The 66,251-nt window shown below is 40.7% G+C and overlaps 3 non-coding genes across 3 annotated transcripts; 2 read left to right on the top strand and 1 right to left on the bottom strand.

Moving 5' to 3' along the window:
- Positions 1–12,167: 12,167 nt before the first annotated feature.
- Positions 12,168–12,251, top strand: TRNAL-CAG (transfer RNA leucine (anticodon CAG)). Its single transcript has one exon. It is a non-coding gene; the product is annotated as a tRNA-Leu (tRNA).
- Positions 12,252–13,090: 839 nt separating this feature from the next.
- TRNAL-CAG (transfer RNA leucine (anticodon CAG)) lies at positions 13,091–13,174 on the bottom strand. The gene has a single exon. It is a non-coding gene; the product is annotated as a tRNA-Leu (tRNA).
- A 24,120-nt stretch (positions 13,175–37,294) lies between these two features.
- Positions 37,295–37,378, top strand: TRNAL-CAG (transfer RNA leucine (anticodon CAG)). The gene has a single exon. It is a non-coding gene; the product is annotated as a tRNA-Leu (tRNA).
- Positions 37,379–66,251: the final 28,873 nt, after the last annotated feature.

Here is a 66,251-nt window from a genome sequence, read left to right as displayed (position 1 = left end):
ATCCTCTTGGTCAATCTTTCCTTACTCATTCTCTCCATGTGCAAAAACCATTTCAAAACACCCTCTTCTGCTCTCTCAACCACGCTCTTTTTTTCCACACATCTCTCTTACCCTTACGTTACTTACTCGATCAAACCACCTCACACCACAAATTATCCTCAAACATCTCATTTCCAGCACATCCATCCTCCTGCGCACAACTCTATCCATAGCCCACGCCTCCCAACCATACAACATTGTTGGAACCACTATTCCTTCAAACATACCCATTATTGCTTTCCGAGATAATGTTCTGGACTTCCACACATTCTTCAAGGCTCACAGAATTTTCGCCCCCTCCCCCACCCTATGATCCACTTCCGCTTCCATGGTTCCATCCGCTGCCAGATCCACTCCCAGATATCTAAAACACTTTACTTCCTCCAGTTTTTCTCCATTCAAACATACCTCCCAACTGACTTGACCCTCAACCCTACTGTACCTAATAACCTTGCTCTTATTCACATTTACTCTTAACTTTCTTCTTTCACACACTTTACCAAACTCAGTCACCAGCTTCTGCAGTTTCTCACATGAATCAGCCACCAGCGCTGTATCATCAGCGAACAACAACTGACTTCCCAAGCTCTCTCATCCCCAACAGACTTCATACTTGCCCCTCTTTCCAAAACTCTTGCATTTACCTCCCTAACAACCCCATCCATAAACAAATTAAACAACCATGGAGACATCACACACCCCTGCCGCAAACCTACATTCACTGAGAACCAATCACTTTCCTCTCTTCCTACACGTACACATAACTTACATCCTCGATAAAAACTTTTCACTGCTTCTAACAACTTGCCTCCCACATCATATATTCTTAATACCTTACACAGAGCATCTCTATCAACTCTATCATATGCCTTCTCCAGATCCATAAATGCTAAATACAAATCCATTTGGTTTTCTAAGTATTTCTCACATACATTCTTCAAAGCAAACACCTGATCCACACATCCTCGACCACTTCTGAAAACACACTGCTCTTCCCCAGTCTGATGCTCTGTACATGCCTTCACCCTCTCAGTCAATACCCTCCTATATAATCTACCAGGAATACTCAACAAACTTATACCTCTGTAATTTGAGCACTCACTCTTATCCCCTTTGCCTTTGTACAATGGCACTATGCACGCATTCCGCCAATCCTCAGGCACCTCACCATGAGTCATACATACATTAAATAACCTTATCAACCAGTCAATGATACAGTCACCCCCTTTTTTAATAAATTCCACTGCAATACCATCCAAACCTGCTGCCTTGCCGGCTTTTATCTTCCGCAAAGCTTTTACTACCTCTTCTCTGTTTACCAAATCATTTTCCCTAACCCTCTCACTTTGCACACCACCTCGACCAAAACACCCTATATCTGCCACTCTATCATCAAACACATTCAACAAACCTTCAAAATACTCACTCCATCTCCTTCTCACATCACCACTACTTGTGATCACCTCCACATTTGCGCCCTTCACTGAAATTCCCATTTGCTCCCTTGTCTTACGCACTTTATTTACCTCCTTCCAGAACATCTTTTTATTCTCCCTAAAATTTAATGATACTCTCTCACCCCAACTCTCATTTGCCCTCTTTTTCACCTCTTGCACCTTTCTCTTGACCTCCTGTCTCTTTCTTTTATACATCTCCCAGTCATTTGCATTTTTTCCCTGCAAAAATCGTCCAAATGCCTCTCTCTTCTCTTTCACTAATAATCTTACTTCTTCATCCCACCACTCACTAACCTTTCTAATCAACCCACCTCCCACTCTTCTCATGCCACAAGCATCTTTTGCGCAATCCATCACTGATTCCCTAAATACATCCCATTCCTCCCCCACTCCCCTTACTTCCATTGTTCTCACCTTTTTCCATTCTGTACTCAGTCTCTCCTGGTACTTCCTCACACAAGTCTCCTTCCCAAGCTCATTTACTCTCACCACCCTCTTCACCCCAACATTCACTCTTCTTTTCTGAAAACTCATACAAATCTTCACCTTAGCCTCCATAAGATAATGATCAGACATCCCTCCAGTTGCACCTCTCAGCACATTAACATCCAAAAGTCTCTCTTTCGCGCGCCTGTCAATTAACACGTAATCCAATAACGCTCTCTGGCCATCTCTCCTACTTACATACGTATACTTATGTATTTCTCGCTTTTTAAACCAGGTATTCCCAATCACCAATCCTTTTTCAGCACATAAATCTACAAGCTCTTCACCATTTCCATTTACAACACTGAACACCCCATGTATACCAATTATTCCCTCAACTGCCACATTACTCACCTTTGCATTCAAATCACCCATCACTATAAGCCGGTCTCGTGTATCAAAACCACTAACACACTTATTCAGCTGCTCCCAAAACACTTGCCTCTCATGATCTTTCTTCTCATGCCCAGGTGCATATGCACCAATAATCAACCATATCTCTCCATCAACTTTCAGTTTTACCCATGTTAATCGAGAATTTACTTTCTTACATTCTATCACATACTCCTAGAACTCCTGTTTCAGGAGTACTGCTACTCCTTCCCTTGCTCTTGTATTCTCAATAACCCCTGACTTTACTCCCAATACATTCCCATACCACTCTTCCCCTTTACCCTTGAGCTTCGTTTCACTCAGAGCCAAAACATCCAGGTTCCTTTCCTCAAACATACTACCTATCTCTTCTTTTTCACATCTTGGTTATATCCATTCACATTTAGACACCCCAGTCTGAGCCTTCGAGGAGGATGAGCACTCCCCGCGTGACTCCTTCTTCTGTTTCCCATTTTAGAAAGTTAAAGAAATACAAGGAGGGGAGGATTTCTGGCCCCCAGCTCCCGTCCCCTCTAGTCGCCTTCTACGACACGCGAGGAATGCGTGGGAAGTATTCTTTCATCCCTATCCCCAGATATATATATATATATATATATATATATATATATATATATATATATATATTTTTTTTTTTTTTCTTTTCTTTCAAACTATTCGCCATTTCCCGCGTTAGCGAGGTAGCGTTAAGAACAGAGAACTGGGCCTTTAAGGGAATATCCTCACCTGGCCCCCTTCTCTATTCCTTCTTTTGGAAAATTAAAAAAAAATGATAAGAGGGGAGGATTTCCAGCCCCCTGCTCCCTCCCCTTTTAGTCGCCTTCTACGACACGCAGGGAATACGTGGAAAGTATTCTTTCTCCCCTATCCCCAGGGATAAAATAATATATATATATATATATATATATATATATATATATATATATATATATATATATATATATATATATATATATATATATATATATATATATATTAATATTTTCTAAAACAGGAAACAGAAGAAGAAGTCACGCGTGGAGTGCTCATCCTCCTCGAAGACGTAGGTTTGGGGTGTCTAAATGTGTGTGGATGTAACCAAGATGATCAAAAAGCAGTGATAGGTAATATGGTTCAGGAAAGGAACCTGGATGTTTTGGCTCGGAGTGAAAGGAAGCTCAAGGGTAAAGGGGAAGATTGTTTTGGGAATGTCTTCGGAGTAAAGTCAGGGGTTAGTGAGAGGACAAGAGCAAGGGAAGGAGTAGCACTACTCCTGAAACAGGAGTGGTGGGAGTATGTGATAGAATGTAAAAAAGTAAACTCTAGCTTGATACCGGTAAAACTGAAAGTAGACGGAGAGAGATGGGTGAGTATTGGTGCGTATGCACCTGGGCATGAGATGAAAGATCATGAGAGGCAAGTGTTTTGGGAGTAGCTGAGTGAGTGCGTTAGTGGTTTTAATGCACGAGACAGGATTATAGTGATGGGTGATTTGAATGCAAAGGTGAGTAATGTGGCAGTTGAGGGAATAATTGGTATACATGGGGTGTTCAGTGTTGTAAATGGAAATGGTGGAGCTTGTAGATTTATTTGCTTAAAAAGGAGTGATGATTGGGTTTACCTGATTTAAAAAGAGAGATATACTTAAATATTCGTAGGTAATTAGGAAAGATGGCCAGAGAGCATTATTGGATTACTTGTTAATTGATAGGCGCGCGAAAGAGAGACTTTTGGATGTTAATGGGCTCAGAGGTGCAACTGAAGGGATGTCTGATCATTATCTCATGGAGGCTAAGGTGAAGATTTGTATGGGTTTTCAGAAAAGAAGAGTGAATGTTGGAGTGAATGTTAATGTACTGAGAGTTGCAACTGGAGGGATGTCTGATCAATATCTTGTGTGGCGAAGGTGAAGATTTCTAGAAGTTTCAGAAAAGAAGAGAGGTTGAATAGAGTGTTGAGAGTAAGTGAGCTTTGGAAGGAGACTTGTGTGAGGAAGTACCAGGAGAGACTGAGTACAGAATGGAAAAAGGTGAGAACAAAGGAGGCAAGGGGAGTGGGGGAGGAATGGGATGTATTTAGGGAAGCAGTGATGGCTTGCTCAAAAGATGCTTGTGGCATGAGAAGCGTGGGAGGTAGGTAGATTAGAAAGCGTAGTGAGTGGTGGGATGAAGAAGTAAGATTATTAGTGAAAGTGAAGGGACAGGCATTTGGACAATTCTTGCAGTGAAATAATGCAAATGAGTGGGAGATGTATAAAAGAGAGAGTAAGGACGTCTAGAGAAAGGTGAAAGAGGTGAGAAAGAGGGGAAATGAGAGTTGGGGTGAGAGAGTATCATTAAATTTTAGGGAGAATAAAACGATGTTTTGGAAGGAGATAAATAAAGCGAACAAATGGAAATTTCAGTGAAGGGGGCTAATGGGGAGGTGATAACAAGTAGTGGTGATATGAGAGGGAGATGGAGTGAATATTTTGAAGGTTTGTTGAATGTATTTGATGATAGAGTGGGAGATATAGGGTGTTTTGGTCGAGGTGGTGTGCAAACTGAGAGGTTTGGGGAAAAGGATTTGCTAAACAGAGAAGAGGTAGTAAAAGCTTTACGGAAGATGAAAGCCGGCAAGGCAGTGGGTTTGGAAGGTATTGCAGTAAAGTTTATTAAAAAAGGGAGTGACTGTATTGTTGACTGGTTTAAATGGTTATTTAATGTATGTGTGATTCATGGAGAGGTGCCTGATGATTGGCGGAATGTTTGCATAATGCTATTGTAGAAAGGGAAAAGGGACAAAGGTGAGTGCTCAAACTACAGGGGTATACGTTTGTTGAGTATTCCTCTGAAATTATATGGGAGGGTATTGATTGAGAGGGTGAAGGCATGTACAGAGCATCAGATTGGGGAAGAGCAGTGTGGTTTCAAAAGTGGTATAGTATGTGTGGATCAGGTGTTTGCTTTAAGGAATGTATATGGAAAATAATTAAAAAAGCAAATGGATTTTTATGTAGCATTTATGGATCTGGAGAAGGCGTATGATAAAGTTGATAGAGATGCTCTGTTGAAGGTATTAAGATTATGGTGTGGGAGGCTAGTTGTTAGAAGGTGTGAAAAGTTTTTATCGAGGATGTAAGGCATGTGTACGTGTAGGAAGAGAGGAAAGTAATTGGTTCTCAGTGAATGTAGGTTTCCGGTAGGGGTTTGTGATGTCTCTATAGTTGTTTAAATTAATTATGGATGGGGTTGTTAGGGAGGTGAATGCAAGAGTTTCGGGAAGAGGGGCAAGTATGCAGGCTTTTGTGGATGAGAGAGCTTGGGAAGTGAGTCAGCTGTCGTTCGCTGATGACACAGCGCTGGTGAGTGATTCAAGTGAGAAACTGCAGAAGCTGGTAACTGAGTTTGGTAAAGTGTGTGAAAGAAGAAATTTAAGAGTAAATGTGAATAAGAGGAAGGTTATTAGATACAGTAGAGTTGAGGGTCAAGTCAATTGGGGGGTAAGTTTGAATGGAGAAAACCTGGAGGAAGTGAAGTGTTTTAGATATCTGGGAGTGGAATTGTCAGGGGATGGAACCATGGAAGCGGAAGTGAATCATAGGGTGGGGGAAGGGGCGAAAATGCTCGGAGCCTTGAAGAATGTATGGAACACGAGAACAATGTCCCGGATAGGAAAAATGGGTAGGTTTGAAGGAATAGTGGTTCCAACAAAGTTGTATGGCTGCGAGGCGTGAGCTATGGATGGAGTTGTGTTTAGGAGGGTGGATGTGCTAGAAATGAGATGTTTGAGGACAATATGTGGTGTGAGGTGGTTTGATCGAGTAAGTAATAATGGGGTAAGAGAGCTGTGTGTAAATAAAAAGACTGTGGTTGAGAGAGCAGAAGAGTGTGTTTTATAATGGTTTGGTCACATGGAGAGAATGATTGAGGAAAGATTGACCAAGAGGATATATGTGTCAGAGGTGGAGGGAACGAGAAGAAGTGGGAGACCAGATTGGAGGTGGAAAGATGGGGGGAAAAAGATTTTGAATGATCGGGGCCTGAACATGCAGGAGGGTGGAAAACGTGCAAGGAATAGAGTGAATTGGATCAATGTTTTATACCGGGTCGACGTGCTGTCAATGGAATGAACCGGGGCATGTGAAGCGTCTGGGGTAAACCATGGAAAGTTCTGTGGGGCCTGGATGTGTAAAGGGAGCTGTGGTTTCTGTGCATTATTATATAACAGCTAGAGACTGAGTGTGAAAGAATGGGGCCTTTGTTGTCTTTTCCTAGCGCTACCTCGCCCGCATGAGGGGGGAGGGGGTTGTTATTTCATGTGTGGCGAGGTGGCGATGGGAATGAATAAAGGCAGACAGAATGAATTATGTACATGTATATATATGTATATGTCGTGTGTGTATATATATGTATACGTTGAGATGCATAGGTATGTAAATTTGATTGTGTGGACGTGTATGCATATACATATGTATGTGAGTGGGTTGGGCCATTCTTTTCGTCTCTTTCCCTGCGCTACCTTGCTAACGCGGGAGACAGCGACAAAGCATAATAAAAATAAAGTAATATATATATATATATATATATATATATATATATATATATATATATATATATATATATATATATATATATATATATATATTTATATATATATGGCTGTATATAAAAAGATGTTTTTGAAGGAGGTAAATAAAGTGCGTAAGGAAAGGGAACAAATGGGAACTTCAGTGAAGGGGGCTAATGGGGAGGTGATGACAAGTAGTGGTGATGTGAGAAGGATATGGAGTGAGTATTTTGAAGGTTTGTTGAATGTGTTTGATGATAGAGTGGCAGATATAAGGTGTTTTGGTCGAGGTGGTTTGCAAAGTGAGAGGGTTAGGGAGGATGATTTGGTAAACAGAGAAACGGTAGTAAAAGCTTTGCGGAAGATGAAAGACGGTAAGGCAGCGGGTTTTCATGGCAGTGCCATAGAATTTGTTAAAGAAGGGGGTGACTGTATTGTTGAGTGGTTGGTAAGGCTATTTAATGTATGTATGATTCATGGTGAGGTGCCTGAGGATTGGCGGAATGCTTGCATAGTGCAGTTGTACAAAGGCAAACTGGACAAAGGTGAGTGCTCAAATTAGAGAGGTATAAGTTTGTTGAGTATTCCTCTGAAATTATATGGGAGGGTATTGACTGAGAGGGTTAAGGCATGTACAGAGCACCAGATTGGGGAAGAGCAGTGTGGTTTCAGAAGTGGTAGAGTATGTGTGGATCATGTGTTTGCTTTGAAGAATGTATATGACAAGTACTTAGAAATGCAAATGGATATGTAGGTAGCATCTATGGATCTGGAGAAGGCATACGATAGAGTTGATAGAGATGCTCTGTGGAAGGTATTAAGAATATATGGTGTGGGAGGCAAGTTGTTAGAAGCAGTCAAAAGTTTTTATCGAGGATGCAGGAAGAGAGGAAAGTGATTGGTTCTCAGTGTATGTACGTTTGCGGCAGTGGTGTGTGATGTCTCCATGATTGTTTAATTTGTTTATGGATGGGGTTGTTAGTGAGGTGACTGCAAGGGTTTTGGAAAAAGGGGCAAGTATGCAGTCTGTTGTGGATGAGAGAGCTTGGGAAGTGAGTCAGTTGTTGTTCGCTGATGATACAGCGCTGGTGGCTGATTCATGTGAGAAACTTCAGAAGCTGGTGACTGAGTTTGTTAAAATGTGTGAAAGAAGAAAGTTGAGAGTAAATGTAAATAAGAGCAAGGTTATTAGGTACAGTAGGGTTGAGGGTCAAGTCAAATGGGAGATAAGCTTGAATGGAGAAAACTGGAGGAGGTGAAGTGTTTTAGATATCTGGGAGTGGATTTGGCAGGGGATGGAACCATGGAAGCGGAAGTGAATCATAGGGTGGGGGAGGGGTTGAAAATTCATTGAGCTTGCAGAATGCGTGGAAGCCGAGAACATTATCTCGGAAAGCAAAAATGGGTATGTTTGAAGGGATAGTGGTTCCAACAATGTTGTATGGTTGCGAGGCGTGGGCTCTCGATAGAGTTGTGCGCAGGAGGGTAGATGTGCTGGAGATGAGATATTTGAGGACAATATGTGGTGTGAGGTGGTTTGATCGAGTAAGTAATAATAGGGCAAGAGAGATGTGTGGTAATAAAAAGAGTGTGGTTGAGAGAGCAGAAGAGGGTGTTTTCAAATGGTTTGGTCATATGGAGGGAATGAATGAGGAAAGATCGACCAAGAGGATATATGTGTGAGAGGTGGAGGGAACGAGGAGAAGTGGGAGAGTAATTTGGAGGTGGAAAGATGGAGTGAAAAAGATTTTGAGTGATCGAGGCCTGAACATGCAGGAGGGTGAAAGGCGTACAAAGAATAGAGTGAATTGGAACGATGTGTATACCGGGTTCGACGTGCTGTTAATGGATTGAAACAGGGCATGTGAACCGTATGGGGTAAACCATGGAAAGTTGTGTGGGGCCTGGATGTGGATAGGGAGCTGTGGTTGTCGGTGCATTATTACATGACAGCTAGAGACTGAGTGTGAATAAATGCGGCCTTTGTTGTCTTCCTAGCGCTACGTCGCGCGCATGAAGGGGGAGGGTGTATGTAGTACTTATGGATCTAGAGAGGCATATGACAGAATTGGGAGATATGCTCTTTGGAAGGTACTAAGAATATATGGTGTGGGACCAAGTTTTTAGAAGCAGTGAAAAGTTTTTATCGAGGATGTAAGACGTGTGCACGTGTAGGAAGAGAGGAAAGTGACTAGTTTTCAGTGAATGTTGGTTTGCGGCAGGGGTGCGTGATGTCTCCATGGTTGTTTAATTTGTTTATGGATGGTGTTTTTAGGGAGGTGAATGCAACAGTTTTGGCAAGAGGGGCAAGTATGCAGTCTGTTGGGGATTAGAGAGCTTGGGAAGCGAGTCAGTTGTTCGCTGATGACACAGCGCTGGTGGCTGATTCGGATGAGAAACTGCAGAGACTGGTGACTGAATTTGGTAAAGTGTGTGAAAGAAGAAAGTTGAGAGTAAATATGAATAAGAGCATGGTTATTAGGTACAGTAGGAATGAGGGACAAGTCAATTGGGAGGTAAGTTTGAATGGAGAAAAACTACAGTAAGTGAAGTGTTTTATATATATGGGAGTGGATTTGGCAGCGGATGGAACCATGGAAGTGAAAGTAAATTATAGGGTTGGGGAGAGGGTGAAAGTTCTGGGAGTGTTAAAAAATGTGTGGAAGTCGAGAACATTATCTTGGAAAACAAAAAATGGTTATGTTTGAAGGAATAGTGGTTCCAACAATGTTATATGGTTGCGATGCGTGAGCTATATATAGAGTTGTGCGAAGAAGGGTAGATGTGCTGGTAATGAGTTGTTTGAGGACAATATGTGGTGTAAGGTGGTTAGATCGAGTAAGTAATGTAAAGGTAAGAGAGATGTGTGTTAATAAAAAGTGTGGTTGAGAGAGAGCAGAAGAGGGCGTTTTGAAATGGTTTGGTCACATGGATAGAATGAGTGAGGAAAGATTGTCCAAGAGGATATATGTCAGAGGTGGACGAGAAGTGGGAGACCAAATTGGAGGTGGAAAGATGGAGTGAAAAGATTTTGAGTGATCGGGGCCTGAACATGCAGGAGGGTGAAAGGCGTGCAAGGAATAGAGTGAATTGGAACGATGTGGTATACCGGGATCGACGTGCTGTCAATGGGTTGAACCAGAGCATGTGAAGCGTCCGGGGTAAAACATGGAAAGTTTTGTGGTGCCTGGATGTGGAAAGGGAGCTATGCTTTCGGTGCATAATTCATGACAACTAGAGACTGAGTGTGAACGAATATGGCCTTTGCTGTCTTTTCCGAGCGTTACCTCGCGCACATGCGGGGGGAGGGGGTTGTTATATCATGTGTGGCGGGGTGGTGACGGGAATAAATAAGAGAAGACAGTATGAGTTATGTATATGTTTATATATATATATATATATATATATATATATATATATATATATATATATATATATATATATATATATATATATATATATATATATATATATATATTTTTTTTTTTTTTTTTTTTTCTTTATTATACTTTGTCGCTGTCTCCCGCGTTTGCGAGGTAGCGCAAGGAAACAGACGAAAGAAATGGCCCAACCCCCCCCCCATACACATGTATATACATACGTCCACACACGCAAATATACATACCTACACAGCTTTCCATGGTTTACCCCAGACGCTTCACATGCCTTGATTCAATCCACTGACAGCACGTCAACCCCGGTATACCACATCGCTCCAATTCACTCTATTCCTTGCCCTCCTTTCACCCTCCTGCATGTTCAGGCCCCGATCACACAAAATCTTTTTCACTCCATCTTTCCACCTCCAATTTGGTCTCCCTCTTCTCCTCGTTCCCTCCACCTCCGACACATATATCCTCTTTCTTAATCTTTCCTCACTCATTCTCTCCATGTGCCCAAACCACTTCAAAACACCCTCTTCTGCTCTCTCAACCACGCTCTTTTTATTTCCACACATCTCTCTTACCCTTACGTTACTCACTCGATCAAACCACCTCACACCACACATTGTCCTCAAACATCTTATTTCCAGCACATCCATCCTCCTGCGCACAACTCTATCCATAGCCCACGCCTCGCAACCATACAACATTGTTGGAACCACTATTCCTTCAAACATACCCATTTTTGCTTTCCGAGATAATGTTCTCGACTTCCACACATTCTTCAAGGCCCCCAGAATTTTCGCCCCCTCCCCCACCCTATGATCCACTTCCGCTTCCATGGTTCCATCCGCTGCCAGATCCACTCCCAGATATCTAAAACACTTCACTTCCTCCAGTTTTTCTCCATTCAAACTCACCTCCCAATTGACTTGACCCTCAATCCTACTGTACCTAATAACCTTGCTCTTATTCACATTTACTCTTAACTTTCTTCTTTCACACACTTTACCAAACTCAGTCACCAGCTTCTGCAGTTTCTCACATGAATCAGCCACCAGCGCTGTATCATCAGCGAACAACAACTGACTCACTTCCCAAGCTCTCTCATCCCCAACAGACTTCATACTTGCCCCTCTTTCCAAAACTCTTGCATTTACCTCCCTAACAACCCCATCCATAAACAAACTAAACAACCATGGAGACATCACACACCCCTGCCGCAAACCTACATTCACTGAGAACCAATCACTTTCCTCTCTTCCTACACTTACACATGCCTTACATCCTCGATAAAAACTTTTCACTGCTTCTAACAACTTTCCTCCAACACCATATATTCTTAATACCTTCCACAGAGCATCTCTATCAACTCTATCATATGCCTTCTCCAGATCCATAAATGGTACATACAAATCCATTTGCTTTTCTAAGTATTTCTCACATACATTCTTCAAAGCAAACACCTGATCCACACATCCTCTACCACTTCTGAAACTACAGATATATATATATATATATATATATATATATATATATATATATATATATATATATATATATATATATATATATATATATCTGTGTGTATATATATGTATAAATTAAGATGTATAGGTATGTAAATGTGTGTTTGTGGACGTGTATGTATATACATGTGTATCTGGGTGAGTTGGGACATTCTTTCGTCTGTTTCCTTGAGCTACCTCGCTGACGCGGGAGACAGCGACAAAGTATAATAATAATATAATAATATATCTCTTATCAACATATGAATATACCTACTAAGTTTATGGATATAGAAATATCCATTTGACGAGTAAGGTAGTCACCGGTGGATATAATAAGGAGATTCTGCTAAGGTTCCTCCACTGTATATAAGCATGTCAGGATGGCCGAGCGGTCCAAGGCGCTGCGTTCAGGTCGCAGTCCGGTCTTCCGGGCGTGGGTTCGAATCCCACTCCTGACAGTGGAAGTTTTCTCACCAAAGATACCTTGTGCCGTCACTGAGCCCACCAAAATAACATCTGTTTTGCCACACTGGCCGTCAATAAAGAGGTGTCTCCCCTCTCCCTCGCCTCTGTGGTGTCGTGTTGAGAAGAACAAGTAGATCTTGAGCGATAAACTTAGAGGTGTTGAGAGATCATCATAAATTCTAGTGGTGATGTGAGGCTGCTTTCTTGGCAGCCTCTATGGCTGAGGACAGGAGATATTGAGAGACGGGTGGTGGAGAAATAGCAAAGGAGAGGATTGGAGATAATGGGACGATCTAGAGAACTTTTAAGGTCATCAGAGATAGAGAGACAGACAGACAAAGTGATATATCCTTAGAGGCTATCCCGCTTGAGCAAGGGAAAAATCTTCGCTTGGTTCATTACTTTGACCCTTGGTTTGGAAATGAATAGATGGAGGGGGGATTACTAGCCATCTGCTCTCACAATTCTTATTAGCCGTCTACGACACGCAAGGATTACATGGGAAGCAAAATTATCCCTACCTCTAGGGATAATCTTATATATATATATATATATATATATATATATATATATATATATATATATATATATATATATATATATATATATATATATATATATATATATGTGTGTGTGTATGTGTGTGTGTGTGATGATCTCTCAAAACCTCTTTAAGTTCATCGCTGAAGAACTAATTATTCTACTCAGCAAGACACCACACAGGCGAGGGAGAAGGGTAACACTCCTTTATTGACTGCCAGTGTGGCAAAACAGATGTTATTTTGGTGGACTCAGTGACGGCACAAGGTATATCTGATGAGAAAACTCTCAATGTCAGGAGTGGGATTCGAACCCACGCCCGGAAGACCGGACTGCGACCTGAACGCAGCGCCTTGGACCGCTCGGCCATCCTGACATGCTTATAAAGAGTGGAAAACTCATAAGAGAATCTGCTTATTATGTCCAACGGTGACTACCTTACTCGTCACATGGCAATTTGTGTATCCATAAACTTAGTATGTATATTTAGATGTTGATAAGGGATATATATATCTTTGTTTCTTTCAAACTATTCGCCATTTCCCGCGCTAGCGAGGTAGCTTTAAGAACAGAGGACTAGGCTTTTGAGAGAATATCCTCACCTGGCCCCCTTCTTTATTCCTTCTTTTGGAAAATTAAAAAGATAATGAGAGGGGAGGATTTCCAGCTCCCCGCTCGCTCCCATTTTAGTCGCCTTCTACGACAAGCAGGAAATACGTGGGAAGTATTCTTTTTCCTCTATCTCCAGGGATAATATATACATATATATATATATATATATATATATATATATATATATATATATATATATATATATATATATATATATATATATTTAAAATACTTTGTCCCTGTCTCCCGCGTTAGCGAGGCTGCGCAAGGAAACGGACGGAATAATGACCCGACCCACCCACATACACATGTACATACATACGCTCCACACACGCAAATATGTATACCTGTACATCTCAACGTATACATATATATATATATATATATATATATATATATATATATATATATATATATATATATATATATATATATTTATTATTTTTATTATACTTTGTCGCTGTCTCCCGCGTTTGCGAGGTAGCGCAAGGAAACAGACGAAAGAAATGGCCCAACCCCCCCCCCATACACATGTATATACATACGTCCACACACGCAAATATACATACCTACACAGCTTTCCATGGTTTACCCCAGACGCTTCACATGCCTTGATTCAATCCACTGACAGCACGTCAACCCCGGTATACCACATCGCTCCAATTCACTCTATTCCTTGCAATCCTTTCACCCTCCTGCATGTTCAGGCCCCGATCACACAAAATCTTTTTCACTCCATCTTTCCACCTCCAATTTGGTCTCCCTCTTCTCCTCGTTCCCTCCACCTCCGACACATATATCCTCTTGGTCAATCTTTCCTCACTCATTCTCTCCATGTTCCCAAACCACTTCAAAACACCCTCTTCTGCTCTCTCAACCACGCTCTTTTTATTTCCACACATCTCTCTTACCCTTACGTTACTCACTCGATCAAACCACCTCACACCACACATTGTCCTCAAACATCTCATTTCCATCACATCCATCCTCCTGCGCACAACTCTATCCATAGCCCACGCCTCGCAACCATACAACATTGTTGGAACCACTATTCCTTCAAACATACCCATTTTTGCTTTCCGAGATAATGTTCTCGACTTCCACACATTCTTCAAGGCCCCCAGGATTTTCGCCCCCTCCCCCACCCTATGATCCACTTCCGCTTCCATGGTTCCATCCGCTGCCAGATCCACTCCCAGATATCTAAAACACTTCACTTCCTCCAGTTTTTCTCCATTCAATCTCACCTCCCAATTGACTTGACCCTCAACCCTACTGTACCTAATAAACTTGCTCTTATTCACATTTACTCTTAACTTTCTTCTTTCACACACTTTACCAAACTCAGTCACCAGCTTCTGCAGTTTCTCACATGAATCAGCCACCAGCGCTGTATCATCAGAGAACAACAACTGACTCACTTCCCAAGCTCTCTCATCCCCAACAGACTTCATACTTGCCCCTCTTTCCAAAACTCTTGCATTTACCTCCCTAACAACCCCATCCATAAACAAATTAAACAAACATGGAGACATCACACACCCCTGCCGCAAACCTACATTCACTGAGAACCAATCACTTTCCTCTCTTCCTACACGTACACATGCCTTACATCCTCGATAAAAACTTTTCACTACTTCTAACAACTTTCCTCCCACACCATATATTCTTAATACCTTCCACAGAGCATCTCTATCAACTCTATCATATGCCTTCTCCAGATCCATAAATGGTACATACAAATCCATTTGCTTTTCTAAGTATTTCTCACATACATTCTTCAAAGCAAACACCTGATGCACACATCCTCTACCACTTCTGAAACCACACTGCTCTTCCCCAATCTGATGTTCTGTACATGCCTTCACCCTCTCAATCAATACCCTCCCATATAATTTACCAGGAATACTCAACAAACTTATACCTCTGTAATTATATATATATATATATATATATATATATATATATATATATATATATATATATATATATATATATATATATATATATATATATATATATATATATATATATATATATATATATATATATATATATATATATATATATATATATACATACATGTATATAATTCATACTGTCTACCCTTATTTACTCTCGTCGCCACCCCTGTCACATGGAGAGAATGAGTGAGGAAAGATTGACCGAGAGGATATATGTGTCAGAGGTGGAGGGAACGAGAAGTGGGAGACCAAATTGGAGATGGAAAGATGGAGTGAAAAGGAGTTTGATTGATCGAGGCCTGAACATGCAGGAGAGTGATAGACGTGCAAGGAATAGAATGAATTGGAACGATGTGGTATACCGGGGTCGATGTCCTTTCAATAGATTGAACCAGAACATGTGAAGCGTCTAGGGTTAACCATGGAATGTTCTGTGGTGCCTGGATGTGAAAAGGGAGAAGTGGTTTGGGTACATTATTACATGATAGCTAGAGACTGATTGTGAACGAATGTGGCCTTTGTTCTCTTTTCGTAGCGCTACGTTGCACACATGAGGGGGGAATAGTTTTTTTTTCTTGGGTAGTAGGGTGGCGATGGGAATGAATAAGGGCAGAGAGTATGAAGTATGTACATGTCTGTTTATATATATATATATATATATATATATATATATATATCCCTGGGGATAGGGGAGAAAGGATACTTCCCACGTATTCCTCACGTGTCGTAGAAGGCGACTGAAGTGTACGGGAGCGGGGGGCCAGAAACCCTCCCTCTTTGTATTTTAACTTTCTAAAAGGAAACAGAAGAAGGAGTCACGCGGAGAATGTTCATCCTCCTCGAAGGCTCAGATTGGGGTGTCTAAATGTGTGTGGATGTAACCAAGATGAGAAAAAGGAGAGATAGGTAGTATGTTTGAGGAAAGGAACCTGGATGTTTTGACTCTGAGTGAAACGATGCTCAAGGGTAAATGGGAAGAGGAAGAGTGGTTTGGCAATGTCTTGGGAGTAAAGTCAGGGATTAGGGAGAGGACAAGAGCAAGGGAAGGAGTAGCACTACTCCTGAAACAGGATTTGTGGGAGTATGTGATAGAGTGTAAGAGAGTAAATTCTAGATTGATATGGGTAAAACTGAAAGTTGATGGAGAGAGATGGGTGATTATTGGTCCATATGCACCTGGCCATGAGAAGAAAGATAATGAGAGGCTAGTGTTTTGGGAGAAGCTGAATGAGTGTGTTAGTGGTTTAGATGAACAAGACCAGGTTGTAGTGATGGGTGATTTGAATGCAAAGGTGAGTAATGTGGCAGTTGAGGGAATAATTGGTATACATGGGGTGTTCAGTGTTGTAAATGGAAATGGTGAAGAGCTTGTAGATTTATGTGCTGAAAAAGGACTGGTGATTGGGAATACCTGGTTTAAAAAGCGAGATATACATAAGTATACGTATGTAAGTAGGAGAGATGGCCAGAGAGCGTTATTGGATCACGTGTTAATTGATAGACGCGCGAAAGAGAGAATTTTGGATGTTGTGCTGAGAGGTGCAACTGGAGGGATATCTGATCATTATCTTGTGGAGGCGAAGGTGAAGATTTGTATGGGTTTTCAGAAAAGAAGAGAGAATGTTGAGGTGAAGAGAGTGGTGAGAGTAAATGAGCTTGGGAAGGAGACTTGTGTGAGAAAGTACCAGGAGAGACTGAGTACAGAATGGAAAAAGGTGAGAAAAAAGGAGGTAAGGGGAGTGGAGGAGGAATCGGATGTATTCAGGGAAGCAGTGATGGCTTGCTCAATGGATGCTTGTGGCATTAGAAGCGTGGGAGGTGGGTTGATTAGAAAGGGTAGTCAGTGTAGGGCTGAAGAAGTAAGATTATTAGTGAAAGAGAAGAGAGAGGCATTTGGACGATTTTTGCAGGGAAAAAATGCAAATGAGTGGGAGATGAATAAAAGAAAGAGGCAGGGGGTCAAGAGAAAGGTGCAAGAGGTGAAAAAGAGAGCAAACGAGAGTTGGAGTGAGAGAATATCATTATATTTTAGGGAGAATAAAAAGATGTTTTGGAAGTAGGTAAATAAAGTGCGTAAGACAAGGGAGCAAATGGGAACTTCAGTGAAGGGCGTAAATGGGGAGGTCATGATAAGTAGTGGTGATGTGAGAAGGAGATGAAGTGAGTATGTTGAAGTTTTGTTGAATGTGTTGTATGAGAGAGTGGCAGATATAGAGTGTTTTGGTTGAGGTTGTGTGCAAAGTGAGTGGGTTAGGGAAAATGATTTGGTAAACAGAGAAGAGGTAGTAAGAGCTTTGCGGAATATGAAAGCCGGCAAGGCAGCAGGTTTGGATCGTATTGCATTGGAATTTATTGAAAATGGGGGTGACTGTATTGTTGACTGGTTGGTAAGGTTATTTAATGTATGTATGATTCATGGTAAGGTGCCTGAGGACTGGCGGAATGCTTGCATAGTGCCATTGTACAAAGGCAAAGGGGATAAGAGTGAGTGCTCAAACTACAGAGGTATAAGTTTGTTGAGTACTCCTGGTAAATTATATGGGAGGGTGAGAGTGTGAAAGCATGTACAGAGCATCAGATTAGGGAAGAGCAGTGTGGTTTCAGAAGCCGTAGAAGATGTGTGGATCAGGTGTTTGCTTTGAAGAATGTATGTGAGAAATACTTAGAAAAGCAAATGGATTTGTATGTAGCATCTATGGATCTGGAGAAGGCATATTATGAATTTGATAGAGATGCTCTTTCGAAGGTATTAAGAATATATGGTGTGGGAGGCAAGTTGTTAGAAGCAGTGAAAAGTTTTTATCGAGGATGTAAGGTATTTGTACGTGTAGGAAGAGAGGAAAGTGATTGGTTCTCAGTGAATGCAGGTTTGCGGCAGGGATGTGTGATGTCTCCATGGTTGTTTAATTTGTTTATGGATGGGGTTGTTAGGGAGATGAATGCAACAGTTTTGGAAAGAGCGGCAAGTATGCAGTCTGTTGTGGATGAGAGAGCTTGGGAAGTGAGTCATTTGTTGTTCGCTGATGGTACAGCGCTGGTGGGTGATTCATGTGAGAAACTGCAGAAGCTGGTGACTGAGTTTGGTAAAGTGTGTGAAAGAAGAAAGTTAATAGTAAATGTGAATAAGAGCAAGGTTATTAGGTACAGTTGGGTTGAGGGTCAAGTCAATTGGGAGGTAAGTTTGAATGGAGAAAAACTGGAGGAATTTAAGTGTTTTAGATATCTGGGAGTGGATCTGGCGGCGGATGGAACCATGGAAGTGGAAGTGAATCATAGGTTGGGGGAGGGGGCGAAAATTCTGGGAGCCTTGAAGAATGTTTGAAAGTCGTGAACATTATCTCGGAAAGGAAAAATGGGTATGTTTGAAGGAATAGTGGTTCCAACAATGTTGTATGGTTGCGAGGCGTTGGCTATGGAGAGAGTTGTGCGCAGGAGGGTGGATGTGCTGGAAATGAGATGTTCGAGGACAATATGTTGTGTGAGGTGGTTTGATCGAGTAAGTAATGTAAGGGTAAGAGAGATGTGTAGAAATAAAAAGAGTGTTGTTGAGAGAGCAGAAGAGGGTGTTTTGAAATGGTTTGGTCATATGGAGAGAATGAGTGAGGAAAGATTGACCAAGAGGATATATGTGTCAGATGTGGAGGGAACGAGGAGAAGTGGGAGACCAAATTGGAGGTGGAAAGATGGAGTGAAAAAGATTTTGAGTGATCGGGGCCTGAACATGTAGAAGGGTGAAAGGCGTGCAAGGAATAGAGTGAATTGGAACGATGTGGTATACCGTGGACGACGTGCTGTCAATGTATTGAACCAGGGCATGCGAAGCGTCTGTGGTAAACCATGGAAAGTTGTGTTGGGCCTGGATGTGGAAAGGGAGCTGTGGTTTCGGTGCATTATTACATGACAGCTAGAGACTGAATGTGAACGAATGGGGCCTTTGTTGTCTCTTCCTAGCGCTACCTCGCAGAAGTGATGAGGTAGGGGGTTGTTATTCCATGTGTGGCGAGGTGACGATGAGAATGAATAAAGGCAGACAGTATGAATTAGGGGAAATGAGAGTTGGGGTGAGAGAGTATCATTAAATTTTAGGGAGAATAAAAAGATGTTCTGGAAGGAGGTAAATAAAGTGCGTAAGACAAGGGAGCAAATGGGAACTTCAGTGAAGGGCGCAAATGGGGAGGTGATAACAAGTAGTGGTGATGTGAGAAGGAGATGGAGTGAGTATTTTGAAGGTTTGTTGAATGTGTTTGATGATAGAGTGGCAGATATAGGGTGTTTTGGTCGAGGTGGTGTGCAAAGTGAGAGGGTTAGGGAAAATGATTTGGTAAACAGAGAAGAGGTAGTGAAAGCTTTGCGGAAGATGAAAGCCGGCAAGGCAGCAGGTTTGGATGGTATTGCAGTGGAATTTTTTAAAAAAGGGGGTGACTGTATTGTTGACTGGTTGGTAAGGTTATTTAATGTATGTATGACTCATGGTGAGGTGCCTGAGGATTGGCGGAATGCGTGCATAGTGCCATTGTACAAAGGCAAAGGGGATAAGAGTGAATGCTCAAATTACAGAGGTATAAGTTTGTTGAGTATTCCTGGTAAATTATATGGGAGGGTATTGATTGAGAGGGTGAAGGCATGTACAGAGCATCAGATTGGGGAAGAGCAGTGTGGTTTCAGAGGTGGTAGAGGATGTGTGGATCAGGTGTTTGCTTTGAAGAATGTATGTGAGAAATACTTAGAAAAGCAAATGGATTTGTATGTACCATTTATGGATCTGGAGAAGGCATATGATAGAGTTGATAGAGATGCTCTGTGGAAGGTATTAAGAATATATGGTGTTGGAGGAAAGTTGTTAGAAGCAGTGAAAAGTTTTTATCGAGGATGTAAGGCATGTGTACGTGTAGGAAGAGAGGAAAGTGATTGGTTCTCAGTGAATGTAGGTTTGCGGCAGGGGTGTGTGATGTCTCCATGGTTGTTTAATTTGTTTATGGATAGGGTTGTTAGGGAGGTAAATGCAAGAGTTTTGGAAAGAGGGGCAAGTATGAAGTCTGTTGGGGATGAGAGAGCTTGGGAAGTGAGTCAGTTGTTGTTCGCTGATGATACAGCGCTGGTGGCTGATTCATGTGAGAAACTGCAGAAGCTGGTGACTGAGTTTGGAAAAGTGTGTGGGAGAAGAAAGTTAAGAGTAAATGTGAATAAGAGCAAGGTTATTAGGTACAGTAGGGTTGAGGGTCAAATCAAGTGGGAGGTGAGTTTGAATGGAGAAAAACTGGAGGAAGTGAAGTGTTTTAGATATCTGGGAGTGGATCTGGCAGCGGATGGAACCATGGAAGCGGAAGTGGATCATAGGGTGGGGGAGGGGGCGAAAATCCTGGGGGCCTTGAAGAATGTGTGGAAGTCGAGAACATTATCTCGGAAAGCAAAAATGGGTATGTTTGAAGGAATAGTGGTTCCAACAATGTTGTATGGTTGCGAGGCGTGGGCTGTGGATAGAGTTGTGCGCAGGATTATGGATGTGTTGGAAATGAGATGTTTGAGGCAATGTGTGGTGTGAGGTGGTTTGATCGAGTGAGTAACGTAAGGGTAAGCGAGATGTGTGGAAATAAAAAGAGCGTGGTTGAGAGAGCAGAAGAGGGTGTTTTGAAGTGGTTTGGGCACATGGAGAGGATGAGTGAGGAAAGATTGACCAAGAGGATATATGTGTCGGATGTGGAGGGAACAAGGAGAAGAGGGAGACCAAATTGGAGGTGGAAAGATGGAGTGAAAAAGATTTTGTGTGATCGGGGCCTGAATATGCAGGAGGGTGAAAGGAGGGCAAGGAATTGAGTGAATTGGAGCGATGTGGTATACCGGGGTTGACGTGCTGTCAGTGGATTGAATCAAGGCATGTGAAGCGTCTGGGGTAAACCATGGAAAGCTCTGTAGGTATGTATATTTGCGTGTGTGGTCGTATGTATATACATGTGTATGGGGGGGGGTTGGGCCATTTCTTTCGTCTGTTTCCTTGCGCTACCTCGCAAACGCGGGAGACAGCGACAAAGTATAATAAATAAAATATAAATAAAAAGTATGAATTATGTACATGTGTATATATGTATATGTCTCTGTGTGTATATAAATGCGTACATTTAGATGTATAGGTATGTATATTTTCGTGTGTGGATGTTTATGTGTATATACAGTTGTATATGGGTGGGTTGGGCCATTCTTTCGTCTATTTGCTTGCGCCACCTCGCTAACTCGGGAGACAGCGACAAAGCAAAATAAATAAATAAATAAAAATACTTATATATATATATATATATATATATATATATATATATATATATATATATATATATATATATATATATATATATATATATTTCATCTCTGGGGATAGGGGAGAAAGAATACTTCCCACGTATTCCCTGCGTGTCGTAGAAGGCGACTAAAAGGGAAGGGAGCGGGGGGCTGGAAATCTTCCCCTCTCTTTTTTTTTCTTTTTTTCAAAGGAAGGAGCAGAGATGGGGTCCGGGTGAGGATGCTTCCTCAGAAGCCCAGTCCTCTGTTCTTAACGCTACATGGCTGAGGCGGGAAATGGCGAATAGCATGAAAGAAAAAGAAAAATATATATATATATATATATATATATATATATATATATATATATATATATATATATATATATATATATATATATATATGAGTCCACGGTGAAAATGAAACACAAGTTCCCAAGAGCATTTCGTGTAATAATCACATCATCAGCTGAGACGCAAGAGAGAAACACAAGTCAGTTGATATACATCAAAGAGACGAAGCTAGGACGCCACTTGGCAAACATATGATTGTCCAAAACATAAAATGAGCTTTCATAAACTTATCATCTTACAAATTTTATCTACAACAAAAATTATCTAATTTGTATAGACCATCACTAATATTAAGAATATAATTCTTTGTGTATTTAAGAATAAAAGATTCAATGATATTTCTCCTTGTAATAGAGTTAGAGTTAATAACTAAGATAGTATTACTCCAGTCAATAGTTTTAACGTGATTAAACAAGGCATTTGATTCTTGTCCCGTTCTTATACAACATTTATGTTGCTTAAGTCTAACAGAAAGATCCGTACCAGTCTGACGAACATAGAATTTATCACAATTTCCACATGACACTTTATAGATGCATCTTAGAGAATGTTCTGGTGAATTCCTGATTAAGATGTTCTTTATAGTATAATTGTTGCTAAAGGCATTATTTACATTAAAAGATTAAAGCAACATGGGAAGTATTATTAAAAGGGAGAGCTAAAAGATTCTTGGTGTCACTGGGAGGTTTGGGCTCAACTCTTTAAAATGATTTCTTTGCTAACTTAAGGGATTTTTCAATGAAAGATCTAGGGTACTTTAACTTAGATCCAATAGAATATATCTTCTCAAACTCATCATCAATAAACTCTGGACTGCAAATACGTAATGCCCCAAGGAAAATACATTGAAATGATGATTTAACTCTGTCATGTTGAGATGAGTAATAATGGATATATGAGCATACATTGGTGGGTTTTCTGTATATGTTAAACTTAAACTTGTTTCCTTGTCTATGGATCATGCAATCTAGAAATGGTAACTTACCAATATCTACATTTTATACAGCAAATTTGACGGAAGGTACTAAATTGTTAAGTAAGGGTAGAAATATTTGTGATTTCTCATTTGTTGGCCAAACACAAAGAACATCATCTCCAACCTAAACCAAATTGCATTAGAAGGTAAGGTATCCTTTAGTAATTTGGTTTCAAATAATTCCATATAAAGATTACTTAGTGCAGGTGAAAGAGGGTTACCCATTGCCATACCAAACTTTTGAGCATAACAGTCTCCATTGAATTGAAATACACAGTCTTTTATAAACAATTTTATCAGTTCATTGGAAACATACTTTGAAACAGGTAAATCAAATAAATATTCTAAAAGTTCATCAACTGGAACTTTAGTGAAAAGTGAGGAAACATCAAAGCTAACTATTTTCAAATTAAAATTAACATTGATATTGTTTAGCTTGTTGACTAAATCTACATTGTTCATGATATTAGAATTTGATACCTTACCCACTGAAGGGATTAATAAAGAAACTAACCATTTTGACAATTTATATGTGATGGAGCCTACTGAACTCACTATAGGTCTTGCTGGAAAATTCTGTTTATGTGTTTTGATAAGTCCATATATATATGGCAATGAAGGGGACAATGATGACAAACCTTTGACAAGAGAACTATTACCTTTCAACAAGTACTTCATTTCTGTATGGAAATGAGATTTAACTGCTTCTAAGGGATTTTTACTAAATTTAGAATATGTTGTGTCATCATTTAGAAGATCATTCATTTTAGATAAATGGTTACTTTTGTCTTAAATCACAATAGTCTTAGCCTTATCTGCTTTAGTAATATGTATATCCTTGTCTTTTTTTAAGGTGTTGATAACTCTTATAAATCTTTTAGGGCAATTAGGTTCCACTGGTTTTGACAAACTGGCACATACAAAACCCTTACAGATATTAATTTCATCATTACTTAAAATACTGTATTTCTCTAAATTACAAAAAGACTTTGTGGCATCAACACAGCTGGCTTCCCTGTTAGAGCACACAAAACATAAACCATAGCCTAATGCACAAAGAGAATCCTTATCTAGTTGTTTAATAAACAGTTTTACCACAAAAGATGGGTTTGTGTTCTTGGCCCAGTCGCTGCATTTGATAAGATGGTCCACCTTACAATTTAGTGACATTTGTAGCCTATTGCGTTGTTTCCTTAATCTATCATAGCAATAGTCCAACATCCCGCTCTTCCAATATATTGGTACTGCCATTTGAAAGGCAAGTTTCTTCGCTCTTGAAATGCGAAAAGCCTCCTCCATTTCAAGTTTGTTTAATTCAATGTTCCTCTTTAAGATAATCTTTTGAAATTGTTCAAATGGTCGACCAGACAGCGGCAGCAATCGTTGAGGTAGGACAGATCTTGGCATTACTTGTTCATCAAGGCATTTCCTAAGGAGTCCAATTCGTAACTTCAGTTGGTGGGTCTTCATTAGCGATTTGGAGAAAGCAGTAACGAAAGGAGAAAGTCCAGGACAGCTCGTAGAAAAGTAATAGAAGAGCAGTGTGAAATTCATGTTGGAAAGGATAACAATTTTGCGCAAGATCAAGATATGTTTTAGACGTATGTTTTGGAAAATCACATGTTTACCAAATGGCGTCCTAGATTCGTCTCTTCGATGTATACTAACTGACTTATATTTCTCGCTTGTGTCTCCCCTGATGATATGATTATTACACGAAAGTGCACTTGGGAACTTATCGTGCTTCATTTTTCCCGTGGATTCATAGGAATATATATATATATATATATATATATATATATATATATATATATATATATATATATATGATCCCTGGGGATAGGGGATTAAGAGTACTTCCCACGTATTCCCTGCGTGTCGTAGAAGGCGACTAAAAGGGGAGGGAGCGGGGGGCTGGAAATCCTCCCCTCTCGGTTTTTTTTTTTAATTTTCCAAAAGAAGGAACAGAGAATTGGGCCAGGTGAGGGTATTCCCTCAAAGGCCCAGTCCTCTGTTCTTAACGCTACCTCGCTAATGCGGGAAATGGCGAATAGTTTGAAAGAAAGAAAGAAAGATATATATATATATATATATATATATATATATATATATATATATATATATATATATATATATATATATATATATATATACGAATAAAGTGTATATGAACGCGCACCTTCATAGAACATACAAAGCTCCATCAGCCAGGATCAAACCTGGGACCCCTTGTGCAAGAGGCAGGCATGCTAACCGCTAGGCTAAGGGACTGTATAATAGGAAACAACTATTCGAAATACTAAGTACTCGAATACCCTTCGTCTCACTATGGTGAGCAACGGGGTCTATCGGTTGTTTCCGAACAGAACACATAGCCAGCTGATAGCGTTTTACCGAACCTGACTGTACAACGCGGAGTTATATGAATACGAATAAAGTGTATATGAACGCGCACCTTCATAGAACATACAAAGCTCCATCAGCTTTTTTTTTTATTCATTTTGCTTTGTTGCTGTCTCCCGCGTTAGCGAGGTAGCGCAAGGAAACAGACGAAAGAATGGCCCAATCCACCCACATACACCTGTATATACATACACGTCCACACACGCAAATATACATACCTATATATCTCAACGTATACATATATATACACACACACAGACATATACATATATACACACGTACATAATTCATACTGTCTGCCTTTATTCATTCCCATCGCAACCTCGCCACATATTGAATAACAACCCCCTCCCCCTCATGTGTGCGAGGTAGCGCTAGGAAAGAAAACAAAGGCCACATTCGTTCACACTCAGTCTCTAGCTGTCATGTAATAATGCACCGAAACCACAGTTCCCTTTCCACATCCAGGCCCAAAGAACTTTCCATTGTTTACCCCAGACGCTTAACATGCCCTGGCTCAATCCATTGACAGCAGGTCGACCCAGGTATACCACATCGTTCCAATTCACTCTATTCCTTGCACGCCTTTCACCCTCCTGGATGTTTAGGCCCCGATCACCCAAAATCTTTTCCACTCCATCTTTCCACCTCCAATTTGGTCTCCCATTTCTCCTCGTTCACTCCATCTATGACACATATATCCTCTTGGGCAATCTTTCCTCACTCATTCTCTCCATGTGCCCAAACCATTTCAAAACATCCTCTTCTGCTCTCTCAACCACACTCTTTTTGTTACCACACATCTCTCTTACCCTATTATTACTTACTCGATCAAACCACCTCACACCACATATTGTCCTCAAACATCTCATTTCCAGCACATCCACCCTCCTCCACACAACTCTATCCATAGCCCACGCCTCGCAACCATACAACATTGTTGGAACCACTATTCCTTCAAACATACCCATTTTTGCTTTCCGAGATAATGTTCTCGACTTTCACACATTCTTCAAGGCTCCCAAAAATCTCGCCCCCTCCCCCACCCTATAATTCACTTCCACTTCGATGATTCCATCCGCTACCAAATCCACTCCCAGATATCTAAAACACTTCACTTCATCCAGTTTTTCTCCATTCAAACTTACCTCCCAATTGACTTGACCCTCAACCCTACTGTACCTAATAACCTTGCCCTTATTCATATTTACTCTCAACTTTCTTCTTTCACACACTTTACCAAACTCAGTCACCATCTTCTGCAGTTTCTCATATGAATCAGCCACCAGCGCTGTATCATCAGCGAACAACAACTGACTCACTTCCCAGGCTCTCTCATCCACAATAGACTGCATACTTGGCCCTTATTCCAAAACTGTTGCATTCACTTCCCTAACAACCCCATCTATAAACAAATTAAACAACCATGAAGACATCACACACCCCTGCCGCAAACCTACATTTACTGAGAACCAATCACTTTCCTCTCTTCCTACACGTACACATGCCTTACATCCTCGATAAAAACTTTTTACTGCTTCTAACAACTTGCATCCCACACCATATATTCTTAATACCTTCCACAAAGCATCTCTATCAACTCTATCATATGCCTTCTCCAGATCCATAAATGCTACATACAAATCCATTTGCTTTTCTAAGTATTTCTCAGATACATTCTTTAAAGCAAACACTGGATCCACACATCCTCTAATAATTCTGAAACCACACTGCTCTTCCCCAATCTGATTCTCCGTACATGCCTTGACCCTCTCAATCAATACCCTCTCATATAATTCACCAGGAATACTCAACAAACTTATACCTCTGTAATTTCATCACTCACTCTTATCCCCTTTCCCTTTGTACAATTTCACTATGCAAGCATTCCGCCAATCCTCAGGCACCTCACCATGAATTATAAATACATTAGATAACCTTACCAACCAGTCAAGAATAGAGACACCCCCGTTTTTGATAAATTCCACTGCAATACCATCCAAACCCGCTGCCTTGCCGGCTTTCATCTTCCACAATGCTTTTACTACGTCTTCTCTGTTTTCCAAATCATTTTTCCCAACCCTCTCACTTTGCACACCACTTCGACCAAAACACCCTATATCTGCCACTCTATCATCAAACACATTCAACAAACCTTCAAAATACTCACTCCATCTCCTTCTCACATCACCATTACTTGCTATCACCTCCCCATTAGCCCCCTTCACAGAAGTTCCCATTTGTTCCCTTGTCTTACGCACTTTATTTACCTCCTTCCAAAACATCTCTTTATTCTCCCTAAGATTTAATGATACTCTCTGACCCCATCTCTCATTTGCCCTCTTTTTCACCTCTTGCAACTTTCTCTTGACCTCGTGCCTCTTTCTTTTATACATCTCCCTCTCATTTGCATTATTCCCCTGCAAAAATCGTCCACATGCCTCTCTCTTTTCTTTCACTAATAATCTTACTTCTTCATCCCACCACTCACTACCCTTTCTAATCTGCCCACCTCCCACGCTTTTCATGCCACAAGCATCTTTTGCGCAAGCCATCACTGCTTCCCTAAATACCTCCCATTCCTTCCCCACTCCCCTTACCTCCTTTGTTCTCACCTTTTTCCATTCTGTACTCAGTCTTTCCTGGTACTTCCTCACACAAGTCTCCTTCCCAAGCTCACTTTATATATATATATATATATCCTTATATACATATGTATATATATATATATATATATATATATATATATATATATATATATATATATATATATATATATATATATATATATACATATATATATGTATATATATATATATATATATATATATATATATATATATATATATATATATATATATATATATATACATATATATATATATATATATATATATATATATATATATATATGTATATATATATATATATATATATATATATATATATATATATATATATATATATATATATATATATATATATATATATATATATATATATATATATATATATATATATATATATATATATACATATATATATGTATATATATATATATATATATATATATATATATATATATATATATATATATATATATATATATATATATATATATATATATATATATATATATATATATATATATATATATATATATATATATATATATATATATATATATATATATATATATATATATATATATATATATATATATATATATATATATATATATATAAATATATATATATATATATATATATATATATATATATATATATATATATATATATATATATATATATATATATATATATATATATATATACACATATATTGTTTTTATACTATTCGCCATTTCCCGCGATAGCGAGGTAGCATTAAGAACAGAGGACTGGGCCTTTGAGGGAATACCCTCACCTGGCCCCCTTCTCTGTTCCTTCTTTTGGAAAAAAAAAAAAAAAAAAAAAAAAACGAGAGGGGAGGATTTCCAGCCCCCCGCTCCCTTCCCTTTTAGTCGCCTTCTACGACACGCAGGGAATACGTGGGAAGTATTCTTTCTCTCCTATCCCCTATATATATATATATATATATATATATATATATATATATATATATATATATATATATATATATATATATATATATATATATATCCCTGGAGATAGGGGATTAAGAATACTTCCCACGTATTCCCTGCGTGTCGTAGAAGGCGACTAAAAGGGGAGGGAGCGGGGGGCTGGAAATCCTCCCCTCTCGGTTTTTTTTTTTTTTTTTTTTTTTTTTTCAAAAGAAGGAACAGAAAATTGGGCTAGGTGAGGGTATTCCCTCAAAGGCCCAATCCTCTGTTCTTAACGCTACCTCGCTAATGCGGGAAATGGCGAATAGTTTGAAAGAAAAAAGATATATATATATATATATATATATATATATATATATATATATATATATATATATATGTGAATAAGAGCAAGGTTATTAGGTACAGTAGGGTTGAGGGTCAAGTCAATTGGGAGGTGAGTTTGAATGGAGAAAAACTGGAGGAAGTGAAGTGTTTTAGATATCTGGGAGTGGATCTGTCTGCGGATGGAACCATGGAAGCGGAAGTGGATCATAGGGTGGGGGAGGGGGCGAAAATTTTGGGAGCCTTGAAAAATGTGTGGAAGTCGAGAACATTATCCCGGAAAGCAAAAATGGGTATGTTTGAAGGAATAGTAGTTCCAACAATGTTGTATGGTTGCGAGGCGTGGGCTATGGATAGAGTTGTGCGCAGGAGGATGGATGTGCTGGAAATGAGATGTTTGAGGACAATGTGTGGTGTGAGGTGGTTTGATCGAGTAAGTAACGTAAGGGTGAGAGAGATGTGTGGAAATAAAAAGAGCGTGGTTGAGAGAGCAGAAGAGGGTGTTTTGAAATGGTTTGGGCACATGGAGAGAATGAGTGAGGAAAGATTGACCAAGAGGATATATGTGTCGGAGGTGGAGGGAACGAGGAGAAGAGGGAGACCAAATTGGAGGTGGAAAGATGGAGTGAAAAGGATTTTGTGTGATCGGGGCCTGAACATGCAGGAGGGTGAAAGGAGGGCAAGGAATAGAGTGAAGTGGAGCGATGTGGTATACAGGGGTTGACGTGCTGTCAGTGGATTGAATCAAGGCATGTGAAGCGTCCGGGGTAAACCATGGAAAGCTGTGTAGGTATGTATATTTGCGTGTGTGGACGTGTGTATGTACATGTGTATGGGGGGGGGTTGGGCCATTTCTTTCGTCTGTTTCCTTGCGCTACCTCGCTAACGCGGGAGACAGCGACAAATTAAAAAAAAAAAAAAAAAAAAAAAAAAAAAAAAAAAAAAAAATATATATATATATATATATATATATATATATATATATATATATATATATATATATATATATATACATATATATATATATATATATATATATATATATATATATATATATATATATATATATATATATATATATATATATATATAGGGATAGGGGAGAAAGAATACTTCCCACGCATTCCTCACGTGTCGTAGAGGGCGACTAAAGGGGATGGGAGCGGGTGGCCAGAAACCCTCCCCTCCTTGTATTTTAACTTTCTAAAAGGGGAAACAAAAGAAGGAGTCACGCGAGGAGTGCTCATCCTCCTCGAAGGCTCAGATTGGGGTGTCTAAATGTGTGGGGATGTAACCAAGATGAGAAAAAGGGAGAGATAGGTTGTATGTTTGAGGAAAGGAACCTGGATGTTTTGGCTCTGACTGAAACGAAGCTCAAGGGTAAAGGGTAAGAGTGGTTTGGGAATGTTTTGGGAGTAAAGTCAGGGGTTAGTGAGAGGTCAAGAGCAAGGGAAGGAGTGGGACTACTCCTGAATCATGAGTTGTGGGAATATGTGATAGAGTGTAAGAAAGTAGATTTTAGATTGATATGGGTAAAACTGAAAGTTGATGGAGAGAGATGGGTGATTAATGGTACATATGCACCTGTGCAAGAGAAGAAAGATCATGAGAAGCAAGTGTTTTGGGAGCAGCTGAATGAGTGTGTTAGTGGTTTTGATGCACAAGACCGGGTTATAGTGATGGGTTATTTGAATGCAAAGGTGAGTAATGTGGCAGTTGAGGGAATAATTGGTATACAATGAGTGTTTAGTGTTGTAAATGGAAATGGTGAAGAGCTTGTAGATTTATGTGCTGAAAAAGGACTGGTGATTGGGAATACCTGGTTTAAAAAGCGATATATACATAAGTATACGTATGTAAGTAGGAGAGATGGCCAGAGAGCGTTATTGGATTACGTGTTAATTGATAGACGCACGAAAAAGAGACTTTTGGATGTTAATGTGCTGAGAGGTGCAACTGGAGGGATGTCTGATCATTATCTTGTGGAGGCGAAGGTGAAGATTTGTGGGGGTTTTCAGAAAAGAAGAGAGAATGTTGGGGTGAAGAGAGTGGTGAGAGTAAGTGAGCTTGGGAAGGAGGCTTTTGTGAGGAAGTACCAGGAGAGACTCAGTACAGAATGGAAAAAGGTGAGAAGAAAGGAGTTTAGGGGAGTGGGGGAGGCATGGGATGTATTTTGGGAAGCAGTGATATCTTGCGCAAAAGATGCTTGTGGCATGAGAAACGTGGGAGGTGGGTTGATTAGAAAAGGTAGTGAGTGGTGGGATGAAGAATTAAGATTATTAGTGAAAGAGAAAAGAGAGGCATTTGGACGATTTTTGCAGGGAAAAAATGAAAATGAGTGGGAGAGGTATAAAAGAAAGAGGCAGGAGGTCAAGAGAAAGGTGCAAGAGGTGAAAAAGAGGGCAAATGAGAGATGAGGTGAGAGAGTATCATTACATTTCAGGGAGAATAAAAAGATGTTTTGGAAGAAGGTAAATAAAGTGCTTAATACAAGGGAACAAATGGGAACTTCAGTGAAGGGGGCTAATGGGGAGGTGATAACAAGTCGTGGTGATGTGAGTAGGAGATGGAGTGAGTATTTTGAAGTTTTGTTGAATGTGTTTGATGATAGAGTGGCAGATATAGGTTGTTTTGGTCGAGGTGGTGTGCAAAGTGAGATGGTTAGGGAAAATGATTTGGTAAATAGAGAAGAGGTAGTAAAAGCTTTACGGAATATGAAAGCCGGTAAGGCAGCAGGGGTGAATGGTATTGTAGTGGAATTTATCAAAGGGGGTGACTGTATTGTTGACTGGTTGGTAAGCTTATTTAATGTATGTATGATTCATGGTGAGGCGCCTGAGGATTGGCGGAATGCGTGCATAGTGCCATTGTACAAAGGCAAAGGGGATAAGAGTGAGTGCTCAAATTACAGAGGTATAAGTTTGTTGAGTATTCCTGGTAAATTATATGGGAGGGTATTGATTGAGAGGGTGAAGGCATGTAAAGAGCATCAGATTGGGGAAGAGTAGTGTGGTTTCAGAAGTGGTAGAGGATATGTGGATCAGATGTTTGCTTTGAAGAATGTATGTGAGAAATACTTAGAAAAACAAATGGATTTGTATGTAGCATTAATGGATCTGGAGAAAGCATATGATAGAGTTGATAGAGATGCTCTGTGGAAGGTTTTAAAAATATATAGTGTGGGAGGCAAGTTGTTAGAAGCATTGAAAAGTTTTTATCGAGGATGTAAGGCATGTGTACGTGTAAGAAGAGAGGAAAGTGATTGGTTCTCAGTGAATGTAGGTTTGCGGCAGGGGTGTGAGATGTATCCATGGTTGTTTAATTTGTTTATTGATGGGGTTGTTTGGGAGGTAAATGCAAGAGTTTTGGAAAGAGAGGCAAGTGTGCAGTCTGTTGTGGATGAGAGAGCTTGGGAAGTGAGTCAGTTGTTGTTCGCTGATGATACAGCGCTGGTGGCTGATTCATGTAAGAAACTGCGGAAGCTGGTGACTGAGTTTGGTAAAGTGTGTGAAAGAAGAAAGTTAAGAGTAAATGTGAATAAGAGCATAGTTATTAAGTACAGTAGGGTTGAGGTTCAAGTCAATTGGGAGGTAAGTTTGAATGGAGAAAAACTGTAGGAAGTAAAGTGTTTTAGATATCTGGGAGTGGATCTGGTAGCTAATGGAACCATGGGAGCGGAAGTGAATCATAGGGTGGGGGAGGGGGCGAAAATTCTGGGAGCATTGAAGAATGTGTGGAAGTCGAGAACATTATCTCGGAAAGCAAAAATGGGTATGTTTGAAGGAACAGTGGTTCCAACAATGTTGTATGGTTGCGGGGCGTTGGCTATTGATAGAGTTGTGCGCAGGAGGGTGGATGTGCTGGAAATGAGATATTTGAGGACAATATGTGGTGTGAGGTGGTTTGATCGAGTAAGTAATGTAAGGGTAAGAGAGATGTGTGGAAATAAAAAGACTGTGGTTGAGAGAGCAGAAGAGGGTGTTTTGAAATGGTTTGGTCACATGGAGAGAATGAGTGAGGAAAGATTGACAAAGAAGATATATGTGTCAGAGGTGGAGTGAACGAGAAGAAGTGGGACACCAAAGATTTTGAGTGATCGGGGCCTGAACATACAGGAGGGTGAAAGGTGTGCAAGGAATAGAGTGAATTAGAAGGATGTGGTATACCGGGGTCGACGTGCTGTCAATGGATTGAACCAGGGCATATATATATATATATATATATATATATATATATATATATATATATATATATATATATATATATATATATATATATATATATATATATATATATATATATATATATATATATATATATATATATCAAACCACCTCACACCACACATTGTCCTCAAACATCTCATTTCCAGCACATCCATCCTCCTGCGCACAACTCTATCCATAGCCCACGCCTCGCAACCATACAACATTGTTGGAACCACTATTCCTTCAAACATACCCATTTTTGCTTTCCGAGATAATGTTCTCGACTTCCACACATTTTTCAAGGCTCCCAAAATTTTAGCCCCCTCCCCCACCCTATGATCCACTTCCGCTTCCATGGTTCCATCCGCTGACAGATCCACTCCCAGATATCTAAAACACTTCACTTCCTCCAGTTTTTCTCCATTCAAACTCACCTCCCAATTGACTTGACCCTCAACCCTACTGTACCTAATAACCTTGCTCTTATTCACATTTACTCTTAACTTTCTTCTTCCACACACTTTACCAAACTCAGTCACCAGCTTCTGCAGTTTCTCACATGAATCAGCCACCAGCGCTGTATCATCAGCGAACAACAACTGACTCACTTCCCAAGCTCTCTCATCCCCAACAGACTTCATACTTGCCCCTCTTTCCAGGACTCTTGCATTTACCTCCCTAACAACCCCATCCATAAACAAATTAAACAAACATGGAGACATCACACACCCCTGCCGCAAACCTACATTCACTGAGAACCAATCACTTTCCTCTCTTCCTACACGTACACATGCCTTACATCCTCGATAAAAACTTTTCACTGCTTCTAACAACTTGCCTCCCACACCATATATTCTTAATACCTTCCACAGAGCATCTCTATCAACTCTATCATATGCCTTCTCCAGATCCATAAATGCTACATACAAATCCATTTGCTTTTCTAAGTATTTCTCACATACATTCTTCAAAGCAAACACCTGATCCACACATCCTCTACCACTTCTGAAACCGCACTGCTCTTCCCCAATCTGATGCTCTGTACATGCCTTCACCCTCTCAATCAATACCCTCCCATATAATTTACCAGGAATACTCAACAAACTTATACCTCTGTAATTTGAGCACTCACTCTTATCCCCTTTGCCTTTGTACAATGGCACTATGCACGCATTCCGCCAATCCTCAGGCACCTCACCATGAGTCATACATACATTAAATAACCTTACCAACCAGTCAACAATACAGTCACCCCCTTTTTTAATAAATTCCACTGCAATACCATCCAAACCTGCTGCCTTGCCGGCTTTCATCTTCCGCAAAGCTTTTACTACCTCTTCTCTGTTTACCAAATCATTTTCCCTAGCCCTCTCACTTTGCACACCACCTCGACCAAAACACCCTATATCTTCCACTCTGTCATCAGACATATTCAACAAACCTTCAAAATACTCATTCCATCTCTTTCTCACATCACCACTACTTGTTATCACCTCCCCATTTACGCCCTTCACTGAAGTTCCCATTTGCTCCCTTGTCTTACGCACCCTATTTACCTCCTTCCAGAACATCTTTTTATTCTCCCTAAAATTTACTGATAGTCTCTTACCCCAACTCTCATTTGCCCTCTTTTTCACCTCTTGCACCTTTCTCTTGACCTCCTGTCTCTTTCTTTTATACTTCTCCCACTCAATTGCATTTTTTCCCTGCAAAAATCGTTCAAATGCCTCTCTCTTCTCTTTCACTAATACTCTTACTTCTTCATCCCACCACTCACTACCCTTTCTAAACAGCCCACCTCCCACTCTTCTCATGCCACAAGCATCTTTTGCGCAATCCATCACTGATTCCCTAAATACATCCCATTCCTCCCCCACTCCCCTTACTTCTATTGTTCTCACCTTTTTCCATTCTGTACACAGTCTCTCCTGGTACTTCCTCACACAAGTCTCCTTCCCAAGCTCACTTACTCTGACCACCCTCTTCACCATAACATTCACTCTTCTTTTCTGAAAACCCATACAAATCTTCTCCTTAGCCTCCAGAAGATAATGATCAGACATCTCTCCAGTTGCACAGTTGTGTACGTGTAGGAAGAGAGGAAAGTGATCGGTTCTCAGTGAATGTAGGTTTGCGGCAGGGGTGTGTGATGTCGCCATGGTTGTTTAATTTGTTTATGGATGGGGCTGTTAGGGAGGTGAATGCAAGAGTTTTGGAAAGAGGGTCAAGTATGAAGTCTGTTGGGTATGAGAGAGCCTGGGAAGTGAGTCAGTTGTTCGCTGATGATACAGCGCTGGTTGCTGATTCATGTGAGAAACAACGGAAGCTGGTGACTGAGTTTGGTAAAATGTGTGAAAGAAGAAAGTTAAGATTAAATGTGAATAAGAGCAAGGTAATTAGGTACAGTAGGGTTGAGGGTCAAGTCAATTGGGAGGTAAGTTTGAATGGAGAAAAACTGGAGGAAGTAAAGTGTTTTAGATATCTGGGAGTGGATCTGGCAGCGGATGGAACCATGGAAGCGGAAGTGGATCATTGGATGGGGGAGGGGGCGAAAATTCTGGGAGCCTTGAAGAATGTATGGAAGTCGAGAACATTATCTCGGGAAGCAAAAATGGGTATGTTTGAAGGAATAGTGGTTCCAACAATGTTTTATGGTTGCGAGGCGTGGGCTATGGATAGAGTTGTGCGCAGGAGGATGGATGTGCTGGAAATGAGATGTTTGAGGACAATGTATGGTGTGAGGTGGTTTGATCGAGTAAGTAACGTAAGGGTAAGAGAGATGTGTGGAAATAAAAAGAGCGTGGTTGAGAGAGCAGAAGAGGGTGTTTTGAAATGGTTTGGGCACATGAGGAGAATGAGTGAGGAAAGATTGACCAAGAGGATATATGTATCGGAGGTGGAGGGAACGAGAAGTGAGAGACCAAATTGGAGGTGGAAAGATGGAGTGAAAAAGATTTTGTGTGATCTTGGCCTGAACATGCAGGAGGGTGAAAGGAGGGCAAGGAATAGAGTGAATTGGATCGATGTGGTATACCGGGGTTGACGTGCTATCAGTGGATTGAATCAGGGCATGTGAAGCGTCTGGGGTAAACCATGGAAAGCTGTGTAGGTATGTATATTTGCGTGTGTGGACGTATGTATATACATGTGTATGGGAGGGGGGGGTTGGGCCATTTCTTTCGTCTGTTTCCTTGCGCTACCCCGCAAACGCGGGAGACAGCGACAAAGTATAATAATAAAAAAAAAAAAATATATATATATATATAGATATATATTTATGTATATATATATATATATATATATATATATATATATATATATATATATATATATATATATATATATATATATATATATATATATATATATATATATATATATATATTTATATATATATATATATATCCCTGGGGATAGGGGAGAAAGAATACTTCACACGTATTCCCTGCGTGTCGTAGAAGGCGCCTAAAAGGGGAGGGAGCGGGTGGCCAGGTGAGGATATTCCCTCAAAGGCCCAGTCCTCTGTTCTTAACGCTAATTCGGTAACGCGGGAAATGGCGAATAGTATGAAAGATATATATATATATATATATATATATATATATATATATATATATATATATATATATATATATATATATATATATATATTTATATCATCAGCATCTATAAAGCATTTTAAGGTTTGCCGTGTGAACTTACCAAGCTGTATATATGTAGATAAAGCTCTATGACGGGTAAGGTAGTCACCGGTGGACATAATGAGGTTCATCTAAGGTTTCTGCACGTTTTGAGAGCATGTCAGGATGGCCGAGCGGTCCAAGGCGCTGCGTTCAGGTCGCAGTCCGGTCTTCCGGGCGTGGGTTCGAATCCCACTCCTGACAGTAAAAGTTTTCTCACCAAAGATACCTTGTGCCGTCACTGAGCCCACCAAAATAACATCTGTTTTGCCACGCTGGCAGTCAGTAAAGGGGTGACTCCCTTTTCCCTCGATGTGGTCGCGTTGTGTTGAGAAGAAGAAGTAGTTCTTTAGCGACAAAGAGTTGTTGGGAGATGATCACACTCTGGTGGCGCTCTGAGGCTGTATGCTTGGCTGCCTCTCTGGCTGAGGACAGGAGGTAGTGAGAGATAAGATGGTGGAAAAATGGTGCGATGAGGGAGGGAGAGAATGTTGGCACCTTTTGTGTGGATGTAGTGAAGTGGAAGTTGTTGGTGGAGAGGGAGGGTGGTGTTGGCAGGAACTAGAGAACGTCTAAGTTCATCAGAGAGAGAGAGAGAGAACGAAAGAGAGTTTGATATAGTCTTAGAGGCATTTAACCTTACCGCTGAGAGTTAGTTCAAATGCTAGTTCATTTTACTAAAGGATCGTACCGTCGTACTCAAGGGTCACAGCGTTATTCTCAAGTACTAGAGGTCATCAATTCAATGTAAGACAGAGGTCGCAAGAGGATGTGTGACGCCAGCAGACAGTGTCAAGGATTGCCAAGTGACAACGGTAAGTCACCATGCAACCATGAAGGAGCTGCTATTACAGAGGTCGTCTCAAGGTATGGACACTGCAAATGAGGTCATCGGAGAGTGGCTGGTTCCCAGTGAAGGTTGGTCTGGGGCAGGGGTGTGTGATGACCCCATGGTTGTTTGATTTGTTTATGGATGGGGTGGTTTGGGAGGTAAGTGATAGAGTTTTGGAGAGAGGGGTCGAGTACGCAGCCTGGGAAGTGAGTCAGGTTTTGTTTGCCGATGATACGACTATGGTGGATGATTCGAGTGAGAAACTGCAGAGGTTGGTGACTGAGTTTGGAAAAGTGTGTGAAAGGAGAAAGTTGAGAGTGAATGTGAATAAGAGCGTTGTTATATGGTTCAGTAGGGATGAGGGATAAGTTGATTCGGAAGTAAGTTTAAGCGCAGAAAAATTCGAGGAAGTGAAGTGTTTTTGATATCAGGGAGTGGACTTACCAGTAGATGGAAAAATGGAAGAGGAAGTGTCACCGGGTGGTGTAGGGAGCGAAGGTTTTGGGAGCGACAAAGAGTATGTGGAGAGAAAGTTATTTCGGAGAGCAAAAACTGGTATACTTGAAGGAATAGTAGTTCCAACAATAATGTGTGGTTGATAGCCATGGGCTATAGATAGGGTTGCACGGAGGAGGGTGGATGTGTTGGAAATTAAATGCTTGAGGACAAATTGTCGTGTGAGGTGGTTTGATCGAGTAAGTAATGAAAGGGTAAGAGAGGTGTGTGGAAATAAAGAGTGTGGTTCAGAGAGCAGAGAAGGGTGTGTTGATATGGTTTGGACATATGGAGAGAATGAGTGAGGAAAGGTTGACAGAAAGGATATATGTGTCAGATATGGAGGGAACAAAGAGAAGTGGGAGACCAAATTGAAGATGGAAGGATGGAGTGAAAAAGATTTTGAACAATCGGGGCCTGAACATACGGGAGGTTGAAAGGCGCGCAAGGAATAGAGTGAATTGGAGCGTTGTGGTATACCGGGGTCGACGTGTTGTCAATGGACGTAACCAGGGCGTGTGAAGCGTCTTAGTAAAACATGGAAAGGTGTGTGGGGCCTTGATGTGGATAGGGAACTATGGTTTCGGTACATTACACATGACTGCTAGAGACTGAGTGTTAACGAATGTGGCCTTTATTGAGTGTTTTCCTGGCGCTACCTCGCTGAAGCAAGGGGTGGAGATACTGTTTCCTTTGGGGCGGGGCAGCGCCAGGAATGGATGAAGACAAGCAAGTATGAATATGTACATGTTTCTAAATGCATTTGTCGGTGTATGTGTATGTATATGCATGTATATGTATATGGATTTGGATGTATATGTGCGTGTATGGGCATATATATATATATATATATATATATATATATATATATATATATATATATATATATATATATATATATATATATATATATATATATATATATATATATATATATATATATATATATATATATAAAAGTATAATAATAATATATATATATATACAAATATATATATATATATATATATATATATATATATATATATATATATATATATATATATATATATATATATATATATATATATATATATATATATATATATATATATATACATATATATATATATATGTATTTTATTTTTTTTTTTTTTGCTTTGTCGCTATCTCCCGCGTTTGCGAGGTAGCGCAAGGAAACAGACGAAAGAAATGGCCTAACCCACCCCCATACACATGTATATACATACGTCCACACACGCAAATATACATACCTACACACCTTTCCATGGTTTACCCCAGACACTTCACATGCCCTGATTCAATCCACTGACAGCACGTCAACCCCGGTATACCACATCGCTCCAATTCACTCTATTCCTTGCCCTCCTTTCACCCTCCTGCATGTTCAGGCCCCGATCACACACAATCTTTCTCACTCCCTCTTTCCACCTCCAATTTGGTCTCCCACTTCTCCTCGTTCCCTCCACCTCCGACACATATATCCTCTTGGTCAATCTTTCCTCACTCATTCTCTCCATGTGCCCAAACCCTTTCAAAACACCTTTTTCTGCTCTCTCAACCACGATCTTTTTATTTCAACACATCTCTCTTACCCTTACGCTACTTACTCGATCAAACCACCTCACACCGCACATTGTCCTCAAACATCTCATTTCCAGCACATCCATCCTCCTGCGCACAACTCTCTCCATAGCCCACGCCTCGCAACCAAACAACATTGCTGGAACCACTATTCCTTCAAACATACCCACCTCCGCTTTTCGAGATAATGTTCTCGACTTCCACACATTCTTCAAGGCTCCCAGGATTTTCGCCCCCTCCCCCACCCTATGATCCACTTCCGCTTCCATGGTTCCATCCGCTGCCAGATCCACTCCCAGATATCTAAAACACTTTACTTCCTCAAGTTTTTCTCCATTCAAACTTACCTCCCAATTGACATGACCTTCAACCCTACTGTACCTGATAACCTTGCTCTTATTCACATTTACTCTTAACTTTCTTCTTTCACACACTTTACCAAACTCAGTCACCAGCTTCTGCAGTTTCTCACATGAATCAGCCACCAGCGCTGTATCATCAGCGAACAACAACTGACTCACTTCCCAAGCTCTCTCATCCCCAACAGACTTCATACTTGCCCCTCTTTCCAAAACTCTTGCATTCACCTCCCTAACAACCCCATCCATAAACAAATTAAACAACCATGGAGACATCACACACCCCTGCCGCAAACCTGTTCGAGGAAAGGAACCTGGATGTTTTGGCTCTGAGTGAAACGAAGCTCAAGGGTAAAGGGGAAGAGTGGTTTGGGAATGTCTTGGGAGTAAAGTCAGGGGTTAGTGAGAGGACAAGAGCAAGGGAAGGAGTAGCAGTACTCCTGAAACAGGAGTTGTGGGAGTATGTGATAGAATGTAAGAAAGTAAATTCTCGATTAATATGGATAAAACTGAAAGTTAATGGAGAGAGATGGGTGATTATTGGTGCATATGCACCTGGGCATGAGAAGAAAGATCACGAGAGGCATGTTTTTTGGGAGCAGCTGAATGAGTGTGTTAGTGGTTTTGATGCACGAGACCGGGTTATAGTGATGGGTGATTTGAATGCAAAGGTGAGTAATGTGGTAGTAGAGGGAATAATTGGTATACATGGGGTGTTCAGTGTGTTGTAAATGGAAATGGTGAAGAACTTGTAGATTTATGAGCTGAAAAAGGACTGGTGATTAGGAATACCTAGTTTAAAAAGCGAGATATACATAAGTATACGTATGTAAGTAGGAGAGGTGGTCAGAGAGCGTTATTGGATTACGTGTTAATTGACAGGCGCGCGAAAGAGAGACTTTTGGATGTTAATGTGCTGAGAGGTGCTACTGGAGGGATGTCTGATCATTATCTTCTGGAGGCTATGGTGAACATTTGTATGGGTTTTCAGAAAAGAATAGTGAATGTTGGGGTGAAGAGGGTGGTGAGAGTAAGTGAGCTTGGGAAGGAGACTTGTGTGAGGAAGTACCAGGAGAGACTGAGTAGAGAATGGAAAAAGGTGAGAACAATGGAAGTAAGGGGAGTGGGGGAGGAATGGGATGTATTTAGGGAATCAGTGATGGATTGTGCAAAAGATGATTGTGGCATGAGAAGCGTGGGAGGTAGGTTGATTAGAAAGGGTAGTGAGTTGTGGGATGAAGAAGTAAGATTATTAGTGAAAGAGAAGAGAGAGGCATTTGGACGATTTTTGCAGGGAAAAAATGCAATTGAGTGGGAGATGTAAAAAAGAAAGAGACAGGACGTCAAGAGAAAGGTGCAAGAGGTGAAAAAGAGGGCAAATGAGAGTTGGGGTGAGAGAGTATCATTAAATTTTAGGGAGAATAAAAAGATGTTCTGGAAGGAGGTAAATAAAATGCGTAAGACAAGAGAGCAAATGGGAACTTCAGTGAAGGGCGCAAATGGGGAGGTGATAACAAAAAGTGGTGATGTGAGAATGAGATGGAGTGAGTATTTTGAAGGTTTGTTGAATGTGTTTGATGATAGAGTGGCAGATATAGGGTGTTTTGGTCGAGGTGGTGTGCAAAGTGAGAGGGTTAGGGAAAATGATTTGGTAAACAGAGAAGAGGTAGTAAAAGCTTTGCGGAAGATGAAAGCCAGCAAGGCAGCAGGTTTGGATGGTATTGCAGTGGAATTTATTAAAAAAGGGGGTGACTGTATTGTTGACTGGTTGGTAAGGTTATTTAATGTATGTATGACTCATGGTGAGGTGACTGAGGATTGGCGGAATGCGTGCATAGTGACATTGTACAAAGTCAAAGGGGATAAGAGTGAGTGCTCAAATTACAGAGGTATAAGTTTGTTGAGTATTCCTGGTAAATTATATGGGAGGATATTGATTGAGAGGGTGAAGGCATGTACAGAGCATCAGATTGGGGAAGAGCAGTGTGGTTTCAGAAGTGGTAGAGGATGTGTGGATCAGGTGTTTGCTTTGAAGAATGTATGTGAGAAATACTTAGAAAAGCAAATGGATTTGTATGTAGCATTTATGGATCTGGAGAAGGCATATGATAGAGTTGATAGAGATGCTCTGTGGAAGGTATCGAGGATGTAAGGCATGTGTAAGTGTAGGAAGAGAGGAAAGTGATTGGTTCTCAGTGAATGTAGGTTTGAGGCAGGGGTGTGTGATGTCTCCAAGGTTGTTTAATTTGTTTATGGATGGGGTTGTTAGGGAGGTGAATGCAAGAGTTTTGGAAAGAGGGGCAAGTATGAAGTCTGTTGGGGATGAGAGAGCTTGGGAAATGAGTCAGTTGTTGTTCGCTGATGATACAGCGCTGGTGGCTGATTCATGTGAGAAACTGCAGAAGCTGGTGACTGAGTTTGGTAAAGTGTGTAAAAGAAGAAAGTTAAGAGTAAATGTGAATAAGAGCAAGGTTATTAGGTACAGTAGGGTTGAGGGTCAAGTCAATTGGGAGGTGAGTTTGAATGGAGAAAAACTGGAGGAAGTGAAGTGTTTTAGATATCTGGGAGTGGATCTGGCAGCGGATGGAACTATGGAAGCGGAAGTGGATCATAGGGTGGGGGAGGGGGCGAGATTTTTGGGAGCCTTGAAGAATGTGTGGAAGTCGAGAACGTTATCTCGGAAAGCAAAAATGGGTATGTTTGAAGGAATAGTGGTTCCAACAATGTTGTATGGTTGCGAGGCGTGGGCTATGGATAGAGTTGTGCGCAAGAGGATGGATGTGCTGGAAATGAGATGTTTGAGGACAATGTGTGGTGTGAGGTGTTTTGATCGAGTAAGTAACGTAAGGGTAAGAGAGATGTGTGGAAATAAAAAGAGCGTGGTTGAGAGAGCAGAAAGGGTGTTTTGAAATGGTTCGGGCACATGGAGAGAATGAGTGAGGAAAGATTGACCAAGAGAATATATGTGTCGGAGGTGGAGGGAACGAGGAGAAGAGGGAGACCAAATTGGAGGTGGAAAGATGGAATGAAAAAGATTTTGTGTGATCGGGGCCTGAACATGCAGGAGGGTGAAAGGAGGGCAAGGAATAGAGTGAATTGGAGCGAGGTGGTATACCGGGTTGACGTGCTGTCAGTGGATTGAATCAAGGCATGTGAAGCGTCTGGTGTAAACCATGGAAAGCTGTGTAGGTATGTATATATGCGTGTGTGGACGTATGTATACACATTTGTATGGGGGTGGGTTGGGCCATTTCTTTCGTCTGTTTCCTTGCGCTACCTCGCAAACGCGGGAGACAGCGACAAAGCAAAAAAAAAAAAAAAAAAATATATATATATATATATTTTTTTTTTTTTTTTTTTTTTTTCATACTATTCGCTATTTCCCGCGATAGCGAGGTAGCGTTAAGAACAGAGGACTGGGCCTTTGAGGGAATATCCTCACCTGGCCCTCTTCTCTGTTCCTTCTTTTGGAAAATTAAAAAAAAAAAAAAAAAAAAAAAAAAAAAAAAACGAGAGGGGAGGATTTCCAGCCCCCCGCTCCCTTCCCTTTTAGTCGCCTTCTACGACACGCAGGGAATACGTGGGAAGTATTCTTTCTCCCCTATCCCCAGGGAATATATATATATATATATATATATATATTATATATATATTTTTTTTTCTTTTTGCTTTGTCGCTGTCTCCCGCGTTTGCGAGGTAGCGCAAGGAAAAAAAAAAAAAAAAAATATATATATATATATATATATAAATATATATATATATATATATATATATATATATATATATATATATATATATATATATATTTTTTTTTCTTTTTTTTTCTTTTTTTTTCAAACTATTCGCCATTTCTCGCATTAGCGAGGTAGCGTTAAGAACAGAGGACTGGGCCTTTGAGGGAATACCCTCACCTGGCCCAATTCTCTGTTCCTTCTTTTGGAAAAAAAAAAAAAAAAAAAAACGAGAGGGGAGGATTTCCTGCCCCCCGGTCCCTCCCCTTATAGTCGCCTTCTACGACACACAGGGAATACGTGGGAAGTATTCTTAATCCCCTATCTCCAGGGATAATAAATATATATATATATATATATATATATATATATATATATATATATATATATATATATATATATATATATATATTCACTGAGAACAAAATAGGAATTCTATGAAGCAGGCACAAAAGTCCTTTGGAATAAAAACACTGCATAATACGAAAGCACTCTGCTATTTGTGCTGTACTAATCTAATTTTCTAAAATACTGATAACATATATTTGAAAAAAAAAAAAAATATATATATATATATATATATATATATATATATATATATATATATATATATATATTTTTTTTTTTTTTTTTTCTTTTTGCTTTGTCGCTGTCTCCCGCGTTTGCGAGGTAGCGCAAGGAAACAGACGAAAGAAATGGCCCAACCCACCCCCATACACATGTATATACATACGTCCACACACGCAAATACACATACCTACACAGCTTTCCATGGTTTACCCGAAACGCTTCACATGCCTTGATTAAATCCACCGACAGCAAGTCAACCCCGGTATACCACATCGATCCAATTCACTCTATTCATTGCCCTCCTTTCACCCTCCTGCATGTTCAGGCCCCGATCACACACAATCTTTTTCACTTCATCTTTCCACCTCCAATTTCGTCTCCCTCTTCTGCTCGTTCCCTCCACCTCCGACACATATATCCTCTTGGTCAATCTTTCCTCACTCATTCTCTCCATGTGCCCAAACCATTTCAAAACACCCTCTTCTGCCCTCTCAACCACGCTCTTTTTATTTCCACTAATCTCTCTTACCCTTATATTACATACTCGATCAAACCACCTCACAACACACATTGTCCTCAAACATCTCATTTCCAGCACATCCACCCTCCTGCGAACAACTCTATCCATAGCCCACGCCTCGCAACCATACAACATTTTTGGAACCACTATTCCTTCAAACATACCCATTTTTGCTTTCCGAGATAATGTTCTCGACTTCCACACATTCTTCAAGGCTCCCAGGATTTTCGCCCCCTCCCCCGCCCTATGATCCACTTCCGCTTTCATGGTTCCATCCGCTGCCAGATCCACTCCCAGATATCTAAAACACTTCACTTCCTCCAGTTTTTCTCCATTCAAATTCACCTCCCAATTGACTTGACCCTCAACCCTACTGTACCAAATAACCTTGCTCTTATTCACATTTACTCTTAACTTTCTTCTTTCACACACTTTACCAAACTCAGTCACCAGCTTCTGCAGTTTCTCACATGAATCAGCCACCAGCGCTCTATCATCAGCGAACAACAACTGACTCACTTCCCAAGCTCTCTCATCCCCAACAGACTTCATAATTGCCCCTCTTTCCAAAACTCTTGCATTCACCTCCCTGACAACCCCATCCATAAACAGATTAAACAACCATGGAGACATCACACACCCCTGCCGCAAACCTACATTCACTGAGAACCAATCACTTTCCTCTCTTCGTACACGTACACATGCCTTACATCCTCGATAAAAACTTTTCACTGCTTCTAACAACTTGCCTCCCACACCATATATTCTTAATACCTTCCACAGAGCATCTCTATCAACTCTATCATATGCCTTCTCCAGATCCATAAATGCTACATGCAAATCCATTTGCTTTTCTAAGTATTTCTCACATACATTCTTCAAAGCAAACACCTGATTCACACATCCTCTACCACTTCTGAAACCACACTGCTCTTCCCCAATCTGATGCTCTTTACATGCCTTTACCCTCTCAATCAATACCCTCCCATATAATTTACCAGGAATACTCAACAAACTTATACCTCTGTAATTTGAGCACTCACTCTTATCCCCTTTGCCTTTGTACAATGGCACTATGCACGCATTCCGCCAATCCTCAGGCACCTCACCATGAGTCATATATACATTGAATAACCTTGCCAAGCAGTCAACAATACAGTCACCCCCTTTTTTAATAAATTCCACTGCAATACCATCCAAACCTGCTGCCTTGCCGGCTTTCATCTTCCGTAAAGCTTTTCCTACCTCTTCCCTGTTTACCAAATCATTTTCCCTAACCCTCTCACTTTGCACACCACCTCTACCAAAACACCCTATATCTGCCACTCTATATATATATATATATATATATATATATATATATATATATATATATATATATATATATATATATATATATATATATATATATATATATGTATTGGCGGAATGCGTGCATAGTGGCACTGTACAAAGGCAAAGGGGATAAGAGTGAGTGCTCAAATTTCAGAGGTATAAGTTTTTTGAACATTCCTGGTAAATTATATGTGAGGGTATTGACTGAGAGGGTGAAGGCATGTACAGAGCATCAGATTGGGCAAGAGCAGTGTGGTCTCAGAAGTGGTAGAGGATGTGTGGATCAGGTGTTTGCTTTGAATAATGTATGTGAGAAATACTTTGAAAAGCAAATCGATTTGTATGTAGCATTTATGGATCTGGAGAAGGCTTATGATGGAGTTGATAGAGATGCTCTGTGGAAGGTATGAAGAATATATGGTGTGGGAGGCAAGTTGTTAGAAGCAGTGAAAAGTTTTTATCGAGGATGTAAGGTATGTGTACGTGTAGGAAGAGATTAAAGTGATTGGTTCTCAGTGAATGTAGGTTTGCGGCAGGGGTGTGTGATGTCTTCATGGTTGTTTAATTTGTTTATGGATATGGTTGTTAGGGAGGTGAATGCAAGAGTTTTGGAAAGAGGGGCAAGTATGAAGTCTGTTGGGGATGAGAGAGCTTGGGAAGTGGGTCAGTTGTTGTTCGCTGATGATACAGCGCTGGTGGCTGATTCATGTGAGAAACTGCAGAAGCTGGTAACTGAGTTTGGTAAAGTGTGTGAAAGAAGAAAGTTAAGAGTAAATGTGAATAAGAGCAAGGTTATTAGGTACAGTAGGGTTTGAGGGTCAAGTCAATTGGGAGGTAAGTTTGAATGGAGAAAAACTGGAGGAAGTAAAGAGTTTCAGATATCTGGGAGTGGATCTGGCAGCGGATGGAACCATGGATGCGGAAGTGGATCATAGGGTGGGGGAGGGGGCGAAAATCCTGGGAGCCTTGAAGAATGTGTGGAAGTCGAGAACATTATCTCGCAAAGCAAAAATGGGTATGTTTGAAGGAATAGTGGTTCCAAAAATGTTGTATGGTTGCGAGGCGTGGGCTATGGATAGAGTTGTTCGCAGGAGGGTGGATGTGCTGGAAATGAGATGTTTGAGGACAATGTGTGGTGTGAGGTGGTTTGATCGAGTATGTAATATAAGGGTAAGAGAGATTAGTGGAAATAAAAAGAGCGTGGTTGAGAGGGCAGAAGAGGGTGTTTTGAAATGGTTTGGGCACATGGAGAGAATGAGTGAGGAAAGATTGACCAAGAGGATATATGTGTCGGAGGTGGAGGGAACGAGGAGAAGTGGGAGACCAAATTGGAGGTGGAAAGATGGAGTGAAAAAGATTTTGTGTGATCGGGGCCTGAACATGCATTAGGGTGAAAGGAGGGCAAGGAATAGAGTGAATTGGATCCATGTGGTATACCGGGGTTGACGTGCTGTCAGTGGATTGAATCAGGGCATGTGAAGCGTCTGGGGTAAACCATGGAAAGCTGTGTAGGTATGTATATTTGCGTGTGTGGACGTGTATGTATATACATATGTATGGGGGTGGGTTGGGCCATTTTTTTCGTCTGTTTCCTTGCGCTACCTCGCAAACGCGGGAAACAGCGACAAAGTAAAAAAAAAAGAATATATATATATATATATATATATATATATATATATATATATATATATATATATATATATATATATATATATATATATATATATATTTGATATATATATATATATATATATATATATATATATATATATATATATATATATATATATATATATATATATATATATATATATATATATATATATATATATATATATATTATCCCTGGGGATAGGGGAGAAAGAATACTTCCCACGTATTCCCTGCGTGTCGTAGAAGGCGACTAAAAGGGAAGGGAGCGGGAGGCTGGAAATCCTCCCCTCATTTTTTTTTTTTTTCCAAAAGAAGAAACAGAGAAAGGGGCCAGGTGAGGATATTCCCTCAAAGGCCCAGTCCTCATCCTCTGTTCTTAACGCTACCTCGCTAATGCGGGAAATGGCGATTAGTATAAAAAAAAAAAAAAAGAAAATATATATATATATATTTGATATATATATATATATATATATATATATATATATATATATATATATCAAATTCATTATATTTAATTGCAGTCTCCCGCGACTGCGAGGTAGCGCAAGGAAAACAGACGAAAAAAGGCTCAACCACCCACATACACATCCATGTACATAAACTTCCATACACTAACATACATATATATATATATATATATATATATATATATATATATATATATATATATATATATATGTATATATATATATATATATATATATATATATATATATATATTAAATTCATTATACTTCATTGCCGTCTTCCGCGACTGTGAGGTAACGCTAGAAAAAGATAAAGAAGGCCACTTTCATTCACACCTAGTCTCTAGCTGTCATGTGTAATGCACCGAAACCATAGCGCTCTTTCCACATTCACGCCCTATAGACCTTTCCAAGCCTTACCCCAGACGCCTCACATGCACTGGTTCAATTTATTGACCGCGTCGACCCCGATATACCACATCGTTCCAATTCGCTCTATTCCTTGAAAACCTTTCACCCTCATGTATGATGAGGACCCGATCGCTCAAAATCTTTTTCACTCCATCTTCCACCTCCAATTTCATCTCCCGTTTCACTTTGTTCCCGTCACCTCTGACACATATGTCCTCTTTACCAATCTTTCCTCAAACATTCTCTCCATGTGTCCAAACCATTCAACACACCCTCCTCTGCTCTCTCAACCAAACTTTATTTTTCCACTCATCTCCTCAAACATACCTCTCAAGCATATCTCTCCGAGATAACGTCCTCGCCTTCCACATATTTTTCAACGCTCCCAGAACCTTCTCCTCTTCTCCTATCCTCTGGCTTACTTTCGCTTCCATGGTTCCATCCGCTGCTAAGTCCACTCCTAGATATCTAAAGTACTTCACTTCCCTCAGTTTTCCTCCATTCAAACTTACCTCCCAGTTTACTTGTCCTTCAACCATACTGAACCTAATAACCTTGCTCTTATTCACATTCACTCTTCAGTTCCTCAACCGAATCAGCCACCAGCGATATATCATCAGCGAACATCAACTGACGCACTTCCCAAGCCCTCTCACCCACAACAGATTGCATAGTTGCCCCTCTTTCCAAAACTCTTGCATTCACCTTCCTAAAAACCCCATCAATAAACAAAATAAACAGACATGGAGACATCAGATACCCCTGCCGCAAACCGACATTCACTGGGAACCAACCACTTTCTTCTCTTCCTTCTCGTACACATGCCTTACATCCTTGGTAAAAACTTTTTACCGCTTCTTGCAACTTACCTCCCACTCCATATACTCTTAATATCTTCACCAAAGCTTCTCTATTAATTCTATAATAGGGCTTCTCCATATCCATAAATGTATCCATACAGTATTTCTCACATACATTCTTCAAAGCAAGCACCTGATCCATACATCCTCTATCACTTGTGAAACCACACTGCTCTTTTCCAATCTGATGCAATGAACATGTCTTTACCTTCTCAATCAATACCCTCCCATATAATTTCCCAGGAATACTCAAAAACTCATGCCTCTGCAATTTAAACACTCAACTTTATCCCCTTTGCCTTTGTACAATGACACTATTCACGCATTCCGCCACTCCTCAGGCACTTCAACATGATCCATACATACAAGGAATCTCCTTGCCAACCAGTCAACAACACAGTCACCCCCTTTTTTAATGCGTGCCACTGCAATTCCATCCAAACCCATTGCCTTAGCGGTTTTCATCTTCCGCTAAGCTTTCACTTCCTCTTCTCTCTTTACCAAACCATTCTTCCTGACCCTCTCACTTCGCACAACACTCCGTCCATAACATCCTATATCTGCCACTCTGTCATCAAACACATACAACAAACCTTGAAAATACTCAATCCATCTCCTCACTTCATCACTACTTGATATTACCTGCCCATTTGCCCCCTTCACCGATGTTCTCATTTGCTCTCTTGTCTTACGCACGTTATTTACCTCCTTCCAAAACATCTTTTTATTCTTTTATATCTCCACAAGATAGTGATCAGCTGCCCCTCTCAGCACGTTAACTTCCAAAAGTCTCTCTTTTACACGCCTCTCTATTAACACGTAATCCAATGCGCCCTCTGAAAATGTCTCTTACTCACATATATGTATCCCTCTTTATGTATATCCCTCTTTTTAAACTAGGTGTTCCCAGTCACCAGTCCTTTTTCAGCACACAAAGCCACAAGCTCTTCACCATTTCCATTGACAACACTGAAAACCCCATGTACAGCAATTATACCCTCAACTGTTACATTTCTCACCTTTGCATTCAAATCACTTATCACTGTAACCCCGTCTCGTGCATCAAAGCTGCTAACATACTCACTCAGATGTTCCCAAAACACTTGCCTCTCATGAAATTTCTCCTCATGACCAGATGCATAGGCACCAATGATCACCCATCTCTCTCCATCCACTTTCAGCTTTACCCATATCAAGATACTCCCACTTCTTCAGGGATATTGCTACTCTTTCCTTTGCTCTATTCCTCTCATCAACCCTTGACTTTACTCCCAAGACATTTCAAACCACTCTTCCCCTTTACCCTTGAGCTTCGTTTCCCTCAGAGCCAAAACATCCAAGTTGCTTTCCTCAAACATACGACGTATATATCCTTTTTTCTCATCCTGGTTACGTCCACACACATTCAGACACCCCAATCTGAGCCTTCGAGGAGGATGAACACTGTCCAATTGATTCTTTCTCCTGTTTCCCCTTTCAGAAATTTAAATACAAGTTGGGGGGGTCTAGCACCCATTCCCACCCCCTTTAGTCGGGGAAGAGCAGTGTGGTTTCAGAAGTGGTAGAGGATGTTTGGATCAGGTGTTTGCTTTGAAGATTGTATGTGAAAAATACTTGAAAATAGACGGATTTGTAAGTAGCATTTATGGATCTGGAGAAGGCATATGATAGAGTGGATAGAGATACTCTGTCGAAGGTATTAAGAGTATATGGTGTAGGAGGTAGGTTGCTAGAAGCAGTGAAAAGTTTTTACCAAGGATGTAAGTCATATGTACGAATAGAAATAAAGAAACATGATTGGTTCCCAGTGAATGTCGGTTTGCGGCAGGGGTGCGAGATGTCTCCATGTTTGTTTAGTTTGTGTATGGATGGGGTTCTTAGTGAGGTGAATGTAAAAGTTTTGGAGAGAGGGGCAAGTATGCAGTCATTTATGGATTGGAGGGCTTGGGAAGTGAATCAGTTGTTGTTCGCTGATGATACAGCGCTGGTGGCTGATTTGGGTGATAAACTGCAGAAGTTGTTGACTGGTAAAGTGTTTGAAAGAAGAAATCTGATAGTAGATGTAAATAAGAGCAAGGTTATTTGGTTCTGTAGGGCTGAGGGACAAGTTAATTGGGAGGTAAGTTAGAATGGAGAAAAACTGGAGGAAGTGAAGTGTTTTAGATATATGGGAGTGGATTCAGCAGCGGATGGGACCATGGAAGCAGAAGTGAGTCACAGGGTGGGGGGTTGGGGTGGGGATGGGTGGATGGGGGGCGGGGGGGTTTGGTTCTTGAAGCATTGAAGAATGGGTGGAAGGCGAAAACGTCATCTCGGAGAGCAAAAATGGGTATGTTTGAAGGAATAGCTGTTCCAACAATGTTATATGGTTGCGAGGCATTGACTATAGATAGGGTTGTGCGGAGGATGGTGGATATGTTGTAAATAAAGTGTTTGAGGACAATATGTGGTGTGAGGTGATTTGATCAAGTAAGTAATGAAAGGATAAGAGAGGTGTGTGGCAATAAAAAGAGTGTGGCTGAGAGAGCAGGAGAGGGTGTATTGAAATGGTTTGGTCACATGGAGAGAATGAGTGAGGAAAGGTTGATAAAGAGGATATATGCGTCAAAGTTGGATGGAACGGGAAGTGGGAGACCAAATTGGAGGTAGAAGGATGGACTGAAAAAGATTTTGAGCGATTGGGGCCTGAACATACAGGAGGGTGAAAGGCGTGCAAGGAATAGAGTGAATTGGAACGATGTGATATACCGGGATCGACGTGCTGTCAATGGCTTGAACTAGGGCATATGAAGCGTCTTGGGTAAACTATGGAAAGGTGTGAGAGGCTTGGATGTGGCAAGGGAGAAGTGGTTTCGGTGCATTACACATGACAGCTGAGTGTGAATGAATGTGGCCTCTGTTGTCTTTTCCTAGCGTTACCTCGCGCAAGAACGGTGCCATTCATGAGTGGCGGGGTGACGACGAGAATGGATGAAGGCAGTAAGTATGAGCATGTACATGTATACATATACCCACATACGACTTACATATCTATACTTGTTCGCCTTCATCCATTTTTGGTGTCACCCTACCCCAAAGAAAACAGCATCGTCACCCTTCTGCGTCAGCGAGGCAGCACCAGGAAACATCCGCTGGCACTCATTCTTTAGCTATTATGTATAATGCACCGAAGCCACAGCTCCCTATCCATATCAAGGCCCCACACAACTTTCCATGTTTTAGCCAGGTCTTTTTACATGTCGTGGCTCACTCCAATGACGGCATATTGGCCCCAGTATACTACATCGTTCCATTCAATCTATTTCGTGCACGGCTTTCAACCTCTCGCATGTTCAGACCACGATCGCTCAAAATCTTTTTCATTCCATATCACCATTTCCATTTATTTTTGGTCTCCCAGTTCTTCTGCTTGCTCCCTCCACTTCTGACATCTATCCTCTTTGTCAACTTTTTATTACTCATTCCTTCCATATGTCTAAATCATTTCAACACATCGTCTTCTGCTTAAAGCGTGTAACGAATATAGTGAATTGGAACAATGTGGTAGACTGGGGTCGACGGGCTGTCAGTGGATTGAATCAGGGCACGTGAAGCGTCTGGGGTAAACCATGTGAAATCTTGTTGGGCCTGGATGAGGAAAAGGAGCTGTGGTTTTAGTGCATTGCACATGACAGCAAGAGACAGTGTGAACGAATGTGGCCTTTGTTGTCTTTTCCTAGCGCTACCTCGCGTGGGTGTGTGTGTGTGTGTGTGTGTGTGTGTGTGTGGGTATGCTGTTAGTGACGGGAATGAACGACAGCAGCAAATATGAATATGTATATCTGTTTATGTCTGTGTATTCATATGTATGTATACGCTGAAATGTATACGTAGGCTTGTGTGGGAATTGACGTACATAAATGTGTATGTGGGTGCGTTGGGCCATTCTTTTGTCTATTTCCGTACGCTACCTCCCTAACGCGGGAGACAGCGACAAAGTATAACAGATATAAGATATGAATATATATATATATATATATATATATATATATATATATATATATATATATATATATATATATATATATATATATATATATATATATATGTATATATATATATATATACATATATATATATACTGGAAAGGATCACAATTTTGCGCGTAATCATGTATATTCGTATGAGTCCACGTGGAAAATAAAACACGGTAAGTTCCCAAGTGTATTTTCGAGTAAAAATCACATCAGGGGAGACACAAATGATGTCCAAGCTACGTATCTTATTTGTATATCAACTGATTGTTATATTTCTTTCTTGTGTCTCCCCTGATATTGTTTATCATACGAAAGTGCACTTCAGAACTTACCGTAATTTATTTTCCCTGTGGACTCATAGGAATATATATATGTCTAAATGTGTGTGGATGTAACCAAGATGTGAAAAAAGGAGAGATAAGTATTATATATGAGGAAAGGAACCTGGATGTTCTGGCTCTGAGTGAAACGAAGCTCAAGGGTAAAGGGGAAGAGTGGTTTGGGAATGTCTTGGGAGTAAAGTCAGGGGTTAGTGAGGGGACAAGAGCAAGGGAAGGAGTAGCAGTATTCCTGAAACAGGAGTTGTGGGAGTATGTGATAGAATGTAAGAAAGTAAATTCTCGATTGGGTAAAACTGAATGTTGATGGAGAGAGATGGGTGATTATTGGTGCATATGCACCTGGGCATGAGAAGAAAGATCATGAGAGGCAAGTGTTTTGGGAGCAGCTGAATAAGTGTGTTAGTGGCTTTGATGCACAAGACCGGGTTATAGTGATGGGTGATTTGAATGCAAAGTTGAGTAATGTGGCAGTTAAGGGAATAATTGGTATACATGGAGTGTTCAGTGTTGTAAATGGAAATGGTGAAGAGCTTGTAGATTTATGTGCTGAAAAAGGACTGGTGATTGGGAATACCTGGTTTAAAAAGCGAGATATACATAAGTATACGTATGTAAGTAGGAGAGATGCCCAGAGAGCGTTATTGGGTTTCGTGTTAATTGACAGGCGCGCGAAAGAGAGACTTTTGAATGTTAATGTGCTGAGAGGTGCAACTGGAGGAATTTCTGATCATTATCTTGTTGAGGCTAAGGTGAAGATTTGTATGGGTTTTCAGAACAGAAGAGTAAATGTTGGGGTGAAGAGGGTGGTGACAGTAAGTGAGTTTGGGAATGAGACTTGTGTGAGGAAGTACCAGGAGAGACTGAGTAGAGAATGGAAAAAGGTGAGAACAATGGAAGTAAGGGGAGTGGGGGAGGAATGGGATGTATTTAGGGAATCAGTGATGGATTGCGCAAAAGATGCTTGTGGCATGAGAAGCGTGGGAGGTGGGTTGATTAGAACGGGTAGTGAGTGGTGGGATGAAGAAGTAAGATTATTAGTGAAAGAGAATAGAGAGGCATTTGGACGATTTTTGCAGAGAAAAAATGCAACTGAGTGGGAGATGTATAAAAGAAAGAGACAGGAGGTCAAGAGAAAGGTGCAAGAGGTGAAAAAGAGGGCAAATGAGAGCTGGGGTGAGAGAGTATCATCAAATTTTAGGGAGAATAAAAAGATGTTCCGGAAGGAGGTAAATAAAGTGCGTAAGACAAGGGAGCAAATGGGAACTTCAGTGAAGAGCGCTAATGGGGAGGTGATAACAAGTAGTGGTGATGTGAGAAGGAGATGGAGTGAGTATTTTGAAGGTTTGTTGAATGTGTTTGATGATAGAGTGGCAGATATAGGGTGTTTTGGTCGAGGTGGTGTGCAAAGTGAGAGGGTTAGGGAAAATGATTTGGTAAACAGAGAAGAGGTAGTAAAAGCTTTGCGGAAGATGAAAGCCGGCAAGGCAGCAGGTTTGGATGGTATTGCAGTGGAATTTATTAAAAAAGGGGGTGACTGTATTGTTGACCGGTTGGTAAGGTTATTTAATGTATGTATGATTCATGGTGAGGTGCCTGAGGATTGGCGGAATGCGTGCATAGTGCCTTTGTACAAACGCAAAGGGGATAAGCGTTAGTGCTCAAATTACAGAGGTATAAGTTTGTTGAGTATTCCTGTTAAATTGCATGGGAGGGTATTGATTGAGATGGTGAAGGCATGTACAGAGCATCAGATTGGGGAAGAGCAGTGTGGTTTCAGAAGTGGTAGAGGATGTGTGGATCAGGTGTTTGCTTTGAAGAATGTATGTGAGAAATACTTAGAAAAGCAAAAGGATTTGTATGTAGCATTTATGGATCTGGAGAAGGTATATGATAGAGATGATAAAGATGCTCTGTGGAAGGTATTAAAAATATATGGCGTGGGAGGGAAGTTGTTGGAATCAGTGAAAAGTTTTTATCGAGGATGTAAGGCATGTGTACGTGTAGGAAGAGAGGAAAGTGATTGGTTCTCAGAGAATGTAGGTTTGCGGCAGGGGTGTGTGATGTCTCCATTGTTGTTTAATTTGTTTATGGATGGGGTTGTTAGGGAGGTGAATGCAAGAGTTTTGGCAAGAGGGGCAAGTATGACGACTGTTGTGGATGAGAGAGCTTGGGAAGTGAGTCAGTTGTTGTTCGCTGATGATACAGCACTGTTGGCTGATTCATGTGAGAAACTGCAGAAGCTGGTGACTGAGTTTGGTGAAGTGTGTGAAAGAAGAAAGTTAAGAGTAAATGTGAATAAGGGCAAGGTTATTAGGTACAGTAGGGTTGAGGGTCAAGTGAATTGGGAGGTAAGTTTGAATGGAGAAAAACTGGAGGAAGTAAAGTGATTTAGATATCTGGGAGTGGATCTGGCAGCGGATGGAACCATGGAAGCGGAAGTGAATCATAGGGTGGGGGAGGGGGCGAAAATCCTGGGAGCCTTGAAGAATGTGTGGAAGTCGAGAACATCATCTCGGAAAGCAAAAATGGGTATGTTTGAAGGAATAGTGGTTCCAACAATATTGTATGGTTGCGAGGCATGGGCTATGGGTAGAGTTGTGCGCAGGAGGGTGGATGTGCTGGAAATGAGATGTTTGAGGACAATGTGTGGTGTGAGGTGGTTTGATCGAGTAAGCAATGTAAGGGTAAGAGAGATGTGTGGAAATAAAAAGAGCGTGGTTGAGAGAGCAGAAGAGGGTGTTTTGAAATGGTTTGGGCATATGGAGAGAATGAGTGAGGAAAGATTGACCAAGAGGATATATGTGTCAGAGGTGAAGGGAACGAGGGGAAGTGGGAGACCAAATTGGAGGTGGAAAGATGGAGTGAAAAAGATTTTGAGTGATCGGTGCCTGAACATGCAGGAGGGTGAAAGGCGTGCAAGGAATAGAGTGAATTGGATCGATGTGGTATACCGGGGTTGACATGCTGTCAATGGATTGAATCAGGGCATGTGAAGCGTATGGGGTAAACCATGGTAAGTTGTATGGGGCCTGGATGTGGAAAGGGAGCTGTGGTGTCGGGCATTGTTGCATGACAGCTAGAGACTGAGTGTGAACGAATGGAGCCTTTGTTGTCTTCTCCTAGCGCTACCTCGCACACATGAGGGGGGAGGGGGATGGTATTCCATGTGTGGGGAGGTGGCGATGGAAAGGAATAAAGGAAGACAATGTGAATTGTGTGCATGGGTATATATGTATGTGTCTCTGTGTGTGTATATATATATGTGTACATTGAGATGTATAGGTATGTATATTTGCGTGTGTGGACGTGTATGTATATACATGTGTATGGGGATGGGTTGGGCCATTTCTTTGGTCTGTTTCCTTGCGCTACCTCGCATACGCGGGAGACAGCGACAAAGCAAAATAAATAAATAAATAAATATATATATATATATATATATATATATATATATATATATATATATATATATATATATATATATATATATATATATATATATATTTTTTATTTTTCTTTTTTTTTTGCTTTGTCGCTGTCTCCCGCGTTTGCGAGGTAGCGCAAAGAAACAGACGAAAGAAATGGCCCAACCCACACCCATACACATGTATATACATACGTCCACACACGCAAATATACATACCTACACAGATTTCCATGGTTTACCCCAGACGCTTCACATGCCTTGATTCAATCCACTGACAGCACGTCAACCCCGGTATACCACATCGCCCCAATTCACTCTATTCCTTGCCCTCCTTTCACCCTCCTGCATGTTCAGGCCCCGATCACACAAAATCTTTTTCACTCCATCTTTCCACCTCCAATTTGGTCTCCCTCTTCTCCTCGTTCCCTCCACCTCCGACACATATATCCTCTTGGTCAATCTTTCCTCACTCATTCTCTCCATGTGCCCAAACCATTTCAAAACATCCTCTTCTGCTCTCTCAACCACGCTCTTTTTATTTCCACACATCTCTCTTACCCTTACGTTACTTACTCGATCAAACCACCTCACACCACACATTGTCCTCAAACATCTCATTTCCAGCACATCCATCCTCCTGCGCACAACTCTATCCATAGCCCACGTCTCGCAACCATACAACATTGTTGGAACCACTCTATATATATATACATATATATATATATATATATATATATATATCCCTGGGGATAGGGGAGAAAGAATACTTCTCACGCATTCCTCATGTGTCGTAGAAGGCGACTCAAGCTGACGGGAGCGGGGGGGCTGGAAACCCTCCCCTCCATGTATTTCAACTCTCTAAAAGAAGAAACAGAAGAAGGAGTCACGCGGGGAGTGCTCATCCTCCTCGAAGTCTCAGATTTGGGTGTCTAAATGTGTGTGGATGTAACCAAGATGAGAAAAAGGAGAGATAGGTAGTATGTTTGAGTAAAGGAACCTGGATGTTTTGGCTCTGGGTGAAACGAAGCTCAAGGGTAAAGGAGAAGAGTGGTTTGGGGATGTCTTGGGAGTAAAGTCAGGGGTTAGTGAGAGGATAAGAGCAAGGGAAGGAGTAGCAATACTCTTGAAACAGGAGTAGTGGGAGTATGTAATAGAGTGTAAGAAAGTAAACTCTAGATTGATATGGCTAAAACTGAAAGGTGATGGAGAGAGATGGGTGATTATTGTTGCATATGCACCTGGTCATGAGAAGAAAGATCATGAGAGGCGAGTGTTTTGGCAGCACCTGAGTGAGTGTGTTTGTAATTTTGATGCACGAGACCGAGTTATAGTGATAGGCGATTTGAAGGCAAAGGTGAGTAATGTGGCAGTTGAGGAAATAATTGGTGTATATGGGGTGTTCAGTGTTGTAAATGGAAATGGTGAAGAGCTTGTAGATTTATGTGCTGAAAAAGGACTGGTGATTGGGAATACTTGGTTCAAAAAGAGAGATGCATAAGTATACGTATGTAAGTAGGAATGATGGCCAGAGAGCGTTATTTGATTACGTGTTAATTGATACGCACGCGAAAGAGAGACTTTTGAATGTTAATGTGCTGAGAGGTGCAACTGGAGGGATGTCTGATCATTATGTTGTGGAGGCGAAGGCGAAGATTTGTAGAGGTTTTAAGAAAAGAAGACAGAATGTTGGGGTTAAAAGAGTGGTGAGAGTAAGTGAGGTTGGGAAGGAGACTTCTGTGAGGAAGTACCAAGAGAGACTGAGTACATAATGAAAAAAGGTGAGAACTAAGGAGGTAAGGGGAGTGGGGGAGGAATGGGATGTATTTAGTGAAGTAGTGATGGCTTGCGCAAAAGATGCTTGTGGCATGAGAAGCGTGGGAGGTGGGGAGATAACAAAGGGTAGTGAGTGGGGGGGATGAAGATGTTAGATTACTAGTGAGAGAAAACAGAGAGGCATTTGGACAATATATGCAATATATGCAAATGACTGGGAGACGTATAACAGAAAGATGCAGGAGGTCAAGAAAAAGGTGCAAGAGGCGAAAAAGAGGTCATATGAGAGTTGGGGTGAGAGGGCATCATTAAATTTTAGGGAGAATAAAAAGATGTTTTGGAAGGACGTAAATAAAGCGAGTAAGACAAGGGAACAAATGGGAACTTCAGTGAAGGGGGCTAATGGGGAGGTGATAACAAGTGGTGGTGATGTGAGAAGGAGATGGAGTGAGTATTTTGAAGGTTTGTTGAATGTGTTTGATGATATAGTGGCAGATATAGGGTGTTTTGGTCGAGGTGGTGTGCAAAGTGAGAGGGTTAGGGAAAATGATTTGGTAAACAGAGAACAGGTAGTAAAAGCTTTGCGGAAGATGAAAGCCGGCAAGGCAGCGGGTTTAGATTGTATTGCAGTAGAATTTATTAAAAAAAGGGTGACTATTGTTGACTGGTTTATAAGGTTATTTAATGTATGTATGTTTCATGTTGAGGTGCCTGAAGATTGGTGGAATCCTTGTATAGTGCCATTGTACAAGAGGAAAGGAGATAAAAGTGAGTACTCAAATTACTGAGGTATAAGTCTGTTGAGTATCCTGGTAAATTATATGGGAGGGTATTGATTGAGAGGGTGAAGACATGTACAGAGCATCAGATTGGGGAAGAGCAGTGTGGTTTAAGAAGTGGTAGAGGATGTATGGATCAGGTGTTTGCTTTGAAGAATGTATGTGAGAAACGCTTATAAAAGCAAATGCATTTGTATGTAACATTTATGGATCTGGAGAAGGCATATGATAGAGTTGATAGAGATGCTCTGTGGAAGGTATTAAGAATATATGGTGTGGGAGGCAAGTTGTTAGAAGCAGTGAAATGTTTTTATCGAGGATGTAAGGCATATGTACGTGTAGGAATATGTAAGGCATATGAACGTGTAGGGATGTGTGATGTCTCCATGGTTGTTTAATTTGTTTATGGATGGGGTTCTTAGGGAGGTGAATGCAAGAGTTTTGGAAAGAGGGGCAAGTCAGCAGTCTGTTGTGGATAAGAGAGCTTGGTAAGTGAGTCAGTTGCTGTTCGCTGATGATACAGAGCTGTTCGCTGATTAATGTGAGAAACTGCAGAAGTTGGTGACTGAGTTTGGTAAAGTATGAGAAAGACGAAAGCTGAGAGTAAATGTGAATAAGAGCAAGTTGAGGGACAAGTCAACTGGGAGGTAAGTTTGAATGGAGAAAAACTGGAGGAAGTGAAATGTTTTAGATATCTGGGAGTGGATTTGGCAGCAGATGGAACCATGGAAGCGGAAGTGAGTCATAGGGTGGGGGAGGGGGGCGAAAGTTCTGGGAGCGTTGAAGAATGTGTGCAAGTCGAGAACAATATCTCTGAAAGCAAAAATGGGTATGTTTGAAGGAATAGTGGTTCCAACAATGTTATATGGTTGCGAGAGGTGGGCTATAGATAGAGTTGTGCGGAGGAGGGTGGATGTGCTGGTAAATGAGATACTTGAGGACAATATGTGGTGTGGGATGGCTTGATCGAGTGAGTAATAATAGGGCAAGAGAGATGTGTAGTAATAAAAAGAGTGTGGTTGAGAGAGCAGAAGAGGGTGTTTTGAAATGGTTTGGTCACATGGAGATGAGTAAGGAAAGATTGTCCAAGAGGATAAATGTGTCAGAGGTGGAGGGAACGAGAAGTGGGAGACCAAATTGGAGGTGGAATGATGAAGTGAAAAAGATTTTGAATGATCGGGGCGTGAACATGGAGGAGGGTGAAAGGCGTGCAAGGAATAGACTGAATTGGAACGATGTTGTATACTGGGGGTCGACGTGCTGTCAATGGATTGAATCAGGGCATGTAAAGCGTCTGGGGTAAAACAGGGAAAGTTGTGTGGGGCCTAGATGTGGAAAGGGAGCTGTTGTTTCGTTGCATTATGCATGACAGCTAGAGACTGAATGTGAACGAATGTGGCCTTTGTTGTCTTTTCCTAGCGCTACCTCGCTCACATGAGGGGGGAGGGGATTGTTATTTCATATGTGGAGGGGTGGCGATAGGAATAAATAAAGGCAGATAGTATGAATTATGTACATATGTATATATGTATATGTCTGTATGTGTATATATATGTATACGTTGAGATGTATAGATATGGATATTTGCGTGTGTGGACGTGTATGTATATACTTGTGTATGTGGGTGGGTTGGGCCATTTCTTTCGTCTGTTTCCTTTCACGGTATACCACGTTGTTCCAATTCACTCTATTTCTTGCACACCTTTCACCCTTCTGCATGTTCAGGTCTCGATCACTCAAAATCTTTTTCACTCCATATTTCCACCTCCAATTTGGTCTCCCACTTCTCCTCATTCCCTCCACCTCTGACACGTATATCCTCTTTGTCAATCTTTCCTCACTCTCTCTCTTCATGAGACCAAACCATTTCAAAACACCCTCTTCTGCTCTCTCATTCACACTCTTTTTATTATCACACATCTCTCTTACCCTTTCATTACTTATTCGATCAAACCACCTTACACCACATATTGTCTTGAAACATCTCATTTCCAGCACATCCACCCTCCTCTGCGCAATTCTATCTATAGCCCACGCCTTGCAACCATATAATATTGTTGGAACCACTTTTCCTTGAAACATACCCATTTTTGCTTTCTAGTATAACGTTCTCGACTTCCACACATTTTTCAACGTTCCCAGAACTTTCACCCCCTCCCCCACCCTATGATTCACTTCCGTTTCCATGGCTCCATCCGCTGCCAAATCCACTCACATATATCTAAAACACTTCACTTCTTCCAGTTTTTCTCCATTGAAAATTACCTCTCAATTGACTTGACCCTCAACCCTACTGTACCTAATAACCTTGCTCTTATTCACATCTACTCTCAGCTTTCTTCTTTGGGACACTTTACCAAACTCACTCACCAGCTTCTGCAGTTTCTCACCCGAATCAGCCACCAGCGATGTATCATCAACGAACAACTGACTCTCTTCCAAAGCTCTCTCATCCACAACTGACTGCATTCTTGCCCCTCTTTAAGAAACTCTTGCATTCACCTCCATAACAACCCCATCCATAAACAAAATAAGCAACAATGGAGACATCACGCACCCCTGCCACAAACCAACATTCACTGTGAACCAATCCCTTTCCTTTCTTCCTACACGTACCTATGCCTTACATCGTCCAGAAAAACTTTTCACTGCTTCTAACAACTTATATCCCACACCACATATTCTTAATACCTTCCACAGAGCATCTCTATCAACTCTATAATATGCCCTCTCCAGATCCATAAATGCTACATAGAAATCAATTTGCTTTTCTAAGTATTTCTCACATACATTCTTCAAAGCAAACACCTGATCTACATATCCTCTACCACTTTTGCAAACACACTGCCCTTCCTCAATCTGATGCTCTGTGCATGCCTTCTCCCTCTCAATCAATACCGTCCCATACAATTTCCCAGGAATACTCAACAAACTTATACCTATGTAATTTGCGCGCTCACTCTTATGTCCTTTGCCTTTGCACAATGGCACTATGCAAGTATTTCGCCAGTCCTCAGGCACCTCACCATGAATCATACATATATTAAAGAACCTTACCAACCAGTCAACAATACAGTCATCCGCTTTATCAATAAACACCACTGCAATACCATCTAAATCCGCAGGGTTTCATCTTCCGCAAAGCTTTTACTACCTCTTCTCTGTTTACCAAATCATTCTCCCTAACCCTCTCACTTTGCACACCACCTCGACCAAAACACCCTATATCTGCCACTCTATTATCAAACACATTCAACAAACCTTCAAAATACTCACTCCATCTCCTTCTCACATCACCACTACTTGTTATCACCTTCCAATTAGGCCACTTCACTGATGTTACCATTTGTTCCCTTTTCTTACGCACTTTATTTACCTGCTTCCAAAACATCTTTTATTCTCCCTTAAATCTAATGATACTCTCTCACCCCAACTCTCATTTGCCCTCTTTTTTCGCCTGTTGCACCTTTCTCTTGACCTCCTGCCTCTTTCTTTTATACATCTTCCAGTCATTTGTGTTATTTCCCTGCAAAAATCGTCCAAATGCCTCTATCTTCTCTTTCACGAACTATCGTGCTTTTTCATCCCACCACTCACTACCCTTTCTATTCTGCCCACCTCCCACGCTTCTCATTCTACAACCATCTTTTGCGCAAGCCATCATTGCTTCCCTAAATACATCCCATTCCTCCCCTATTCCCCTTACGTCCTTTGTTCTCACCTTTTTCCATTTTGTATTCAGTCTCTCCTGGTACTTCCACACACAAGTGAGCTTGGAGATTTTTGTGAGAAAGGATCATGAGAGATTGAGTGAAGAATGGAAAAAGCTGAGAGTAAGGGACGTAAGGGGAGTGGGGGAGGAATGGAATGTGTTTGGGGAAGCAGTGATGGTTTGCACAAATGATGCTTGTGGCATGAGAAGCGTGGGAGGTGGGCAAATTAGAAAGGGTAGTGAGTGGTGGGATGAAAAAGCAAGATTGTTCGTGAAAGAGAAGAGAGAGGCATTTATGGACCTGGAGAAGGCATTTGATAGTGTTGATAGAGATGCTCTATGGAAGGTATTACGAGTATATGGTGTGGGAGGCAAGTTGCTAGAAGCAGTGAAAAATTTTTATCAAGGATTTGGGGCATGTGTACGAGTAGGAAGAGAGGAAAGTGATTGATTCCCAGTGAATGTTGATTTGCAGCAGGGGTGCATGATGTACTCATGTTTGTTTAATTTGTTTATTGATGGGGTTGTTAGGGAGGTGAATGCAAGAGTTTTGGAAAGAGGGGCAAGTATGCAGTCTATTGTAGATGAGAGAGCTTAGGAAGTGAGTCAGTTGTTGTTTGCTGATGATACAGCGCTATTGGCTGATTTGTGTGAGAAACTGCAGAAGCTGGTGGCTGAGTTTGGTAAAGTTTGTGAAAGAAGAAAGCTGAGAGTAAAAGTGAATAACAGTAAGGTTATTAGGTACAAGGGACAAGTCAATTGGGAGGTAAGTTTAAATATAGAAAAACTGGAGGAAGTGAAGTGTTTTAGATATCTGGGAGTGGATTTGGCGGCGGATGGAACCGTGGAAGCGGTGGTGAGCGTTGAAGAATGCGTGGAAGTCGAGAACATTATCTCGGAAAGCAAAGGGTATGTCTGAAGGAATAGTGGTTCCAATAATGTTATGTGGTTGCGAGGCGTGGGTTATAGATAGAGTTGTGCGGAGGAGGGTGGATGTGCTGGAAACGAGATGTTTGATGATAATATGTGGTGTTAGATAGTTTGATCGAGTAAGTAATGAAAGGGTAAGAGAGATGTGTGGTAATGAAAAGAGTGTGACTGAGAGAGCAGAAGAGGGTGTATTGAAATGGTTTGGTCACATGGAGAGAATGATTGAGGAAAGATTGACAAGGAGGATATATGTGTCAGGGGTGGAGGGAAGGAGAAGTGGGAGATCAAATTGGAGGTGGAAGGATGGAGTGAAAAAGATTTTGAGTGATGAGGGCTTGAAAATGCAGGAGGGTGAAAGGCGTGCAAGGAGTAGAGTAAATTGGAATTATGTGGTATACTGGGGTCGACGTGCTGTCAGTGGATTGAACCAGAGCATGTGAAGCGTCTGTGGTAAACCATGGAAAGTTCTGTGAGTCCTGGATGTGGAAAGGGAGCTGTGGTTTCGGTGCATTATGCATGACAGCCAGAGACTGAGTGTGAACGAATATGGCCCTTGTTGTCTTTTCCTAGCTATACCTCGCGCACGTGCGGGGGAGGGAAGTGTCATTTCATGTGTAGCGGGATAGTGACGGGAATGAATAAAGGCAGCAAGTATGAATTATGTACATGTGTATATATGTATATGTCTGTGTATGTATAAATATCTATGCGTTGAAATGTATAGTTATGTTTATTTGCTCGTGTGGACGTGTATGTATATACATGTGTATGTGGGAGGTTACATACATACATATATATATATATATATATATATATATATATATATATATATATATATATATATATATATATATATATATATATATATATATATATATATATGTATATATATATATATATATATATATATATATATATATATATATATATATATATATATATATATGGATGGGGTTGTTAGGGAGGTGAATGCAAGAGTTTTGGAAAGAGGGGCAGTATGAAGTCTGTTGGGGATGAGAGAGCTTGGGAAGTGAGTCAGTTGTTGTTCGCTGATGATACAGCGCTGGTGGCTGATTCATGTGAGAAACTGCAAAAGCTGGTGACTGAGTTTGGTAAAGTATGTGAAGAAGAGAGTTAAGAGTAAATGTGAATAAGAGCAAGGTTATTAGGTACAGTAGGGTTGAGGTCAAGTCAATTGGGAGGTAAGTTTGAATGGAGAAAAACTGGAGGAAGTAAAGTGTTTAGATATCTGGGAGTGGATCTGGCAGCGATGGAACCA

The sequence above is a fragment of the Panulirus ornatus genome, chromosome 17 (genome assembly GCF_036320965.1).
Source record: "Panulirus ornatus isolate Po-2019 chromosome 17, ASM3632096v1, whole genome shotgun sequence".
Taxonomy (NCBI): Eukaryota; Metazoa; Arthropoda; class Malacostraca; order Decapoda; family Palinuridae; genus Panulirus; species Panulirus ornatus.
The sequence above is the reverse complement of the archived record's forward strand: the minus strand, read 5'-3'. Positions and strand labels throughout refer to the sequence as shown.